The 61,538-nt window shown below is 34.7% G+C and overlaps 1 protein-coding gene across 2 annotated transcripts; it reads left to right on the top strand.

Annotated features, from left to right (window-relative positions):
- The first annotated feature begins 27,869 nt into the window (after positions 1-27,869).
- On the top strand, positions 27,870-39,584 carry LOC107867901 (beta-1,3-galactosyltransferase 7). 2 transcript variants are annotated; one of them, XM_016714380.2, is made up of 11 exons: positions 27,870-28,420; positions 28,514-28,658; positions 30,105-30,163; positions 30,274-30,482; positions 30,590-30,653; positions 37,417-37,489; positions 37,576-37,696; positions 37,788-37,875; positions 38,017-38,142; positions 38,416-38,525; positions 38,991-39,584. In XM_016714380.2, the coding sequence occupies exons 1-11, from the start codon at positions 28,329-28,331 to the stop codon at positions 39,137-39,139; spliced, it is 1,236 nt and encodes a 411-aa protein (XP_016569866.1). In that variant the 5' UTR covers positions 27,870-28,328; the 3' UTR covers positions 39,140-39,584. The 2 variants fall into 2 exon arrangements, with proteins under 2 accessions (XP_016569866.1, XP_016569867.1); XM_016714381.2 differs by having other exon boundaries at positions 27,901-28,420; positions 28,514-28,613.
- Positions 39,585-61,538: the final 21,954 nt, after the last annotated feature.

Genomic DNA, 61,538 nt, shown 5'->3' on the forward strand with positions numbered 1-61,538 from the left:
CCTCAAATGATTTAGTTAGGTATGAAGCAGCTATGTAAAAAATTATGTTGTTAGAAGCTAAGAATATAGAGAGAAGAAAGGTGTTTCAATTTTTCAGTGCTATGGATGTCATCTACCTTTATATTGGTACCACTAATAGTAGGGGCTATGGATTATTTGTTTATTTCCCCAGATAAAATTTCTCTGGATTTTATTAATGATTTTAAGAATGTAAGAAGGAAGCCTAATGAACTACATTACATGGTTAGGTATGTTTCCAAGGAAGGATTTAGTAAAGATGTTCCTACTATCCATATTAAATAACATGCTCTTCCACCTAGCTATTCTTGTATGCATATTGTCAATGATGAACTAAAAGTCCCCTTTAGTAGGACTCTTGTGGAAGATACGAAATCCTAGGTATTTATAAAAGGATCTTATATCTTTAATTTCAAGAGTGGAAGAGAGCAGTTTTACCGGATTAGTGGTGCAATTTAAAGAGAAAACCACTTTTGACTCTGAAAGTTAATTTTCTGACAAAATGGTTGCTGAAAAAGTTTAGAATGTCAATGATAATGTTGTAGATTTTTAGATTGGCTCTGGTAAAAAGAGTAAGGTTATATGGAAATAAGAGGTGGGAGATTCTTTTACCAAGGATGTTGTTTTTTATGGGGGGCTAATTTTTACATTGGTAACATTCTTGATATATCTCTCGATAGTCTCTCCATATAGAAAATAAAAAGATAGCGAGATATCGGTCTCCTAGTCTTATCCTTCTAGAGGGAAGTAAGAAGTTAATCCTCTCCCCATTGAAAAGAATAAAGATAGAACTTGTGTTAATGTACGACATAATGAATTAATAAGAGGCCATGTTACGTAAGGACTACAAGGAGGGCATGTCTTGATATGTACATGGGTAGCGATAAGAGGCCATATCAATAGTACAATGTTAGTGATATTCTATCTAGAGGTAGGAATCCTCCTAGTAGAGGTCAACATCACTTGTAGCCTATCAGGTCCACTTAGATAGCATCTCCTATTAAAGGTGACTCTTATATAGTAGGGACAGTGTCACTAGACAAAGTTATGGTCGGGTGTTATGGGGTTTTTAGTCTAGGTGTTTAGTCCATGGAAGCCATTCTAGGTCAATAGGTACATTGAATCAAAGAGTTATAGGGGCATGTTATGATTGTGGAGAGGTTGGTCTAGGGAGTATCCATGGTATAAGTTGGTCATCCAGTTGGATTCAACTTATGTTTCTCTTAAGGTTAGAGCTTCATAGTATTGTTACGACTATATAAAGACCAGTCATTGGTCCATAGAGTGTCCCAAGTGTGGGATTATTGAGTAGTCAGTGTAGCCAAATCAGTCTCATAGGCTTGTGGCATATTAAGCTAGATGTTGTTCCCTTGGTACTTTCGTTGGCCATTCAAATGCTCAGTTCGAGGTCAAATGCATTCAGATTCATACTTCTTCAGGTAGATCAAGGACTCTTGCTTCAGATTTTGTCATTATAGGTAAAATTTTGATATACTGACTTTTAGCTTCTAGTTGAATTAAGTTAGGGTTTATGTTTCCTATCCGTATTTCCAGTCTTTCTCACCTTCTTTACTAATATCCCAACTCAAACCACTAAGGCTTGGCCCTTCTACTTCTACACTTAGAGCTTTATCAACCCTCTTTTGAGATACATTACCTTACCACGTACCTTGTTATTAGGCTACCCAACAATCTGCCCCATCTACTTAACCAACCCTTACAATACTCAACTTGAGTAACTTTACTAAATTAGACCTCCCATCATACTTAAACCTCATTAACACTTCTTAATACCAGTCATGGGTTAGCTTGAATTGCTATGAACAACCTTCTTTAATCTCAATCATCTCATTTCCCCCTTTTTACCACCATAACCCCATTGTATATTTAAAGCTAATTTCATTCATTCAACCTATTATAATTCTCATCACACTCCGCTAAATTCATGCCAAAATTATTGCACCAGCTAAGTATAAAAATAGTCCACTATAATATTAAAGTCTAACCAATTTTATTTCAATTTCATTCATCCAAACATCATGCATCAAGGATTAAGACATAAAACCTCCCGTCAATACTATCAAATTAAGTGCATATTTCCAACATCTACTCTAATATGATCATAACCTATCTTATTGATAAAAATATTACTACTAAGAAGAGAGAGTTATCATACACGCACTAAGCATCATCCCATGTCGGGTGCCTACCAAGTGTGCCTCAAAATTACCCTCGTGTATCGAGAACTTCAGAATATTATATTTTTAGAGATGGGTTGTAACAACCCGAGACTGCCCCCTAGCCATTACACGGTGCTTACGGTCCCAAGAGACCACAAGCTAACCCATGAGCTGGTACCTCTTGTAAGCACTGAATAATATAATCATGAATACAGAAGAATAGCTGTAATACCATAAGGTTTTAATAATGAAATAATTACTGAGTTATGAATCTGATAAAAAAACTAAAATATGAATAGCTAACTATAGTGTCTGAAAAGCCTCTAAACTGGATACTGTGAGTTGATGGGACAGGCCCCAACTAACTCTACTAACTACTAAGATAAAGACATAAAGTAATATAATATGTCCTCGGAGGATGAGGAATCACCACTACTACTGTACTGCTGATAAATCTGAGATTCTAGGCGCGATCCAGGAATTGAGCGTCAGCACCTATAATATAAGACATCTTAGCGCAAAAGAAAAGGTATGCGATCAGTACTTAGAATGTACTGTATGCTAAAAGAGGTAGGCAGATATACATGGTCTCATAAATAGGAATGATAATAATTAACTGGACATACATGTAAAGCATGGAGTACTGAATAAAGAGCATGGAATCTGTAGATACTGAAAATATAGGAAAATCTGCAAATACTGTGGATGCATGACCAAGCATATAACATAAACTGAGTAAAATCTGTAAATACTGATATACTGAGATAACTGATATCTGTATCTTAGGTCAAACAATACTAATATTGAATAACTGAGCTGTGACTATAACTGAGACTATTTTTGAGACTATGGGAGGTATTATCTAACCGACATTCCCCAATTTAAGCTAATCGAGGTCCAACCTATAACCCCTGTTATAAGGGTGTTATTACCATACTACGGGTACTAACAATGGCTGTATGGATCCAAAAAAACTGATATAATGTCCAAAGGACTAAAGGTGTCAAGCCTTAACTGACGGGGGACCCGTACGAGAAAGTCACGCCAAATCTGACGCGTTACTACTCATATCCTACACTAGCTACATAGTTCTGGAGTATAGGGACTTCTACTAACAACTCTGCCTATCTGATGGCGAAGTCACCATCCCTACACTTACTCGATGCTAAATCCTACTCGCAACTGAAAGACACTAAGATACAAGACTGTTCAGAGTTGAATAACTGATATTTGACTATTCTGATAATGCTCATAACATAATCTGAAGACTATTCTGTAAGATACTAAGACTAGACTAATTAAACAACTATGGTTTTCTGGTATTCAATGCCTCCAGTACTCAAAATAACAATACTAAAAATACACTAAATCTTGAAGGCCAAAACTTGAAGGCTCTTATTAAATAAATCACTCTTGTAGGCATTTTATACAACACTTGTACTTCATAGTTTAGTCAATTCATGGGAATAGTATAAAACTTGAAATAAAAGCTGGAAATTGAAATCTCAATTTTTGGCCTTGGAGTGACGCGCCACTATCACGCTAAGCCACTGTAAAAGGGACAACTGGGACCTGGACAAACACCGTGACACGCCACCATCGTGGTAAGCCTGTGGATGCCATTTTAGCCATCTCCACGACGCGCCATAATCGCGGAGGCCCACTAAAAATTGACAAATGTCAAATTTACCTATGGCGTGATGTACCAGGATCACGTACCTTTACTGAATTTTTCCAAATGGGAGATTGTCCTGCTCCGCGATGCACTAGAGGTTAAAATGATGGGGTTTTGCAACTAAAATTTAAAATCTCCATAACTTCTTATCCGGTTATCGAATTTAGGCGAATTTTATATCGTTGGAAAGCTAATTGAATTTCTACCCAATGGTAGGCTCTAAATTAAAAAATAATGAGCGTTTCAAAAATTTCATATATGAATACTTATGTATTAGGACTTATATTATGCTAGGGAAATATGGGGTGTTATAATATCTCCCCCTTGGGATTATTTATCTCCGAATGAAACTGTTTAAGCTGAGGAAACTGATGAACTGAGCTTACATACTGAATATGCATGTTTGATGCATGGAATTCATGACTGAACTAATTCATGAATGCACAACTGACATTAACATGATGTGCACTGAAATTAAGCATGATAGAGAAAAATCTTAAGAAGATTTGGTACCTTATACTGAATTTGGATTCACAAAGAAAAGATGAGGGTACTTGGTCCGCATATCTGCCTCTGCTTCCCAAGTGGCTCCCTCAATGGACTGATTTTGACAAAGAACTTTGACTAGAGAAACTTCTTTGTTCCTTAGTCTACAAACTTGATGATCAATAATTTCGACTGGAACTTCCTCAAAGAAAAGACTGTTCTGAATATCTACACTTTCTAAGGGAACAACTACAATTGGATCATCAGTACACTTTTTCAACAACGAGACATGGAACACTGGGTGTACTAGAAAATAAATCTGAAGGCAACTCATGCTCGTAAGCTACCTTTTGAAAATGACTAAGAATTCTGAAGGGACCGACAAATCAGGGATTGAGTTTCCCTTTCTTGCTGAATCTCCTCACTCCCTTCATGGGAGAGATTTTCAAGAACACAAGATCATTGACCTCAAACTCGAGATCTTTTCTCCTCACATCTACATATGATTTTTGTTGGTTCTTGGTAGCCCTAAGCCTTTCTCTAATCAATTGAACCTTCTCTAATGCATCAAACACCAAGTCAGTCCCTACTACTGCAACCTTACCTACTTCAAACCAACCAATTGGAGATCTGCATCTCCTACCATAGAGAGTCTCAAAATGACTCATACAGATACTGGAATGATAGTTGTAATTGTATGCGAATTCAGTCAAAGACAAATGGTAATCCAAACTACCTCTGAAATCAACAACACATGCTCTCAGCATATCCTCAAGAGTCTGAATGGTCCATTCTGCTTGACCTACTATATGAGGGTAGAAGGCTATACTAAGGTGGACTTGGTTACCAAGACTCTTTTGGAATGCTTTCCAAAAGTGAAAGGTAAATTAGGTACCTCTGTCTGAGATTAAAGATAAGGAAACACAATATAACCTAACCAACTCTCTGAGATAGGCATAGTCCTCAGCTGTATAAGAGGTATGGACTAGTAAGAATGAGTTGATTTGATCATCCTATTTATGATAACCCAAATAGAGTCATGCTGATGACAGGTACGAGGCAAACCTTTCACAAAGTCTATGTTCACCTCCTCCCATTTCCACATGGAAATACTGAACTCCTGTATGGACCCACTAGGATTTTGGTGCTCACTATTAACTTATTGGAATGTAGAGCACTTAGCTATAAACTCTACAATATCTCTTTTTATCCCACTCCCCCAATAGATCTCCCATAAATCGCGGTACATCTTAGTGTCCCCAGGATAAATAGAGTAATTCTCACCATGTGCTTTTGCAAGAATTTGCTGCCTCCAATCATCTACACAAGGCATACACAATCTACCCTGACAACGCAAAACACCATCTCCCCCTTGGGAGAAAACCTCCACTTTCGGATCTCTGACTAATTTTTTCAACTTAAATAGACTGGGATCTCTATCCTGATTTTCCTTTACCTTGGAAACTAGAGATGACTCTGAGCTACTCTGCACCTATACACTACCTTTTGCTGAATCGAGTAAAAGAACACCTAGTCGGGTAAGCTGATGAACTTCCTGAACTAACTTCTTCTTACTATCCTCAACATGAGCTACACCACCCATAAATATTCTACTGAGAGCATCATCTACTACATTAGCCTTACCCGGATGATATCGAATACTCATGTCATTATCTTTTAGTAACTCTAACCTCCTTCTCTGACGCAAATTTAAATTTTTCTAAGAGAGCACATACTGAAGGCTTTTATGATCTGTGAATAAATCTATATGCACTCCATACAAGTAATGCCTCCAAATCTTTAAGGCGAATACTACTGCTGTTAGCTTAAGATCATGAGTTTGATAATTCTTTTCATGAGGCCTAAGCTATCTGGAGGCGTAGGCTATAACCTTACCTCTCTGCATGAGGACACACTGAAACCTACTCTGGATGTATCACAGTACATGACAAAACTATCTAAACAGTCTGGTAGAGTAAGAACTGGGGATGAGGTGAGTCGAGTCTTCAACTCCTGAAAACTGTTCTCATATAAATCTAACCACTGAAACTTAACTTTTTTCTGAGTCAATATGGACATAGGGGATGCAATAGAAGAAAACCCTTTAACAAACCGACGGTAATAGCTAGCTAAACCCAAGAAACACCTAATATTTGATGGAGAGATAGGTATAAGCAAGTTTCTCACTGCCTCAATCTTTTGAGGATCAACTCTAATTCTATTACCAGAAGAGATATGGCCAAGGAAAGCTACTAATCTTAGCCAGAATTCACACTTACTAAATTTAGCAAATAGCTAGCGAGCTCTAAGAGTCTGAAGGACTATTCTGAGGTGGTCTGCATTCTCATTTTTGCTACGGGAATAAACAGGAATGTCATAAAAAAAGACTATGATAAACATGTCCAACTACTGCTTGAACACTCAGTTCATCAAGTCCATGAAGGCTGCTGGGGCATCTGTAAGACTAAAGGACATGACTAGAAATTCTAATTGACCATATAAAGTTCGGAAATCTATTTTTGGAATGTCACAATCCATGATCCTAAGCTAATAATAGCCTAATCTGAGGTCTATCTTGAAAAAGTAACTGACACCCTAAAGTTGGTCGAATAAATCATTGATTCTAGGAAGTGGATATTTATTATTGACTGTGACCTTGTTCAGCTGACGGTAGTCAATACACATTCTAAGAGAACTGTCTTTCTTACGCACGAATAAAATAGATGTACCCCACAAGGAGACGCTGGGTCTGATGAATCCCTTAACTAAGAGATCTTTCAACTGTACTTTTATCTCTTTGAGTTTAACTAGAGTCATTCTATATGGAGGAATAGATATAGGCTGAGTGTCTTGGAGAAGGGCTATTCCAAAGTTGATTTCCCTTTCGGGAGGAACTTTGAAGAGATCTTTAGGAAAAATGTCTAAGAATTCATAAACTACTGGAAGTGACTCAAAAGTAGATGTTTCTGAGTTAGAGTCTTTGACTCGTACAAGATGGTAGACACACCCCTTGGATATCATATTTCTAGCTCTAAGGTACGAGATCAACTAACCCATAAGAGTTGTAGTACTACCTCTCCATTCAAGGACTGGTTCATTTGAGAACTGAAAATTAACTAATCAACTGAGGCATAGCATGAGAGAATCCAATCAATGCCGAGAATGACATCAAAATCCATTATCTCTAACTCCATGAGATGAACTAAGGTAAATTTCTAAAATATTATGACCGGACAATTTCTGTATACCTGTCTGGCGACAATGGAAATGCCTACTCGGGTAGATACTAAAAGGGCTCTGCTAGAGTTTTAGGACTGACTCCGAAATTGACAGCTATATATGGAGTTACAAAAAAAAGCTCTAGGGTCTAGTAAAGCATAAACATGTAAGTGAAAGACCTGCAACGTACCAATAACTACGTCAGGAGAATTTTCTTGACCTTGGCGAGAGTAAAAAGCACATAATCTGTTCCAATACTAACCACTAGTAACACTAAAATCGACACCCTACTGAGTTGGGTTATTGGATGGAACTAGCGACTGATGGGAATAGCCCTGTTAGCGCATATCCCTACCTTTTTGAGCAATTTCAGACACTCCTGAATCTGATAACTTGGCTTGCCATACCCAAATCACACATCACTACTCACTCTACACTCACCCTGATGGTGTCTTCCACACTTCTGACATAAAGGATTGGTACGAGCACTGCTAACACTGATCTGGGACTTAGAGCATGATTCCCTCTACCTATTATTATTTTTAAATTTGGGTACTGGGGCACTGGATGAAGAGGGTGCTACGGCTGAAGACCTCTGATAAACTCTAATGGAAAGAATCTATCCAAGAAAGTCGTGGCAAACTCTTTCCATTCTATAGGCCCTGCATCAACACCTCTATCAACTTTCCACTCCTTAAACCAAGTATGGGCTACATCCTGCAATTGATATACAGCCAACTTGGCACTCTTCATAGACGCCACGCCCATAGCATCCATAACCTTTTGAACCATATCTAAGAATTCCTGTAGATCTTCTTTAGACTTGGATCCCATGAAAGAAGAAGGATTCATCCAGGTGAAATCCTGAATTCTGGTTGCAGCAGTATTGTCCAATGGGTTGGTCGGAACAACAGCTAGAAATTCATTCTGTGCTGCTATGGAGTTTGATAGAGTAGTGAATGCAACCTTGAATTTTGTATAAGAGATATGCTCGTTCAGAAGATCTGCCTTGATGGGCTGAGGGGATGGCTGAGTTCCTGTTCTTCTTTCGTTCTTCTTGGGAGGCATGTTCTATAAACGGAAGGAGGAAACAGATTAGACTGAGAGTTTAACTTAAGCTCATGCTCTATCACACGACATGAATAAAATTTATCCTAAATGCCTTGTATCCTCAAGTCCATAAAGTGTGGCACGCTACACATCCATGCACAAGACTCTACTCGACAAGGCTTTTAGACTTTCTATGACACTTTAAAACCTTAGGCTCTGATACCATGTTTGTAAGAACCCGAGACTACCCCCTAGTCATTACATGATGCTTACGGTCCTGAGAGACCATAAGCTAACCCATGAGCTGGTACCTTCTATGAGCACTGAATAATATAATCATGAATGCAGAAGAATAACTGAAATGCCATAAGGTTTAATAATGAAATAACTACTGAATTATGAATCAGATAAAAATACTGAAATCTGAATAGTCTGAATAGCTAACTGTAGTGTCTGAAAAGCCTCTAAACTGGATATTGTGAGTTCATGGGACAGACCCCAACTAACTCTATTAACTACTAAGATAAAGACATAAAGTAATATAATTTGTTGTCAGATGATGAGGACTCACCACTACTACTGTAAAACTGATAAATCAGAGAATCTAGGTGGGATTTGAGAACTGAGCGTTAGCACCTATGATATGAGACATCATAGTGCAAAACAAAAAGTATGCAATTAGTACTTTAAATGTACTGGTATGCTAAATAAGGTAGGCTGATATGCATAGTCTTTTGAATAGGATTGATAATAATTAACTGGTTATACATGTAAATCATAGAGTACTAAATAAAGAGTATGAAATCTGTCGATACTGAAAATGCAAGAAAATCTATAAATACTGCGGATGCATGACCAAGCATTTAACTTGAACTAAGTAAAATCTATAAATACTGATACACTAAGATAACTGAAATCTGTATGCTTTGGTCAAATAATACTAAGACTAAATACCTGAGTTGGGACTATAACTAAGACTATTTCTGAGACTGTAGGAGGTATTGTTAAACCGATATTTACCAATTTAAGCTAATCGGTGTCTAACCTGTAACCCCAGTTGGAAGGGTGTTAATACCATGCCAAGGTTACTAATAATGGCTGTGTGGATCCACTAAACTGATATAATGTCCAAAGGACTAAGGGTGTTAAGCCTGAACTGATGGGTGACTCCTGCAAGAAAGTCAAGCCTAATCTGACGGGTGACTACTCATATCCTACGCTGGCTACGTAGTTTAGAGTATACGGACTGCTACTAATGACTCTACCTATCTGATGGCGCAGTTGCCATCCCTACACTTACTCGATGCTAAATCCTACTTCCAAGTGTAAGACACTGAGATACTAGACTATTCTGAGTTGAATAACTGACATCTGACTATTCTGATAATGCTCATAACATAATCTAAAGACTATTCTGTAAGGTACTGAGACTAGACTAAATAAAAAGCTATGGTTTTCGGGTATTCAATACCCCCAGGACTCTAAACAATAATACTAAAAATACACTAAATCTTGAAGGCCAAAACTTGAAGGCTCTTATTAAATAAATCACACTTGTAGGCATTTTATACAACACTTGTACTTCATAGTTTAGTCAATTAATGGGAATAGTATAAAACTTGAAATAAAAGCATGACTTCAACATCTATAACACTAAATCATGATCTAATTTGAAGAATGACAATATTAAAACATGGGGGATTAGGGGTTAAATTTCATGTTTAGTGCGAGTTTAGGACTTAGGAAAAAGACCCAAATACCCTTAAACGAATTTAAAAACACAAGCTGGAAACTGAAATCTTGATTTTTGGCCTTGGCAAGACGCGCCACTATCACATTAAGCCACTGGAAAAGGGACAACAGGGACCTGGACAAATGCCACAACGCGCCACCATCACGGTAAGCCTATGGATTCCATTTTGGCCATCTCCACGACGCTCCATGATCGCGGACGCCCACTGGAAATTGACAAATATCAAATTAACCTACGATGCGATGCGCCAGGATCGCAGCCTCTTATTGGATTTTTCCAAATGGGAGATTGTCCTGCTTCGCAACATGTTAGAGGTTAAAATGATGGGGTTTTGCAACTGAAACTTAAAATCTCCATAAATTCTTACTCGGTTATCGAATTTAAGCGAATTTTATATCGCTAGAAAGCTAATTGAATTTCCTACGCAATTGCAGGATCTAAACTGAAAAATAATGAGTGTTTCAAAAATTTCATATATGAATACTTATGTATTGGGAGTTATATTATGCTAGGGAAATACAGAGTGTTACATGGGTTTACTCAAGGTGTTTTTGGTGGGAAAAATAACCTAGGAGGCTAAAAATAAAAAGGAGTTGTATTGAAATTTGGTATAGCCACTGTCGAGTTACCACTATACTGGTAGGCCGCAGGCTTGCCCATTTTCTATTGAATTCTTTGCCTAATTACATTGGGCCTTAATTCACCCCCCTCCCCAAATCAAATTCAATAAGGTCTGGTTGGAGTAGTGTATTTGTCATAAAAGTTTTCTGGAATGTTTTTCAACATAACAAAATCTTGGATTATTACATTAGATACCAGTTTACCCTCCGTTCATCCACGAATGGTCATTGGTAAAAAAGAGAGTTCCTCGCACGATTCTTAAAGTTTGGTGTACCTAACGGTTATGAAACTAATGCATCCTCCGATAAATAACACTAAAATAGCAAGACAACCAACCTACGCTCCATGAACATTAAGTCCTAGGCATAACTCGTAACCATTATAACTCAAAGAATATGATTAATAGTAAAATTTATGTAATGGGTTATCTATGATACTCAAAACACCTCACCATATTACAATGCACAAATATTTGGGGTGACAACAAAAATAGCGGGGGGATGACACTGTGTATCATTATGGTGGCACTTTTATAGCTATAGTAGTATTGTTGTAATGGTGAATCTTTTATTGTAATCGCCTAGGCAGTAACTTGGTACTTGATCCTAGTTCAGGACATTTCACAAAACACTTTTGGAAATTTGACATTTTGAACTAACTCTTTCACAATGATCGCTCCAAACAGAGTTCTACTAACTAGTTGGACGTACCAAATATTTCTAAGAGTTCTGTAACTTGTGCTCTAACCACATTAACCACTAAAATCCACCAATTCACATATCATAATCCATTATTAAACACTAGTCCACATAATACTAGATTTTAATCCCAAGCCATACTACTCTGAGGTTGTCATTTCTATATTAGGAACAAGTTTAGTGAGGTGATTATGCCTATCATTACCCGAGACTACCCCTAGTTGTAACACGGTACTTGGAACCATAAGTGATCCCAAGCTTACACATGAATTGGTATATTGCTTGAGCAACTGATTTAAAGTGTATAAAAACTAAATTTACTGAGCAAAAGCATGATCATGAGAAAGTCTGAATTTATGTAATACTGATAAAGTTTACATCATGATAAAACTACAGAAAGATACTTGAATTACATGTAACATGATGCAGCCTGGACCGGGGCCTTATTGTAATGGGCATCCCAAGTCCACCTAGGACCGGGGACCACCCCCTTAACCCAACCCAACCACCTTGTACAACCTTTTGTAAGCTGAATTTTGATCACATAACATGATTGCACAATGCTCTCGTAAAGACTTTGCGATAGGGTCACAACCATGACCGACCCAACCAAGTTTGTCCTTACCAAACCAACCATCCATACCATTCCAAATCAAAGAGAATATCAAAACATAACATGAAAGTCAAACCCAAAATCTAATACGATGGAACAACCAATAATATCGTCTAAGGGTGTAAGCCCCAACATCCATCTCGATGCCAAGGCCGACACCGATATTGATCCCACCTATTCTAACCCCCAAAAGCACCACACAGCCTTTATCTAATAGAATACAAATATCCTGTTGGAACTTGCCCCTATCCATGGACAAAACCAATATTCAAAAATACAATAAAAAGTCTAAGAATGTCCAACATAAAATAATTCCTTTCAAAAGAATGGAATCTCACCACTTTAGTCTAATAAGCTCTTCCCAAATCAAGTACCATAAGGGAGCAGTCGAACATCTGGTTCCTACATAGCGTAGGTATACAACTGCCAGTAGACGGGTTAGTAGGAGAACACTATCATGAATCTTGGGATAAGGATACAGTAATGCAAGTTATCAAAACCAAGTGAAAAAATCCAATGCAAACAACCATACATACATAAATAAATGTTGGGAAAAGGGTTCGGGTTTAGCATGCCATTTAAAACCTTAACCTGGGTAATGTAGCTTAGCTGTCCTCCACTCACGGGCCATATGGGTTCAGCTCCCCTTGCTAAAAGGGTCCTAGTACATGTAGCCGCACAACTAGGAAATAACCCTAGGATGACTAGTACATCCCTCTAATATAAATGTGACACTCTCACGTGGCCATCAAAGACCCCTCATATCGGTAAATATGAATTTCCAATTTTGATCCCCCTAGGATCGCCACCTTCCACGACTTAGTTTACACTTATCACCATTAATGCCCAATTTATACCAAGTCCAAACAATCCGATTATCCATTTATTAACTAAGTCTATTTGATAAACTAGTGGTATTATCATACCACCGTACTTGCAAGCATTACCCATAGCCAAACCATTTAGATTAAGAGGACTCTTGGTACCCTTTCTGTTTACCATGTTAACCTCTTGGGAGACTACTATGTTCTCCAGAAGCATAACCAATTAGTCTTTAACCTTTGTAAACCTTTTATACTATTTTCAGTTTCATGTATAAGTTAAAAACAAGCAAGAGTTCCCTCTTCCACCTTGTGATTCCGCCATAGAACCTCAACCAAAGCCACATCCTTGGTCCGCAACCGACGAACCTGCCCATCCAATATCTCAAATGTGACCTCTTCATAAGACAAAAAATCCAAGATATCCAACTCTTCTAAAAGCACAAGAAAAGATGAATCACCGACACACTTTCTCAACATAGAAACATGAAATACCAGATATACCAAACTCAAACTACATGGCAACTCCAATTGATACGCAATATTGCCCGCTCTCCACAAAATCTCATAAGGACTAATTTATCGAGGACTGATCATTCTGTTTTTGCCAACCGCACTACTCCCTTCATAAGAGACACCTTAAGGAAAACCTTATCCCTAATTGCAACCTCTAAGTCTTTATGCCTAACATTCGCATACGACTTTTGACGACTCTAGGTAGCCTTGAGCCTATCCTGAATCACCTTCACCTTTTTCATTGCTTGACGAACCAAATCCAAACCAAAAAAATCAGCATCATCAAGCTCAAACCAACCAATAGGAGATCTACACCTCCTACCATATAACGCCTTAAAAAGAGCCATAACAATACTCTTATAATAACTATTGTTGTAAGCAAACTGTATGAAAGGTCGATGATCCACCCAATTGTCACCAAATCCATCACAAAGTCTTGAAGCATATCTTCCAACATCTAGATAGTTCTTTTTACGTGCCAATTCGACTACGGGTGGAAAGCCGCACTTAAACTCACCTTAGTCCCCAACCCTTTATGGAAAGACCACCCAAAGTAGGATGTAAACTGTGTACCACGATAGGAAATACTCAAAATAGGAACCCTATACAGTTTCACAATCTCTTGAAGATAAATGTCACATAACCCTTCACCGAAAACCTAGTCCACACAGGCAAGAAATACGCAGACTTCATAATCCTATCCACAATGATCCAAATCGAATCAAATTGGTTCTGAGATTAAGGAAGACTGGTAACAAAATCTATATTAATATCCTCCCACTTATATTTAGGAAACTTAGTCTCTTGATATAACCCACCAGGCCTCATGTGCTCAACCTTAACTTGTTGACACACCAAGCACTTAGATATAAAATAATCCACTTCCTGCTTCATGCCACTCCATGAAGAGATCTCTTTGAGATCCTGGTACATCTTATTACAACTAGGATAGACAACACGGCGCGACTCATGCACCTTAGCAAATATCCTTTGCCGCAAACCTTCTACATAAGGAACACACAACCTCCCATTATACCGTAAAGTACCATCGTCGATAATCTCAAAATCTTCCACCTTTTTCTCACCAATGCTACCCTTGATTTTCATCAAGATAGAATCCAACACTTGCTTATCCTTAATCTCTGCACCAAGAGACAATCTAACCACTTCTTGCACCATCACACCACCATACAGTCTAAGAAACGAAACCCAAGATTTGTCGAGCGATGAATGCCCTTCCCTAATTCCCACTTTACTTCTTCCACATAAGCCAAACTTCCTATGGACAACCTACTAAGAGTATCAGCAACTACGTTAGTTTTACCTGGATGGTAGTAAAGACTTTTATCATAGTTGTTGAGTAGCTTAAGCCATCTTCCCTACCTGAGATTAAGCTCTTTCTGCTAGAACACATATTGGAAACTCATGTGATTAGAAAATATATCCACATAGATGCTATATAAATAATGCCGCCATATCTTTAAAGTAAACACAAGAGCCAGCAACTCCAAATCATGAGTAGGATAGTTCTTCTTATTCATCTTTAAATACTTGGAAGCATTGGCTATCACCTTTCTATTTTGCATGAACACGCAACCAAGACCAACCCAAGATGCATCACAATAAACCACAAACCCATCATTGCCTTCCGACAAAGTTAGAACTGGAAATGAAGTCAACTTATCCTTCAACTTCTCAAAAATCGCTTCACACACATTCGACCAAGAAAACTTAACCTTCTTCTGAGTCAACCTAGTCAAAGGAGCAGGTATCAATGAGAACCCCTCACAAACCACCAATAATACCCGACTAAACCCAAGAAGCTTTAGATATCAGATGGAGTCGTAGGTCTAGGCCACTTCTTCACCATAGCCACCTTCTATGGATCCACCATGATCCCTTAACTAGAAATGACATGACCCAAGAAAGTTATAGCATTCAACAAAAACTTGTACTTAAAGAACTTAGTAAACAATCATTATTCCTTTAAGGCCTGCAACACCACAAGAAGATGATTAGCATGATGCATCTCACTCTTTAAATACACCAGAATATAATCAGTAAACACAATGATGAAGAGATCTAAATACTTCCGAAACAACCTGTTTATCAGATCCATAAATGCTGCCAAGGAATTTGTCAATCCATATGACATCACCAAAAATTCATAATGCCTATACCTAGTGTGCAAAGCTGTCTTAGGGATATCCACCTCCCTAATCTTCAACTGATGGTACCCAGACCGAAGATCTATCTTAGAGAAAAACTTTGCACCTTGCAACTGGTCAAATAAATCATCAATCTGAGGAGGTGGATATTTGTTCTTGACCTTTACCTTATTTAACTGCCTATAGTTGATGCACATACGATGAGAACCATCCTTCTTGTGCACGAACAACACTGGTAGACCCCATGAGGAAACACTAGGATAAATAAACCCTTTATCTAGAAGATCCTTAATTTGCTCCTTGAGTTTCCTTAACTCATCTAGAGCCATTCTATACGGAGGAATAGAAATTGGACGAGTGTCCAAAAGTAAATCAATACCAAACTCTTTTTCTGTATACGGAGAAACACCTAGAAGATCATCCGAAAAGACCTCTAGAAACTCATTAACCACAGGGACCGAAGACAAAGTAGGACCTTCCAAATTAGAATCTTTATACTGAACCAAGTGATAAAGAAAACATTTAGAGATTAACCTTCGGGCTTTAAGATAAGAAATAAACTCCCCATAAGCGCAAAGGAACAACCTTCCCATTCTATTTCCTGCTCACCATGGAACCTAAAGACGACCCTATGGGTTTGACAATCTAAATTTTCATAACAAGAATGCAACCAATCCATACCCAAGATTATATCAAAATCTACCATACCCAACTCAAACAGATCTTTAAAATTATGCCTACCACGCACAGATACCACATACCCTCTATAGACCCATTCAGCAATGATCAAATCTCTTACCAGGGTAGAAAAAAATAGATCTAAAATAATTTCTGGATCAAAACCAAAAGACACAGCTACATAAGAAGTCACATAGGAAAGGGTAGAACCTGGATCAAGATAAATAATACATGTCATGAGAGAAAAGCTCTAAGATACCAGTAACAACATCAAGTGATGCCTTAAATTCTTGATCGAATGCCAAAGCATACAACCTTTTCCGACCAGCACTGGAACTAGGAGTAGTAATGAAAGTAGATTCCACACTACCATATGTAGGAATAGAAAATGAAGTCACCAGATTCTTATTTGCCCCCATACCAATCTTATAGGACGAATAATCTTTGAGCCCATGGCTTACTTAGCCATATTTAAAGCGCTTATCCCTACCTTCCTCAAAGAATCCCCAATAAGGACAATCACAAAATCGACAAGAAGGACACGATGAAATAGTCTGACCTCCACTTGCCTAAGACTGGGCTCTCTGCACCTGAGAATTATCACCACCATGATGATGCCTGTTGCTCGAATGCTGGGGGTAAGGAGCAGTAGTAGTAAACAAGGAACCAGAACTCCCCTACTTCTTTTTCTACCATTTCTCACCATCTCTACCACCTTGAGATTGGTCACCACCCAGATCAAAAAACCTACCCTGGTTACTCTGCCTGTCTTCATATTCTGTTTGCCTTCTCTTTTCATCCTCAACCTGCTACATATGAACTGTCAACCTTGATATATCTATAAACCTCATGAGCAAAGCAGTCTTGCTCTCCAAAATCAGATCTCTGTTATGCCTAGAAGCGAACTTCCTCATTCTCAACCTTATATCAACCACCAAATCAGGAGCATACCTCGATAACTTATGGAACTTCAAATCATACTCCTTCACAGACATTCTCCCTTGCCTGAGGTTCACAAACTCCTCTATCTTAGCTTTTCTCAACTCTTGAGGAAAGAACCAATCCATGAAGGAATAAGAAAAGGCCTCCCACAAATCATCCTTCTACATCACCCTTATCTTTATCCTACTCCTCATACCATAGATAAGCAACCTCTTTGAGCTGATAAGCTACAAAGTTTAATCTTTCCACATGAGTAGCCCTCATTACCCAAACAATCTTCTCCATCTCATCAAGAAAGCTATGTGGGTCTTTCTGCACCTTCACTCTCATAAAAGTTAAAGAACCTACCTTCATAAACTATCCTACCCTAGCAGCCTCAGTAGATATATTGATGGTCATACCTTACTTGGCCTACGAGCAACCAATTGGGCAATAATATGTATTGATTGTTGAAACTCACATTCATCATATTGCACCGAGGGACCTGAGGAGCAGTAAGAGGAAAAGAAGGAACTCCAATACAATCAGGAACAGGACCATGAGATCGAAGATGTACTCCAGTTATGGGAGGTACTTCTTCAGAATTATCTCTAAATAGGATGAAAAAATTTCTAATATTCCAGATCTAGGAGACATGATTTGAAAGATGAACAAATAAGGATTAGAGGAGATTATATTACCGATAAGTCAATCTTAAAGAAAGAATTCCAAAGAAGTGAAATATTCCTAGATATCTTACAGCCTTTCCTTTATGAGTATGGCCTGCTACACACCCCTAAAAGAGACTCTACTCAACATGACTTTGTGGACTCCCATTTGACCATGAACCTAAGCTCTGATACCAACCTGATGCATCCCAGACTAGGGCCTTGTCGTAATGGCAATCCCAAGTCCACCTAGGACCGAGGACCACCCCCTTAACCCAACCAAACTACCTTATATAGCCTTAGGTGAGCTGAATTTCAAGCATACAACAAGATTGTGAAATGCTCTCATGAGTTAACTCTAACCAGCAACAAACTTAGGCAACTCTACCTAAGCACTCTTTACTCAAAAAGAAAAGGTTATTACTCTTATATCATAAGTAATTCGCATAAAAATCAGAACTCACTCAAGAACAATTTCTATTTAAGCACATACAAACAGCTAAGAACTTGAGCAGTGTTCAAATGGGTTTTTTGTTGCCTCTCTTCACTTTTTGTATTTGCCAAAAACTATTTGATGAAGAAGCATCTTTTTCCTTTTTATAGATGAGTAGTAATTAGGGCTGAAATATCATTGGACCAGGTGTTCTATTTAGTACAAGCAATACCTGTAAGTTTGTTACATAAGAGGACAAAATTGTGAAAAGCCAACTGTACTATACCATGAATATCCAGTGACCTGGTCCCTTGAAGTTAGCTGTTCATCATCAAAACTACATATAGAAGATTGGGAAAAGAAGATGACAATAGTTATTTGAAGTTGATTATCGATATAAGCTAACCATCGTTATCTACTTAAGATAATTACCTTTATTTAATCACTTAAGACCAATAGGATATAGTTGAAACTGGGTCCAAGGCAACGGTTAGTAATGCGACACTCTAAGAACGAGAGAACATGAGTAAAATTCACCAAAGCATGTTTAGTGTCTATTGGTGATACATAACTTGTTAGATTCTACATGCACAGTAGTTTGATAGTTCAATTGAGCACAATAAACCTACAGAGTTAGAAGCCAAGGGGAACACAAGCCTAGTGTTCATTTCCGATTGATCACAACCAAGAGAATTTGAGTTTTGTTACCATTTACTATTCACATTAAAATCCCCACATTTAATTTTTGTATTGCCCGATGATTTCAGTAATCTAGAGAGATAGTTCTACGTATTCCCTGTGGGTTCGACCCCAAATATTTTGCTTCAACCACTTTATCTTTAATTTGAGGTGTAGCTTTGCGAAATAATAGGAATATGGAGGATTCCACTCTCACCAAAACATCACATAAAATATCAATAGGTTCCTTCACAGTTCAATCAACCATCAATAACCTCATGGATGTAGGTTTTGGTGCCTCGAACCCCATCTTCTTGTATACTACCAACGATATCAGATTGATACTAGCTCCCAAATCACATAAAACTCGAAAGAATTTGAAGAAACTAATAGTATATAGAATAGTAAATATTTTAGGGCCCTCCTTCTTCTCAATCAATGATTGAGAAGCTACGGCACTGCAATGATGAATTTATCAGTTGGCTTAAAACTCAACATCCACTTTCTAGTAACCAAATCCTTCATGAACTTAGCATAACCAAGAATTTGCTCCAATGCTTCTACAAGGGGAATATTAACACACAGTTCTTTTAACATCGACAAGAACTTTTGATACTTCATTTCCTATTGTTTCTTTTTTAATATTTGAGGAAAAGAAGAGGGAGCTCGTGGAAAAGTCTTCAAAACAGGCTTGACTACCTTCCCCTTTTCTTTATACTTATCAACACCCATCGATTCTTATGATGACTCCCAACTAGTAACCAACTTTTCAAATTCTGCTTCAGGTGTCTCATCTATATCAATGACATCATTCGTAGCTTCATTAACTATAGAAATGTGAGGATCAATGGTGGCCTTACCACTCTGAGTGGTGATGTTAAAATAATGACTGTCATTCTTTGGATTTTACACATTATTACTTGGAAGAGTGCCTGGTAACATTGATTCAAGGTCATCGACATCTAACCAAATCGCTGCTCAAATTACTTGATTGCAATAGCATATGGTTTCACTTTTTGGGTCAAACCTAAAATATCTGCCTAATCTTCTTAAGGCAATTTTTTTGACTTTTCTGACCCTTTAATAACTTTAAAAACATAGCCTTCATCCTTGGATTAGTGTCACAGTTTCCCGGTGGAACATATGCACCACTTTTCTCTTTATAATCATTCTCACATCTCTAGTCACCCTATCTCTCTGCTCTGATCCCTATATCAATCCCTATAGTAGTTTCAACCTTGATTCCCTTGCCTCGAGTTCCAATTGTCTTGAGCAGAAACTTGGCCCTTGGCTCAAAAACCTGTTAATTCTATATCTAGATACTTTGCCTCTTCATCCACATTAAAATCATATGACCTAGAAGCTATACCTTATGCGCCCATGGCATTCACTTTCTCAAAATTCATCATTGCAAACTTCGTATTAGTAACCCAATCTCCATCCTCAGCTATACAACCTCTTGAGCCACTGAATCACCTAACACCCTAGGCTCATTGGAAACACCTATGGCATAAGTATCGGTACCTCTCTATGCCTCTCGAGTAAGCTACCTCAATCGATAAGAGAGATCCAATCTAAGCTATCTGATGTTGCTTCCCAATGTAGGTTTATAAATGCTCCGACAGTAATAGTATTTGTCATAGCTCTGGAACTAGTATTCGGGACATGATAGAAAATCTTCAGCAAATTTCTCCTTGAAATTCTGTGATTAGGCACCATCATCAACTTCTTCTTAAATAAAAATCATGCCTCATACATCGATTCAGAATGCAACTACCTAAAATTATAAATCGTGTCCTTTAACTTTAGCATTCTAGTCGAAAAGACGAAATACTCTAAAAACTGCTTCCCAACTCATTCTAAGTAGTAATGGATCCATGAGGTAGTTGACCTAACCATAATATCGATTCACTAGTTAGAGAGAATGGGAACAACCTGAGTCTGAGATCTTCCAGATCCACCCAGGTATGGTGTATGAAGTGCAAATCCCCAAAAAAATAATAAGGTGTATGTTTGAATCATCAATCGGCAATCTAACAAACACACCTTTCATATTCAACAACAGGATCATAGCACTAGTAATGTCGAACTTCACACCCTGTGGTAATGCAGAAGGAATGATGGCTCCTGTCTCAATAGGCTCTACATACTCTACATACCCTAATTCTTCATCTGGATCTTTATATGTTGGCAAGTACTGAAAAGCTGAGGATACTGGAGCTCTATCTCTTTTATCTCTATCGAGTTCTTCTCGATGATTAGCTATCGGTCTTTGTCTTTCTCTCTCTCTCTCTTTCTCTCTAACTCTAGAGTTGCACGTTGGGCAGCCTCGTTATCCCTCCTCACATTAGCCTCTACTAGTAACCACTTAGTGGTTTGCTTTAGTGTCTCCTGAGGAGGTAGAAGAGGCAAGTCCTATGGATCATCTTGAGGTAGCTCATGATGAGCTTCACAACCGTGTTATGATATCCTATGATTCTATTGTAGAATTATGTCTAGCTCTGGATCAAATTGGATCAAGGGATTGCCTTGACTCCTAGTACTGAGCATACACTCCAAGAAGAATAGGAAAATAATACCCCAAAAACTACAATAGCTTCAATCAATAAATATGCAACCATATTCCCCGAAAATGGTGCCAAAATTTAATGTTGCCCAAACTATACCCTCCTAGAAAAAAATAATGTGGTCGCTGTCAAAGTATAGTAACCCAACAAGGTTGGGTTTGATCCCATAAGGAATAGGTCGAATCTGTCTCTCGAACTTGCTGAAGTAGCCAAAAGTGAGAGAAAGTAAATGGGGGATTTTCTAGTAAATCGTAAAATATAACAAGTTGTGATGTTGTTGGTTGTAAATAATCTGAGATGTATGCTAGGACTGTGTTCCCCCTGGCTTCCTAACTCAGTAGGTTTCTCATGTTCAATCCAACTATCCCACCACCACACATGCAGAATCTAACAAGCTAAGCAACTAGGGTCGTACCCTAAGTGAAAATATCTAGGTTAGACACTGGACAACATACGGTTGGACCCTACCTCTTGTATCATGTACACACAACTCGTATAGAGGCTTCTCGTATCAAGAACAGAACTTGGCCAACATCACACTGACTAACATATGACTAGGGTCCCTAGATTTGTACCTACACCATACGACTAGTATGGTGAGTCGTATGATGACCAAAAAGCTCAAAACTCAAAAAAATTGCAAAGGTCAGAACCCAGGGTGTTTCATTCTCTTACCTTATTACTCCCTCCATTCCAAAATAATTGAATTATGGAGGGAATTTTTAGTGTTCCAAATAAATGAATTTTTCAAAGTCCAAGAGAATTGTTTGAACTTTTTTCCATATTTACCATTTCATTTAATGAAGTTCTTAAGCGCTTCATATTTTCTAAGGAACAGGTTAAGAATCATTGAAAGGGTAAAAGTGAAAAGTAATCTACAAATTATGTCTTTAGACATTTTTCTTAAAGAGTGTGTCATATCCTAATAATTTAATTATTTTGAAATGAAGGGAGTATGTCTTTACTTATTTTCAAAGACAGACGTTGTATTTTACTTGTATTCAGATGATTTATAAGATGTTCTACATGTTGAACAACTTCTTGGGGTTTTTAGTTATGTTCTTTAGATTTTTGTTTCATTTATGTCTCGTGCTGGTTTGACTTCATTTTAGAAGTCTCGCCTTAATTATTTTCATGTTTTCTTTATCAATTTAAGTGATCAGCTTACTTATCAAGGTTGAGCCGCAATAAGTGTAATCATGATCTAGTTTTTGGATCGTGACAGTTTGTTCCAAAACAAGTAAAGATGAAGTTTTGTGCTTGTTTTTTTTACTTTTTTTTTTGGGGGGGGGGGGGGGGGGGGGTAGGAGAAGGGGTTGAATGTGTGAGATATGTAATAATATATAAGAAAATAACTATTGTTATACAAACACTCACAATTTTAACAACGTTAATTTTTTCATATACACATAACATAGAATAAAATTAATCCATTTTACATAATTCAAAAGTATATATAACCCTTTTTCTTTTCAAAATTATTAATAGTTCCAATAGGTTATCCATGCGTGGCATGCTATCCGAAAATAAATAGTTTTGAAATGCAATACGAGTATAGACGTCAACTAAAACTAAGTCTGCCAAACGGGTCGGGTTGACCCGATCCGAACCGTCCCATTTAATGAAACCGGCCCAATTTGACCCGGCCCAGTAAGTCCAAGGGCTTTAGGGTACCAGGTCTCAAGCCGGGTTTTTTATGTTTTGGGCCTGGTTAACCCGACCCGAACCCAACCCAGTTGGAGCTCGCAGGTTAAGCGGCCCGACCCATTTTTTTTAAATGGATTTTGGGCCAAACTAGCCATTGGCGCAACGGCTATATAGCCGTTTTTGGATCCAAACGGCTAGTTTGGGCCCATTAATTAAAAAAAATACTTTTAAAATTATTTTTTAATCCCAAAAAATTTTCTATAAATACCCTACACCTTCAAATCATTTTTCACACAATTTTTAATTCTCTCAAATCTCAATTCTCAATTCTCAAATATTCTATAAATTTAATTTCCTAAAGTGCTCACTTTAATTTTTTAATTTTGCGATTACAAAGTACGAGTGAAAGTTTCTAAAGTCGCAACCTTCGGATACTTTCAAAATTTGGTATTGTCGTTTCATCTCGTACGTTTAATTTTTATTTAGTGTATTAATTGTTGAATATTTAATTTTATTATATTTGTGTATTTTGAATTTTTTTAATTTAATTTATATTATGGATAAATTAAGAAACCTCGCTACTAAAGGTGTTGAAAAATTTTGTCCCGAAAGCGATAGTGGTAGTAAAAAGCGAATTACTAGCGGTAGAGGTAGTTCAAGTAGTAGATATACCTGTGTGCCTCTGACACCGCTTAGTCAACCTTTTGAGGAAGAAGTAGGTGGACCTTTAGGTGTAGGTGCTCACGATATGGATTATGTAAAAGCTCAGGAAAATTACGGTATAGAAGAAGAAAATAAAGTAGATGCGATTAATTTAGATGAAGATGATGAAAATATTGGTGAAATACCCGTAGTAGAAAATACTAACATTAGATCTGAATCGGTTAATCTCCCTTTCCGTCCTCCTCGTGCCCTAAGAGTTCATAAAACTAGTATTGCATGACAATTTTTTTAACGTATATCAGATAGTGAGGTGCAATGCAATATTTGTCAACAAATATATAAGCATAAAAATGGAGGCAAGTAAGGGGGTACGAGTACATTAATAAGACATATAGGTGATGTTCACGAAAGAGAGTTAAATATTGCACTAGGTGGTGGGGATGTTGGTGGGCCAACGCAAACTGAAATGGACCCAGCAACCGGTCAGGTAACCAAAAAGTATAATAAATTGAGGAATCGGGAAAAAATAGGTAAAATGATAGCTGTGGGTTGTTTGCCTTTTAGTTTTCCTTCTTCTGATGCCTTTATTCATTATATTCAAGCAATTTATAATCTTATGTTTAATGGTGTTCCTAGAAGTACTTGTCGACCTGATATGTTTAGACTTCATTCACAATGTTATTTTTATTTATCAACATTGTTAAAAAATATTCAATGTAGATTGTTCCTAACTTCTGATTTGATCGTGCTGTAAATAAAAATGATTATTTAGCCGTTACTTATCACTGGATAGATAGTAATTTTGTGATGCAAAAACGTATTCTTGCTTTTTGATATGATGAAGATCGTAAACATACTGGTGATTTTATTGCTGATTCTATTGTTAAAGTTGCCAAATTTTATAGTAACGGAAATAAAATCTTATGTATTGCTTTTGATAATGCTTCTAACAACAAGACTGCTATAAAAAAATTAAAATATAAGCTATCTCCGCCGTTGCCTGAAATTTTTCATATTAAATGTGCATGTCATATATATATAATTGAATTGTAAAAGATGGTCTTGAGCTTTTTGACCTTTATATTGAAAAAATCTGTCTTGTTATTGGTTTTATTCAAGGAAATAATCGAAGAAAAAGAATTAGAGAATTTAAAGTTAAATGTCAAGAAAATGGACTTGCACCGATATTGATGCCTGATAAAATTGATAGTAGATGGAATTTTACGTATGATTTTTTAAAAACTTGCTATAAATATAGAGTTCCTATTACACTAGCTTTAAACCAACATTGCAGTTCATTTGCTGATTCTGCTGATTGCATGCTTACATGATTCTGATTGGGTTGTAATTAATGATCTTGTTAAGGTTTTAGAAAAAATTTATGTAGCTATGATTGAATTTTTCGGTGTTTATTATCCTACTGTTTGTAACATTGTGGCATATATAGCCGATATTTCTGGTTTGCTCAAAGAATATAAAAATAAATAAGGTTATAAAGAAGTTGTTGGTGCCATGTTTACTAAATTTAAAAAAAAAAAATTCCGATTCCCTCTATTTACTTGGTTGGTGCTATGCTAAATCCGTGCATGAAATATAATACTATGTGTCATTTTAGTACTACTATTTATGCTAACTTAGAAATAAATACTAACAATGATTCTGAACAAGTACAACCTGATTTGTAGACGGCTATGGGTGATGCGAATGAATACATAGAAAAATTATATAATCACTATGCTGATTTATTTGATTTAGCCGTACCTACAAATATCACTTCAACTGTCGCTCCTCATCCTCCCGAGGAGCCATCATCTTCTAAAAGACCAGCACATAGTGGTTTTCCTGATTCCTTTTATGATTTACCTTGTTGGAACAGTGTTGATGACAGAGCTTACACATCAACTTATCGGGAAGAGCTGAAATATTATCTTCGGTCGCCGCCAGAGAATCGCAGATGACTGATCAACACGTTGGATTGGTGAAGGAGTAATGAAACACAATATCCTGTACTTTCAAGATTAGCTAGAGACATCTTGAATGTTCCAATGTCAACTGTTGCATCAGAGAGCGCCTTTAGTCAGGGACGACAACAACTTGGAGATAACCGACACTCATTAGGAAGAAATGCAATGAATGTTCTAGTTTGCCTCGGAGATTGGATTAGAGCGGAAAGAAGAAACCAAGGAATGGAACCGGAGCTGAACGGCGAGCTGAAACTTGAAGAAATTATGTCTTCACGGGAGAACTCAGCAGAATCAAGTTCAATGCATGATTTTGCCCCCGTTGACTTTGACTATCCTATGCAAGTTCCCGTTAATATTAACATGAATGAGTTGGGAAAAATGATGCATAATTTGTAGATTTTTCATTCATGTAAATTATAAATGTTGAATCATTTCGCAATCAATAAAATTCAACATTTCTTCACTCCTTAGTCCTTACTTTGTAATTTTTTTCATTTAATGATTTAAATTGAATTTCTACTTTAAATTTAAAACTTACTTCTAATATATATAATTAATTTACTACCAAGTATTATTAATTTATTATATTAAGTAGCATATGTTTTGTATATTTGTGTATATATCTTCTATAGATGCGTATATTTAATGTATACATGTGTATATGTTTTATAAATTGTATATATGTTGTAGTGTGTGTGTATATATATATTGTAGTATATGTTTTATTTAAAGTAGTACATATATATTGAATGGTGCGTATATGTGTGTATATATCTTCTATAGATGTGTATATTTAATGTATACATGTGTATTTTTTTTATAAATATATATATATATATATATATATATATATATATATATATATATATATATATATATTGTAATGTATATATATTGTAGATATTTTATTTAAATTAGTACATATACATTGAATGATGCGTATTTGTGTGTATATATCTTCTATAGACATGTATATTTAATATGTTTTATAAATTAGTATATAACTATATATATATATATATATATATATTGTAATGTATATATATTATAGTATATTTTATTTAAAATAGTACATATATATTGAATGGTGCGTATATGTGTGTATATATCTTCTATAGACGTGTATATTTAACTTATACATGTATTATGTTTTATAAATTAGTATATAACTATATAACTATATATATATATATATATATATATATATATTGTAATGTATATATATTGTAGTATATTTTATTTAAAATAATACATATATATTGAATGGTGCGTATATGTGTGTATATGTCCTCTATAAACGTGTATATTTAACGTATACATGTGTATATATTTTATAAATCAGTATATAACTATATATATATATTGTAATGTATATATATTTTAGTATTTTTATTTAAACTTTAAAGTCGCAATATACATTGAATTGTGCGTATATATGTGTAATTGTGTATATATTTTTTAAATTCTAATGTAGTATATACTGTATATATAGTGTATATATATTGTTTAATGTATTTAAAATGTTTATATGTGGGTATATATAGTGTATATTGAAAAAAAGTTTTATTTTTGACCGAATTTTTAATCAGTTTTGATCGAGTTTAGGTGAGTTTGATCGAGTTGAGTTAAGTGGGCCGGGTTAAAGTTATTTTAAAAAAGTTTACTGTTGAGCCCGATCCAACCCAACTCACTTAACCCCAACCTGGACCCGATCTGGCCCACAATCCGAATAATTTTAACGGGTCAATTTCGAATTGATCCGACCGAACTCACTTAACACCTTTAACCAAAACTAGACTTTTCAGCAAATGGTATCGACGTTAACAAAGATTACCTATTGTTTTCAAGCATATCCTTTGAAGTTAACGTTAACCCCTTTGGACACAAACTACGAAAGTACAAAAAGACACATACAAAGCTAAACTTTTGACAAGACCATTGTCTTCCCTACTCTTCTTGTGTGTGCGCCTAACATTCTTTGAAAAACGAATCCCCCATTTCAATGCTTTTACTATTTCTTAACATTCTCAGAATATTGAACATAAAATTAAATTAAAGAGTGAAAAAATAAAGGAAGGGACAAGACCAAGAACTTCATAGCCTCCATCAACGCCCTTCTTTCACGTTGGCATAACTCTCCAACTTCTTCTCCATCCCTTTTCATATCTTTGTAATAATTTACATGAAAAACCTGTAACACCCATAGACAATAGTGACCCTTTACCTTATAAGTTACAACCCCTCCATCTTGTTCTTGTTCTTCTTGATTCTTGAATTAGGAAATAGAAAGAATGAAGAATAGACATAGTGTTAAAGTATCTATAAAATGGATTCCGATCTTCTCAATTGCTTTCTTCTTCATTGGGATGTTGTTCTCTAACAGGTGAAGATGATATGATTGTAGCTCTAGATTTTGGAATCTTGAATTTTGTAAAGTTCTGTTTTTTGTTTTAATGGATCTGTTTGTTTGCTGAAGATGGTGGTCTCCAACTGAATCTGGAAGTCAGCTGATAGCTCAGCATAGAAGGGACCAAGAACTTCAAGTTGTTTCTGAGGATTGTAATTCCAAAAAGAAGGTTTCTGTCGATTCAAAATCTAACCTCTTTTCTAGTCCTAATCAGGTCTTGATTTCTATATATTCAAGTTGATTATGGATTTAACTACTGTTGTGTTTAAATCTATCTTGCTTTGTAAATTCTTGAGTTCCTATTTTGAAGTTAGTTTCATTGTTATGCTTGTTGGGACCGCGGGCAACCTCACCCAAACTCCGCACTAGTATGATATTATCCTCTTTGGGCCAAACCCTCATGGATTTGTTTTTGAGCACCTCCCAAAAGGCTCATGCTAATGGAGTTGGATGATACTTTTTAAATATAGGACATGTTTCCTCTATTTTTTCGATTTGGGATTGTTTGCTTCCCAACAATCCTCCCCTCAAACCAAGACCACATCACTTGTGACCTCCGATCCCCTTCAGTACTGCCGTTAACACCCAACGGGACACGCTGCCTAACCATCAGTCGTGAGGAAGACTTTCAACACAAGGCATCAACCGTAGATCTCAACTACTAGGTCACACTTCACATGATCTGTCAAACATCTTGTACTGCCGTTAACACCCAACAGGACACGCCGCCTGACCACTACTCGTTAGGAAGACTTTCGACACAAGGTACCACCTCCAGAACTCCAGTCTTGTCGTTTTTCACCGGGAACTTCACATCAACCGCAGTCCACTACTCCGACACACCCGAACCTGCGCTCTGATACCACTTGTTGGGACCGCGTGCAACCTCATCCAAACTCCGCACTAGTATGATATTGTCCGCTTTGGGCCAAGCCCTCACGGATTTGTTTTTGGGCACCTCCCAAAAGGCCTCATGCTAGTGGAGTTGGATGATACTTTTTAAATATAGGACATGTTTCCTCTATTTTTCCGATGTGGGATTGTTTGCTTCCCAACAATGCTTTCTATTGAGCTCAATCCATGGTGTTCTGGTTTTCTGCTTTATGGATATCCAATCTAATCGTGGATTTTAGCTTCTGTTAAGTTCAATCTGTCTGTTTCTGCGAAGTTTTAAGTTTTTTTTTTTTTTGGGGGGGATTTTGAAGCTGATTCTGGAGTTCACCATTTGTTGTCTGTTTATGCAAAATTTTAAGTTCTTGATTTTGAAGCTTCTCTTGAGTTTAGCATCTGTTGAGTTCAATCAGTCTATTGTTGTGTTTTCCCTGAATTTTTGGTTTCTGGGTATTGAAGCAAATTGCTGATACAAGTTTCAGTTCGTCTGTTTCCTGACCTTTTTCTTGACTTCTGGGTGTCGAAGCTACTTGTTAATATTAGCTTATGCGCTTATTAGCTAAGTTCAATCTGTCTATTACATGGTATTAATGACTTGTCTTTATGGTTATTGGAGTTGGTTGTTGGAGATTTAGCTCTGTTTGGTTCAATTTTTCTGTTTGTTATTTTTCATGAGTTTTTACTTTCTGGGGTGCTAAGATTATTTTGGCTTGTAGCTTGTGTTCTCCCCTGACTATTCCTGAACTTGTACAATTTGTTGGTATACTAGAAACAAGGACATGAGAAGGATGTAATGCATGAGGTGTACAAAACCCATGAAGCAATTCAGTGAGTTCCCTAAGCATCACATTTTTGTTGTTTTCTAAATTTAAGATGTGTTGGAGAATTTTCTATTTTTGGTACTAATGGTTGTGAGCTGTTTTGGGAGGTCTGCTTAGATCGTTGGACAAGTCAATTGCTATGCTTCAGATGGAGTTGGCAGCTACTAGGAGCACACGGGAAATGAAGGTGCCTGATGAGTCTTCGAATTTTTCTAATTCCCAAAATGGCCCTCCAAGAAAGAAAGTTTTTGTGGTAATTGGAATTAATACTGCTTTTAGCAGTAGGAAAAGGCGAGATTCGGTTAGAGAAACTTGGATGCCTCAAGGTAAACCTCCAAGTGCAGTTGAGTCCATGTTTTCCTATGGTCTCTACTGAATTTTTTTTCTAGTTTTGAAAGAAACTTGCCTGATGGTTTGATTATATATATAATAGGGGACAAGCTTCTCCGATTGGAGAAAGAGAAGGGAATTGTAGTCCGCTTCATGATTGGTCACAGGTATGATACTTCGTTTCCTCTAGGACAAATGGGTTCCAAATGCTACATTTTGGTATTAATCTTGAGCTACTATGTCAGTAGTGTTAAATGATGAATTTGGGTTACGATATGGGGAATCAGAGAAAGAAGTTCACCCACTTCCATTTCAAGTCACTATTAAAGATAAAGAAATTCTGCTTGTAGACAGATCACAGAATTAGATTATTACAGCTCTACAGAATTTTGGAGTGCGTCATACTTCTGACATGTTTTCAAGGTCAAATGCCCCCCATTTCGAGTTTTGAGCAAAAGAAAGAATCCAAAAGTGGAACCTTTGACTTTATTTGGAGCAGGAGAATTTTCTTCTGAAGGGCCAATATGTGCACTATTTTTTTTTTTTCTTTGAGAATTTAAACTGGTCAATACGTGCACTATCTGTTTCCTGCTGGATTGAAATTGTCAGATATCCACAGATCTTTAGGAGTCCTACTTCCTGAAAATGGCAAAAAAGAGTGGAGAAACTTACATAGATAAAAAGTAGATAATTAGTTAAAAGACAAGGGAATTGTATTCTCAACTCCAGCTCTCTACTACACTTTTAGCTTGTAGGAAAGAGACACCAAAACAATGCTCCTAACATGTACTCCCAACAACAACAAGAAGCCCAGTGTATTCCCACACAGTGGGGTCTGGGGAGGGTAAAAGGTACGCAGTCCATACCGCTACCCCCGAAGAAGTAGAGAGGCTGTTTCCAATAGACCCCCGGCTCAAGATAAAAAAAAAAAGTTGTAATGAAATGTGAAGTAGGATGGGTGGCTTAACAGAAGTAAAGAATCAGAAATAGTAAAATAGAACTCAGAGCAATACAGGATAGGGGAACTAAGAGCCATAAGCTATAGGAAATAAGAAAAACGAAATCTGGAATAGGGTACCCGCCTAGTAGTAACCTACACTCTCAAACCAAAGCTACCCACCACACCCAATCTCTCCTGACTAGCGGCTCCTACCTATCGACACAGTCCTAAGATTACTACCCCGGCTAAACAGGGACTCTCCTAATTACTTGCTACAACCCATGTACTCACCCTAGCCTTTTATCCTTATCCGCGACCTCCACACCTTCCTATCTAGGGTCATGTTCTCGGTAAGCTGAAGCTGCTCCATGTCATGTCTAATAACTCCCCTCCAATATTTCTTCGGCTCCCTCTACTCCTCCTGAAGCCATCCAAGGCTATCCTCTCACACCTGCGAACTGGGGCATCTGCGCCCCTCCTCATCACATGCCCAAATCATCTTAGCCTTCTTTCCCGTATCTTGTCCTCCACCGAAGCCACTCCCACTTTCTCCCGAACAATCTCATTCCTAACTCTATCCCCTCTTGTAAGCCCACACATTCAGCGTAACATTCTCATTTCTGCCACCTTCAATTTTTGAATATGGGAGTTCTTGACAGGCAACACTCCGCTCCATACAATATGGCTGGACGAACTGCCACTCTATAGAATTTTCCTTTAAGCTTAAGGGGCACCTTCCTATCACACAACACTCCAGAGGCAAGCCTCCACTTCATCCAACCAGCTCCAATACGATTAGAGACATCCTCGTCAATCTTACCATTCCCCTGAATCATAGACCCAAGAAAACTATCCTTCTTATATACAACTTGGGAATCCAATCTCACCACCTCTTCGTCTTCCTGCCTTAAGTCACTAAACTTGCACTCCAAATACTCTGTCTTGGACCTACTCAACCTGAACCCCTTAGATTCTAGGGTTTGCCTCCATACCTCTAATTTTTCATTCACACCCCCCGTGTCTCATCAATCAGCACTACATTATCTGCAAATAATATACACCAAGGCACTTCACCTTGAATACTCTACGTCAATACGTCCATCACCAGCGCAAATAGGAACGGACTAAGAGTCGAACCCTGATGCAACCCTGTCTCGATCGAAAAGTGCACTGAGTCTCCTCCCGCCATTCACACCCGAGTCTTCCCTCCATCGTACATATCCTTAATAGCTCCGGTGTACGCCACCGGAACCCTTTTCACCTCCAAGCATCTCCAAAGAACCTCCCTAGGGACTTTGTCATAAGTATTCTCCAGGTCGGTGAACACTATGTGCAAATCCCTTTCTTTCCCTATACTGCTACACTAATGTCCTCACCAGGTGGATTGCCTCTGTCTTCGAGCGACCAGGCATAAAAACAAACTGATTCTTCGAAATGGACACGATCCTCCTCAATCTCCGTTCAACCACCCTTTCCCAAATCTTCATAGTATGAATCAACAACTTAATACCGCTATAGTTGTTGCAACTCTGAATGTCCCCCTTGTTTTTATATAACGAAATCATCATACTCCATCTCCAGGCCTCAGGCAATGTCGGAGTCTTAAAAATATCGTTAAACAAATCAGTCAACCACCTTAAGCCTGCCCCACCCACAAACTTCCAAAAATCCACTGGAATCTTGTCGGACCCCGTCGCCCTACCCCTCATCCTACGAATAGCCTCGCTGACCTCCTCTACCTTAAAACGTCTACAGTAACTGCAATCACGGCTCTCCTCCGAATGCTCCAGCTCCCCTAACTCAATGCCTCTTTCCCTTTACTCATTCAAAAGTCTATGAAAATACTCCTGCCATCTCTTCTTAATATGAACATCCTTCACCAAAACTCTACCATCCTCCCCTTTAATGCACTTCACTTGGTCGAGGTCATGACCCTTCCTCTCCCTAACCTTAGCAAGCCTATACAACCTCTTTTCCCCGCCTTTCTCCTCTAACCCCGCATATAAGCTCTCAAAAGCTGCTGTCTTAGCAGCCGTAACTGCTAACTTAGCCTCCTTCTTTGCCACTTTGCAAACTCCCTATTCACCCACTTCTCCTCTTTATCTTTACTCTCACTCAACTTAACATACACCCTCTTCTTAATCTCCACTTTCTTCTTAACTTCTTCATTCCACCACCAGTCCCCCTTATGCCTTCCTGCCCGCCCCCTCGAAACACCCAACACTTCTCTAGCAGTCTCCGTGATGCAGCTGGCAGCCTTATCCCATCTAACATCCAATTAGCTGGAAGAAGGCTAAGGGGGAGTTTGGTTCGAGACAAGTTTATACAGGGATTATAATGCAGGGATTAGTAGTACAAAGATTATTTCTTGTTGGGTGTTACCTTTAAAACTAAGAAGTAATGACCTTCATTGGTTTCTAGAAAAAGATACAGGTAGTTTCGTCATTTAGTACTTTATGTCTTTATCCATGTCTAAGTTATACATGGATAAGTTATTCCATGTTGCTGGTGGTATAAAATAATTGGTGTACTAAGTTGTACATGATTCAAATTACAACCAAACATTGGATAGGTTATATCATGATTATTTTACTTATACATCACACCAAACGACCCCTAAGAGTTTGCTAGAAGAAGACTAAGAAGTTCCCTGTCTTATAATGCAGCAGAAGCAATCATTACACCTCTTGTTGTATGCTTTTGGAACTGCTATGTATAGTTTCTTTCTTCTACAATGAGGGAATATGGAATAATTTATCTCATGTGTAGTCCAGTGTAAGCTCCAAGAGGTGTAAAACGATCTCGTAATCAATGAAAGCACTTCTATCAAAGGCAAAAGGTGGAAAAAACCTCTGAAATTTATTGGGGCTTTAAGCAAAAAAATGCTAATGAAATGTGTATTTTAAGTTTAATGGAGAAAGGTGCAATTGAAAGGAAAGATAAAAATATACATTACTACAAGAATGTAAATCTGAACCTTTTATTCAAAAGGTAATGTAGAAAAAAACTGAAAAATCAACAATTAGGTGAAATATATTTTTTAGTGATGCCCTTTTCAAGACAGGGCTCGTGAGTGATGAGGCGCATGCCCTAATTGCCCTGCTGCCCACATTGGGCATCAAGACAGGGCTCATGGGTGATGAGGCGCATGCCTTAATTGCCCTGCTACCTACATTGAATTGTCTCTTAAGGGAGTCAAAAACCACACCTGTTTTGCACCTAACTTTACAGCTTCATTGACATCATTAAATGTAAAGTAACATTTTCCATAACAAAAATGAAAAGTCAACCTATTCCTGAATTGTGGTGAGCTGTCGCTATCTATTCTTTGATAATTAGGTAATGCGTTAAAACCTTGTAATGTTCATCTTTGCAAAACGTCTTGTACAATTTTTTTAATGTTTCTAGATGGATTTGCACTCGTATTTCTCAATAAGAAATAGATTGGTCATTGGTCTGCACACGATGGTGGACCAGCTCAATCTACTCACTTTGGGACCCTGCCAAATTCTCTCCAAAAGAATTTATATGCTCATTTTTGTCCAGCTTCTATGAAAGTGTTAAGAATTCGTGCCCTACTGATTATCTTATTTTCGCCTAACTGTTGCTTATCGATGGAATGGGTTGTCTGACGTGTTCCATTGACGTGTTCCAAGGAAGCGGTAAAACAGAAAGTAAAGAACACAATGATTTTTACGTGGAAAACACCCGGCTCGAAAAGGTGTAAAAAGCCACGACCTGCACCTCTACAGGATTTAACCCCAACTTCACTAAATAACTCTTGAGCCTCAACAACGACTGATTACAAAACTCTTCTAACCAACAAATAGGAATTATAAACTCTAATTCTTATAACTCAATAACTAGGAATTATAAACTCTAATTCTTAACTACACACACACCTCCCAAGGTATGCTTTCCCAAAGTCTCTGAGTTTTCACCAACTTAAAGACTAGCTCCTAATTCAGTTTATAACACACTGAAACTAATATTACATCAATAGTTCAAACACAATGAACAACTCTAAAAATCAACGCTAAAACTCTTAGCTGGATTCTATACTTAGGACCAGGTTCTTCAATGTGTTTCTTCAGTGATTGAGTAGCATTTCGTGAAGTCAATCTGTCGATTGTGCTTTTCTGCTTTGTAAGTGCGTGAATTATTCTAACTGATGCATATTCTATTTAAGCACAGCTCTTCAAAGAGTCATTCTTTATTTCAAACTCCTCCTTTAATTAAAACTCTCATTGCATAGAGTTCTACTTCAAGTGAGACTCTTTCTTTAATTCCAACTCTTGTTTCCTTAGTGTTGTAGTAAAACTCCAACTCTTTTATATCAGCACATGTTTATTTATCAGAATCTTTCTCCTCCCACACATAGGACTCTTCAAGATATACTCAGAAGTGAAACTCCTTCATCACGTATGACTCCTTTTTCAACTCAAATTGCTTTCCCTTATCATTAAGTGTTTGAATCAAATTCAACTTGTTATATTCCTCACATGATCAGTAGCTTGAGTATATCAGAATTAGGCTTGCTTATTCGTTCTTGTCTTTAAGCAATCTTTTCTGCATCTATCAGTGAAACACTGTAAATTTGCTTTCCTATACGTGGACCAACTGAAGTAACATGTTTTATTCATATGTTAGTTTGTCAATCATCAAAACTACATAGTACCCAACAGAAAGCACTCTTTACCTATCATCTGAAGATTGTATCTCAAGCTGTTTTCAACTCAAAGGAGACCATCTGGTTTGTGGCCGAATCAACCGAATGCACAATAGTTGAATCTCAAGCAGCTTTCAATACTAAGGTAGCTATCTTGTTTGAGGCACTAATCTACCAATTTGAACACAAGTTGAACCTACTTCCTCCTCCTCCATCGCGTACAAGTTTTCAAACCCAGGGTGCAGGAAACCTGTAAAGGCTTTGTCAACTTGCTGTGGAGAAAAGACATAAAGAACCTGGGAGAAAGTGGCATAGCAAGTTAAATACACTATTGATAGGGGAATAGGTATTAAAGTTTTAAAATTCATATAAAAATTCTTGAAATTGACTCTAGTGACGAACTCAAATTGTTTGTTTCCTGCGTATGACATTTATGAGGTTGAAAAGGGTTTAAGAAATTAGAAATTCATTTCCTTGTAAAAAAAATAAAATAAAGAAACTAGAAACTGATTTAGATGCATAATAAGAAATTTTTGTTTGAGAACAATTCAAACCAAGAGGGTCATGCTTCGCAAGAGGGAATATCGTATGCTGCCACATGTTGGGAGGTGAAAGTGTCTTTTGGAATGCAAGGCATTTTGAGAAATAAGTGCTTTTAGCTTGAAAGGGTACTTCTTCAAGTTGTCTTGGCAAATGTTTAAGAGTACTTTTAGTGTAGAGATACTTGAACAGAAAAACACTTTCTGCGAAGCTCAATTCTGGATCTACTGAAACTAAATGTGGGCCTTGAACTTAGAACTATCTCAATAGTTCAATAGTTAAAAGAACCGAGATTAATTTTGTAAAGTAGACAGTAAGAGTGTTTCATAAGATTAATTACCGAGCCCTTAATGATGTGTCTATAAAATTTTCAGAAGTACTAAACAATACAGTAAAACACTTTATCAAAAACTACCACACCACTGAAAAGGGTTGAAGTTTTGTTAGGTTTGTTGCAGACACATTTTAACTAATGAAGGCTCTGTTTAAGTTCAGATGGGATGATATGAACTGTTCATTTTAATGTTGACTAAAGTTCTTGCAATTAGATATTACCAGTTTACTGCTAACAAAATACTAGGTAGTTTTAGGATTGAACAGGATCTAGATGTTTCATTTTGCAATTATTTGCTCTCTTTTCCAGCAGTTTCTTTCCTTTTCTCTGTATTATTATTGGTAATATACTACCAAAATGTATGAGTCATCACTTGTTAATGTCACTGAGCAAGGATGAAAATGGACTTAATGTTACTGAACTCAAACGTCTGTGTTGGTTATCCAGTGCAACATCTAACAGCATACTGGATCGCGCAATTGATTCTGAAGAAGCTCAGCATAAAGACTTCCTCAGGCTGGTAGGATACTTTAAGAACAGTTTTGCTTTTTGTATTCAGTTTGGAAATCTTACAGATTTTGGGTTCGAATCTGCATGATGTTGTAGGAGCATGTTGAAGGATATCACGAGCTCTCTGCCAAAACTAAGATTTTCTTTTCTACTGCTGTTGCAAAATGGGATGCCGACTTCTACGTCAAGGTGGATGATGACGTCCACATCAATTTGGGTATGTATTGGATATGTTTTCTATACATTTTTATAGCTCGACGACTAATATTTTTGGTTCAGCTTGTATTTAATGACTAATGATTTTTCAGGCATGCTAGCTGCAACTCTTGCTCGTCATCGGTCGAAGCCCAGAATTTACATTGGGTGTATGAAATCTGGACCTGTTCTTGCTCAAAAGTAATTGTGAAGCCATACTAGCTTATGACAACTGATGCTTTCAGCTTGCATTTTGGTTTCTGTAGTAACATTTTCTTTTTAAATGGTAATAGATCAACTGTATTATATTTGCATGAATTGAACTTTAATATTGTTTTGTAGGACTGTAAAGTACCACGAGCCAGAATACTGGAAATTTGGAGAAGAAGGAAACAAGTACTTCCGACATGCAACTGGTCAGATCTATGCTATCTCCAAGGACTTGGCCACATACATATCAATCAATCAGTAAGTTAATAGTAGATAAAGCTTGAATTTGTTGCTGTATACCCAAGTCATTGAAGTTCTTCTGAATGGTCAAAAGACTTGTATTTTCTTGAACTATCTGTGTATATTAGCATGTATACTGTCGATTATCAATGGTAAAACTTGTTGATCCTTATCAGTATCATATAGCTGACACCCAAAGATGCTCGGGATTGAAGCATCGTTGTTGCTTTATCGCTATCATTTATTGTTAAACTCTCTAGTAATTATAAAGGATTTAAACTTTTAATTCAGGCCTATTTTGCACAAGTATGCCAATGAGGATGTGTCGTTAGGGGCTTGGTTTATCGGTCTTGAAGTTGAGCACATTGATGAACGCACTATGTGCTGTGGAACTCCACCAGGTATTTTCTCTTTTGTAATGTATCAATTGGCTGCATCCAGAATTTCTTTTTGGTGGAATTTTGACAATCAAGTATTTTTGTACATACAGAGTTTTGTTTATTGCATTCAGATTTTTTAGTAGGTTAGTAGAAACCGGTCAGTTCTCAGTAAGATTTTCCTAATTGAGAGACATACCTGATAATGATCTTTTATATTAGCATCGGTTCCATCACTCCTTGCCTAAATTCTTCAAGTCATGTAGGAATAATATTTGTAATAAAATGTACTTCTAAGTTTGTTCCAGTTGAGGGTGTCAGGGTGCAACGTAAAATCGGAAAAAAGGCAATTTAAACTGTTTAATTCGAGGCATAAGCATTATATTGAAGTTTTTTTTTTCTCAATTTATATTTTTGATAGGAGTTGCTATCACCCTATGGTACCCAATTCTATCTATTCAATTCATTACTATTGTACCCACCTTGCAGATTGTGACTGGAAAGCTGAGGCAGGTAATGTATGTGTTGCCTCGTTTGACTGGAGCTGCAGTGGAATTTGTAAATCAGTAGAGAAGTTAAAATATGTCCATGAGAAGTGCGGTGAGGGGGAAGAGGCTCTTTGGAATGCTCTCTTCTGATTTTTCGCTTGAGAAAAAAGAGAGGGTTAAAGATTCTTGCTGAGACATAGCTGTTGGACGATCTCCATCTGGCTGGCTGTTTTTGATTGCCAAAATTTTGCAATCAGAACTTTTAGTCCAGCAGCAGTTTGTATAATATGAAAAGAGTATGTTTGTTGTAGATTATGTCTGTCTAGATACTGATATAGATAAATGGACCTTGGGGAACAGACTACCATTTTGCTAATTCTTTTCACAGCATATCAGGACGACCTTTAGATGTGTGCTCACATTCTTTGCGGTGCAATTTTGGTGGTGGTGAGGTTCCAACTATTATTTCTTTATTTGGTGCTTATTTCTAGTTTGCGAGAACAAGGCCTCCACATTTTGGCAATGTATTGTTTAAATTATTGGTATATTTTTAGTTGCAACGAAGTTTTCAGGAAAGGAAAGAGATTTATTCGCACATTAGTTCTCTCTGTGTCAATTCATCCCCATCTTCAAACCCCTTGATTTTCCTTTTATGATTTGAAATTCCCACATAATCAATCAAAGCTTGTTAATTGATCAGTAATTCTGATTTCTATGGTTTCTAATCAAATTGTATCTCTGCTTCTTTGCAAAATGGATCGATATCAGCTAGCAAACATATTATTATATAAGGATATAGTTGGGAATAATTACTACTTATTGTCTTTAATTTCCAAATAACTATTTTAACTTTTTTTGTTTGGTTAAAACAACTCTTATATTGGACGGAGGGAGTAATTTATAGTGGTTGAATCCTGGTCATTGAAGCAACGTCCGTAAAGCCATGCATGCTATAAATTATTAAAGGTCAATGAGTAGTTGAGAATAATACTGATGGAAGGAAGAAATAAATAAACCTCATCTGTTTGTCAAAATTGCCTAGGCCAAAAGTTGTGTGAAAAGCTGACATCAAGGTTTTGTTTTGTTGTCTTTGCAGCTGGTTGTTCCTAGCATGGTGATTTGTCTGCGCACACATCCCAATGTACACCCCAATACAAGAGGACAACATATAGACCAAATCCACAAAATGTAGACAAGAAGTTGTGGATCAACATATGTAGCCTGTAGGAACTAGATTTATCCGTTCTCTGTCTTCAACTCAGAATGTGTCTAAGAGTGAGTTGTAAAATAAGTAGTGTTTGGACGTGCAATATAAACTATGATTGTAAATCATTGTTTGAATATGTGATTTGAGATGATGATTTTTAATCACAAATTCTTTAAAAAGCATGATTTGAGATTCTAAACTTTTTCTAATATAAAAGTTTGCCCATAAGTTTATAATTTGTAAAAGTGCCCTCTCCTTTTAAATTTTTCAAAAATTAAAACTTATGTTTAATGTGAGGAGATTGTTTGTATTGTTTGAAAAGATTATATTAAGGAAAGGAAAAAAAGCATAAATACCCTCCTGAACTTGTCACCATAACTTACTTTAACACTTTAACTTTATAAGCAATTATTTATCCCTCTAAACAATTTTCGCGTGAATTAAATACCACCCTAAAGATATAATTCACTATCACAATGGAGAGTGTATTACATGAGCATATACATCAGCGTCATGTCAATGCCATGTCGGATCCACGCAAGCCACGCAAAAAAATAATTTTTAAAAATAATTCCACATATATATTATAATTATAACTACATATAAGGGAGAATCTCTCTTTTTCATAGTCCTCACAATTTTTTGGTGTAATTAGATAGTCACACATGTTTATTTTTAACCACACATGTTACATTTGTCCTCATTTATTATTTTATGCTATTTTTATTTAGATCTTTGTGATTGAACTATATATAGTATTTTTTTTTATATAAATCTCTTCTTGTTCCTCATTAGATTACTTGTTCTTTTTTACTTATTTCTTATATTAAAAATTAATTATTTTTATTACGTATTTATTTTAATAAATAACGAGAGATTTATAATTTTTTTACATTATTATTATTATTATTATTATTATTATTATTATTATTATCAAGTAATTACATAAAGTATTAATGGACAAATTTAAATTTTTAAGACATAATTAATAAGGATAATTTTATATGTGTTACTCTTAATATATTAAATTATTAAGTTTTTTTTCAAGTCAAAGAAACAAGTAAAAAGGAATTGAGAGAATACCCTTTTCTCTCTTTTTTCATTTTGCTTGACCCTTGTACTAAAATAAAATTTTCTTTTTACTTATTATTTTAGCAAATAAAGAAAGCTTTATTATTTTCTTTCAATATTACTCTTATCATTAAGTAACTATACAACATAATGGTTGTCAATATACACTTTCAAATCATAACTGTCGAGATAAATGAACAAACTTCTATTAAATAACCTCTTATTAATAGGAGTACCAAATCAAAAAATGTAAAATAAATGAAACGGATAGAATGCATATTTACTTTTTTACATTATGATAAATTTTGTGCAACTTTGAAGTTACAGTCTCATTTTCAATCAGAGAATTTATTATTTTCTAATGATACTTATTCTCTTTTTAGGTGTGTGTTTGGTACAAACATGTTTTTTAATGAAAAATATTATTTCAAAAATATTTTTTTAAAAAAAAAATTAGTGTGTTTCTTACTTATTCTTTTTATATTTGATATGTTAGTAAAATATTATTTAAAAATTATTTATATATAATTTAGAAAAGTACTATGAGAGGTGGAGTATGGGGTGGCAGGGATGAGAGCTATCGGTGGGGTGAAGACAAGGTATATTAAAGAGCGAATTGAAAGGCTCAATAAATTTGAAATATAGAATATTATTTTTCTACTTCAACGAAGTCATTTTTATAAGTCTAAAAAGACTTATTTTTCTAGAGAAGATATTTTTTCTCAAAGATCTATAAAATATAAAAAAAAAATTAAAACATTCTGAACACACCATTTATTTATTTTAAATTGAATTCTATGTCTATTCTATGTCTATGTCTATTCATATAATGAAAAAAATTTAATAATCATAATGACTTACCACACAAGACATAATCAACATATCATTAAATTAAATTAATTTTGCAATAGAAAAATGTGACTTAAGTTATTTTGTTTCTAAAATTAAATTTGGAAAACATTACAGAAACTAGTATACTTAAGACGTTAATTATAATAAATAGCAACACTTTCTCAAAATTACCAGTTATAGCAAAATTAACAATATTTTAACCATTATGGGTGTGTTTGGTATGATGAAAAATATTTTCTGAAACACATTTTTTAATTTTCCTTTGTTTGGTTATATTAAAGTATTGAGAAAACATTTTCCAAGGTGCCTCATTTTTCTTCATTTGAGGAAAAATGACTTCCTTGATGAGGCAAGGGAAGTCATTTTCCTTATTAAAATTTTAAGGCGCGCTTAAACTCCACCCCCACCCCTCTTCTCCATCTCCACCTCAAATAAAATTGAGCTCGCATTACAACAAATTTTACTGAGGTCTTTAATTTTAGGGTTTTCTCCTGTCTCTCTCTATTCTTCTCACTGCAAGAGTTTCGAAGGTATGTTCCATAACTAATTTCTTCGACGATGCTTGATAAAAAATTTCTTTAATTTTTTCTCTTTTGCTTGATTGGGTTTCTGATTTGAGTTCAATTTTGTTCAAAAATTAAACTTTTTGTTTAACTTTCAATGAAAATTGGTAAGTTATTGTGAGTTAATTGAGCAATTAGCAGTGGATTCAAGCTATATGAGTATCTTAGGACTTTGATTCAGATTTATTTCATGCTTAATGATATGTTTATATAGGATATTTTACTGATTATTTTGGGATCACTGATTTCTGCCTATAGAAATATCCTATACCTCAAATTCTGTTATTCGTGATTTTGTATGATTGAGATTCTGTTCAATTGTTGATTTTGTGCTTAAGGATGAATTTGAATGAAAAATACAAAGGGTCACAACTATAAATTTAGTAAATACACAGTTACCAATTAGTCTTGGTAATTAAGAGGTCTTTTTGAAATACAGAAAACAACACTTTGAAAATGGATTACAAGACTAGCCATTCTTCTTCACCCATAAAATGAGAGTACCCTGCCTTGGTTTTTTTCATAACAAATCCAAACTCAGTGCTTTATTAGTAATAAAAAAGATAAAGGCATCCAAAGGCAAGCAAAGGATTAATGGCAGTGTTGTGCTCAAGAAAAAGACTCCTTTGGACCTTGGTTCATGTGATGTTGCACATGAAGCTTATGAAATTCTTGGGCACAAAGTGATCCTCCAGTTATTCATCTTTGAAACAATCAAGCGTTGCTTCAGCCATATGAGAGACTTGTGGTGGAGATAATGTTGTTGCAATTTCACTTATTAAGTGAGAAAATGGCTTGTGTGCTACTAGATCAATTCCCATGCCAGATAGTTTCTTTTTGAGCTTTGTGTTCCAATGGTTTTTGACATCATTATCTGTTCTGCCTGGTAGTTGAGCAGCAATTATAGACCATTTATGGAAAAATTTGCACACAAAATCATATTAAGTGACCAATCAAAGTAAGTTTCGACAAATATGTAGAACTCCATTATGTTCTATGTTGCTCGTACTCTTAAAAAATGTTGACCGAGTGTCATAATCTTAAAAAATAGTGTGTGTTATGAAAAGATCTTGAATTTAGAAGTTTTAGCTGGTGTAGAACCCCTTTGAATAAACTTAGCCCCGCCATCGATTACACCTAAATATATCATTGATATAAAAGGAGATTCTTGGTGCAACGATAATAGTTGTCGCCATGAGACCAAGAGGGCCACAAGGTTATTAATTTTTTAAAATTATTTGATCCCCAAATTTAGAATCTTCTTCTTCAACACAATCGATATTCCACAATCAAGGGCATAATATAAAAAATACCTCTCGCAGAAATGCAATGTAAATTTTTAAAGTTTTACCTATTGCGAAGGACTGAGTGAAGTATGGCAATGGTCTGTTCTTCTGCCTCTGAAAATTGCTCATGTTTGAGATCAGGCCCAAGCTAAGCCATATATACATAATAAATATGTGTGTGAAATTTCACTATACTAAGGATTAATAAGAGAACATGATGGAGTAATTGTGAGAATAGTGGAAAAGTAACTGTAAGCTTCCTATATGTCCTATTGAGCTTCCTATATGCAGTGTGTTTGTGTTTGTTTTCTGTTTGGGTTTCTGGCAATATATTTTAAGCATTTTTAATGATTCTGTTGTTGCCCAGTTTAGTACTTGGGAGTTTTGTCCCCATTGTTGAAGTAACCATCAGTAACAATGTTGCCACCAACAATTACTTCTCCTCGAGGCATCGGCCTATCAACAACTTTTTACTTTTGGTTGAGAATTATTTTATATGCATCACTGTATCCATATTTTTTTAGTTGTTGTGATTTTTGTTGAATTACCAGCAGTAACAATGTTGCCACCAACAATTACTTCTCCTTGAGGCATCGGCCTATCAACAACTTTTTTTTTTTGATTGAGAATTATTTTATATGCATCACTGTGTGCACATATTTTTAGTTGTTATGCTTGCTACTGTGTGTTTATGTTGCATTATTCAATTAGAACTAAATGAATTTGATATCAAAATTTTTTTAATCTTTGTATTGTAGGAACATCCCAATCATGATAAGTTCATCAACAAAAAAATTAACATGTTTGATGAAATATCTCTTGTGTATGGGAATGATCGAGCTAGGGAAGATTGCGTTAAATCATTTGAAGATATAGATTTTGATTGTTGTTTCGAGAAAGATAATGATAATGACTTTGAAGGACCATCCACGAAAAAGGACGTGCAAGTGACCGAAACTTCTCAAGTCAAGGCAACTTGCAAAAGAAAGCGCTCTTTTGAGGTTCAAGATGTCGTAGGTGATATATCTATAAAATTTGAAGATGTGGCAATGGCAATTGGTAAGATGATTGATATCCGCTTAGATGTGACAAAGTTGTACGAAGAAGTTATGGCAATGGAAGGTTATAAGGAAGAGTTCCTCGGTTATGCTTTTGATTATTTGGTGCAAAGCGACACTTTAGCAAAGGCATTCATGACAAAAAATTAAAATCTCCGTAAGGGGTGGTTGGAACGATTCAAGCAACAACAATAGTTAAACATATGGGTTGGAATTAGCTTCATAGGATTTGGAAGGAATTATTATTCGCACACTTTTATTTTTGATAATGTTTTGTGTATTTGCTATCAAAGTTCTCTTTTTCGTGGATTTGAGGGAATATTGATTAGGAAACTTGAATTATATAATTAATAGTTGCTTAAATTTTAGTGACTTATAATATTTTGATACTCGATATTAATATCTACTTTTGTACTCTTTGCATCTGCTTGACGTCGGTAATGGAACAATTGTGGACAACATAATATGTTGGATGTGGACCAATATGAGTACTACACTGTCATTGGAGGAAATATACCACTTGGATTAGTTAAAATATTTTCTACTCACCAACCAAACACCATAAAATATTTTTTGGAAAATATTTTCCACTCACCAACCAAACATAAGAAAATAAGTAGAAACCCAACTTATTTTCAAAGAAAACCTTTTCCAAGTAAACATTTTCCATGAAAAATATTTTTCATCATACCGAACATTGAAAATTTCACGGGTTTCACTCACTTTTTTATCTTTTCCTATTTTCACTCCACTTTTTTCAATTTTCTCCCATATTTCACTTCACTTTTTCTAATTCCCTCCCATATTTCACTCCACTTTTTTCAGTTTCTTTCCCTTTTTTTAAAATTGTCATTCATCAAATAAGGTAAGTTGATATTTACAGTATTTGCATGTTATCTTTTCATATAATTTATATTTTTTTTATTTTTTTACATTTTTTACATTTTTTTCTTCATCCGTCTTCTTCTTTTTTTTTTTTTAGGGGGGAGGGTTGTGATTTTATTTATGTTTAAAAATTGTGGAGGTCTGCTATAATGGAGGGATACATTATTTGATGGAGGTCTGCTGTAACTTTTTCTACGTTATTTGATGGGCTTTTGTGATTTTTTTTTATTGAAAGATTGTGGGATTTTATGTTAATTTGATTTCTACTCCTATTTAGTTGAACAGAGAAGTTGGCATAGAAGAGGTGAGATCGAAGCATTGTGACGAGCCAAAAAATATTGAAAAAATCATGAAACAGAAAACATTGAGAAAACCTTCATCTCCAAAATCCCAAAAAGTGCAAAAATATGTGAAAAAGAGAAAGTCAAACAAAAAGCTAGAATATGTATTTTTCCAGTTGTGCATATGTATTTATGAGTAATGCATATGTATTTTCTTAGTTATGCACATATATTTCTCAATAATACATATGTATTTTATTAGATTGTATATGTATTTATGACTAATGCATATGTATTTTTTCAGATATGCGTATATATTTTTGAATAATACATATGTATTGTCTAGTTATTTATACGTTTTCATGGGGCTGCATGCTATATTTATTGATTTGAAAGTATATTTTTAGTTCTGCTTAGCTTTTTATAAATGCATATGTATTTATGAATAATACATTTGTACTTTTTTCAGTGTGCATATGTATTTATGATTAATGCATATGTATTTTTTCAGTTATGCATATCTATTTATGAAAAAAGCATATGAATTTATGATTAATGCATATGTATTTATGGATGATGCATATTTTTTGTCATAATAATATTTTTGATGTCTACATCATGAAGAAGAAATGTATGGTTCAAGCGCAATTAGATAAATGTATTATGTCACTTTTTGTTATAAAGATTTTGTGTCCTATATGTTTATACATACATATGAGTCAGATATGTATTTCTGTAAATACATATACAGATATATATGTATGTTTTGTACTGTAAATACAAACACAGATCTGTATGTCTGTGTATTTTGTATACTTTTTGAATGTGTATATCTGATATAGATATGTGTCTTTTAAAAATAAAAACAACAGATAGAATAGTAAAAAAATAAAAAAAGAAAAAGAAAGAAATAGAAAAGAAAAATCCAAAGGAAAAGAAGTGAAAACTAAAAAAATAAAAAAAAAAACAGAAATAAAAGCTAGAAATATAAGTGTAAAAATAAAATCAAAAAGAAAAGAAATAAAAATAGAAAAAAAAAAGAAGAAAAAGAAAATAGGAAAAGAAAAAGAAAAATATGAGAAAGGAAAAAAATAAAAAAACGAAAAAGAAAAAAAGCAAAAAAGGATAAAAAAGAAGAGAAATAGAAAAGTCAAAATAAAGTGAAAATAAAAAAGGAAAAAGAAATCAAAATAAAAAAATAAAACGATAAAAAAAGAAATGAAAATAGGAAAAGAAAAAGAAAAATATGAGAAAGGAATAAAAAAGAAAACGAAAAAAATGAAAAAGGATAAAAAAATAAGAGAAATAGAAGAGTCATATTAGGAAAAAGAATCTTTATAATTAAATGTAGCATGAATTAAGGACGGTTACTTTCGTTATTTAACTCTAACTGATGAATTTAAAATAGGAACTACTATTTAATTTGTGTATGTATTTATATAACAATATTTTAATTAAATACAAAATACAATTTGCCATTTTTTGTAATTATGAAACTGTTGCTATAAAAGTTATAATTAAGGCTACAGAGTTGCTACTTCTGAAATTTTCCCATTAAATTTTATATTCTTTATCATGAGCTTGAGCCCGGATTTAGCACGGGCCTTATGCAACTAGTATATATATATATATATATATATCAGGAAATTACATGGTATAACCCCAATAGTAGGTGGCTTTGAATTTTTGATCCCAATAGAAAAGTCTTTAAAGACTAGTCTTCCTTCCCTTTTAAGTATAGTACAAGTACAATTTTTTTCCCTCTACACCTCAAATATTTTTAAACTTTACATACTCATTTGTCTCTCAAATTCTATTTTTATTTGTATTATCTTTACTTTTTTATTTTTCCTTTAATTTTATTTTCATGTTTTAATTTATTTGTATCAATCTTTATTTTTTTCTTTTTTCTCTAACATTATCTATCTCCTCATTTCTTTTGTTTTCTTTTTTTAATTTATTTGTCTCAACCTTTATTTTTCTTTTATTTTTGATTTTTTTAATTTTTCTTTTTCCCCTCATTTTTCTCAAACTTTATTTTTAGTTTTTCCCTCTCATTTTTGTTTTTCTCAACTTTTTTAATTCTTTGCTTTTTTCTTAATCTTTATTTTTTTCTTGTATTTTTTTTCTCAATCTCTTTTTTTTTATTTCTCTAATTTGTTTAATCTCTTTTTTCCTTTTTCTCAACTTCTATTATATTTTGCTAATAAATAAAAATTAGATAATCCGCAAAGGAATCTTCTTTTTTTGATATCAAAGCAAATTTAAGGGCATGCAATGTTGTTAGAAAGTTATTTAGGATAAGTTTTGCCTCTAAGGCAAAAATTATAGAACAACTCATAAATCAAGGCACAATGTAGTAGTGTTAAGTCTTGCTTGGGGAGCATAACTTGTTGTTTGAAAATCCTTGAGTTAAGTCTTGCTTCTAAGGCAAGAGTTATAGAACATCTCATAAATCAAAAAACAATGTGGTAGTGTCAACACTTATCCATTGGACATAACTTGTTCTTTTGGGAGGTTCTTGGACTAAGTTTTGTCTTAAAGGCAAGACTAGTAGAGCATCACATAAATCAAGACACAATATGATAGTGTCAACTCTTGTTCATGGGGTGTAACTTGTCGGCTAAGTCTTACCTCTAAGGCAAGAGTTATAGAATATCTCATAAATTAAGAAACAATGTGGTAGTGTCAACTCTTGCCATGAGGAGCAACTTGTTGTTTGAAATTTCTTGAACTAATTCGAGCCTCTAAGGTAAGAGTTATAGAGCATCTCACAAATCAAGACATAATGTGGTAGTGTCAACTCTTACCCATGGACCATAACTTATTGTTTAAAAGTCCTTGATTTATAAAACATCTCATAAATTAAGACACAATGTGGTAGTGTCAAATCTTGTCTGTGGAGCGTAATTTGTTGTTTAAAAGTCTTTGGGCTAAGTCTTGGCTCTAAAGCAAGAGTTATAGAATATCTCATAAATTAAAACATAATATGATAGTGTCAACTCTTACCCATAGGGCGTAACTTGTTATTTGAAAGTCCTTGGGTTAAGTCTTGCCTCGAAGGCAAGAGTTATAGAATATCTCATAAATCAAAACAAAATGTAATAATGTCTACTCTTACCCATGGAGCACAACTTGTTACTTGAAAATCTTTGGTCTAAGTCTTGCCTCTAAGGGAAGAGTTATAAAATATCTCATAAATCAATACACAATGTGGTGGTGTCAACTCTTGCCCATGGGGCACAACTTGTTGTTTAATGGTCCTTAGATCGAGTCTTACTTCTAAGACAAGAGTTATAGAGCATTTCATAAGTAAAAAAACACAATGTGTTAGTGTTGACTCTTGTCCAATTTATTAACTTGTTTGAAATTTTTTGGGATAAGTCGTGCCACTAAGGCGAGAGTTGTAAAACATCTCATGAATAAAGACATAAAGTGGTAGTGTCAGCTCTTGCCCGTGGAACATAATTTGTTGTTTGAAAGTCCTTGGGCTAAGTCTTTCCTCTAAGGCAAGAGTTGTAGAACATCTCATAAATGAAGACATAACGTGGTAGTGTCAACTCTTGCCTATGGGGCATAGTTTTTAGTTTGAAACTCTTTGAGCTAAGTCTTGCCTCTAAGGAAAGATTTGTAGAACATCTCATAAATAAAGACATAACATGGTAGTGTTAACACTTGCCTGTGAGACATAATTTGTAGTTTGAAAGTCCTTGAGCTAAGTCTTGCCTCTAAGGCAATAGTTGTAGAATATCTCATAAATAAAAATATAACATGGTAAAGTCAACTCTTGTCCGTGAAGCATAATTTGTTTTTTGAAAGTCCTTGATCTTAGTCTTGCCTCTAAGGTAAAAGTTATAAAACATCTCATAAATCAAAACACAATATGGTAGTGTCAACTTTTGCCCATGAAACATAACTTGTTGTTTGAAAGTCATAAGTTTTGCCTCTACAATGTGGTAGTGTCAACTCTTGCACATGAAACGTAGGTTGTTGTTTGAAAGTCATAAGTCTTATATTTATAATGTGATAGTGTCAGCTCTTGCTCAAGAGATGTAACTTGATTGGAAGAAACTGAAGAAAATAATAAAAATAATAACAATTATGGAAAAAGAAAAGAATGAAAAAATATTAAAAAAATAGAAATAAAAAAAATGTAGAAGTTGAGAGAGAACGGAAAAAAATTAAAGGTTGATAAAAATAAAAAAAATAAAAATAAAAATAAAGGCCGAGAAGAACTTAAAAAAAAAGAAAAAAAATAAAAATAAAAAATAAAAATCAAAGAAGAATGAAAAAAAATTATAAAATTAGAAATTGAGAGAAGTAAAGGAAAAAAAAAGTAAGAGTTGAGAAAAACTAAAAAGAACAAAAAAAAAAAGAGGAAAGAAAAATAAAAAATCAAAGTAAAATAAAAAGGAAAGAAAAGAAATTGAGAGGAAAAAGCAAAAAAGTAAGGGTTGAGCAAAATCAAAAATAAAAAATAAAAATCAAAGTAAAATTAAAAAGAGAAAAAAAAAAGTTGAAAGATGAATAAGTATTGAGTTGCTATCCATTACGAGGATCATTTATGTAATTTACTCCATTGGTCAGGGATAATTTTGTCTAAAAATATATCACTTAATAGTTGAAGGCTATTTTTATGAAGCTTTTTTATTTGGGGTCAAAACTTGAAAGCTACCTTATTTGTGGCTATTCCTATAGTTTTCCATATATATATATATATATATATATATGTATGTATGTATGTATGTATGTATGTATGTATGTATGTATGTATGTATGTATGTATTAACTTTCTTTCTTCTTCAACCCCCTTCTCACCTCATTTTCTCTCTTCTTTAGCCCTTTACACCCATCCTTCTGTCATCTTCAAGCCCCCCAACCCCAGCCCATCAAAACCCAAATCCTTTCTTTTTGACAATCTGCAAGCACCCTCTTTCATTCTTTCTTCTTCAACCCTTTTCTATTTTTCTTGTTACTTCTAGACTCAAATCTTTGAGATTTGATTTTTGAAAAATTATAATTGTAATGCCAAAGAATTCTACTTTGAGGATAAAAGGAATTAGAGATAGACAATATATTGAAATTTTTTGTCAGATTCAACTGTCATATTTTGAAGAAATTTTTGTCTGATTCTATTTTCTTTTTGCGATTTTCTTCTTCGATTCATTCTCAATACGAATTCTTTAGTATTTTTCATATGAGCATTTTTAATTTGTTCGTCAAAACAAGAATCCAATAAATTTAAAATTAATTCAGTTATTGAGGAAAATTGATTTTGGTGGAATAAATTAAATTTTCTAAAGAATTTTGTGAGAAGCTGAACTTATTATAGAAATCCACATCAAAAAATATTTTTGATGTATATTTTGTTGGAGATAGTTGATGATAGTGGTGAAGAAAAATGGAGAAACAGAAGAAAGGGGTGGTGGGGTGTGCAAAAGAAGGTGTAAGAGAAAGTTGGGTGGCTGAAAATTAAAATGTGGGACCCCACTTATTTTCTTGTATTTTTTTGTCCATTACGCGCTGAGATTTATAAGCCACGTCAGTAATTCGGATGGTATAAAATTCACTTGAAAGTTGTTTAGGGGGTTAATAATTGTCCATAAAGTTGAAGTGCGTAAGTGAGTCTTGGAGACAAGTTTAGGGGTGTTTTGATGTATTTTCTCTTCGTTCATGTTTACCTATTCATATTTGACATGTCACATACTTTAAGGAACTAAAAATAAAAGGGTAATTTTATTATATTATTCTTATTAAATATAAGTCATTCAAATATTGAAAAATGAACGGTGCTTAATAATAACAACAACAACATATTCAATATATTCCCACCAAATGGGATCTGGGTGGGGTAAGAGTGCGCAGTTCATACCACTACCTCAGATGTGAGATAGGAGACTATTTTCGATAGACCTCCGGCTTAAGATGAATGATGCTTGATAACAATGATAAAATAGACATAAAATGACAAATTATCTCTTGGATTTCCGAACTAAACGAGTAAAGTTGGATAAGTATTTTAATATATTCGACACATGAAGATGAAAGGAGTAATTAGTTACTGCTATTATTGATCCAACAGATCTTTAGAAAATTATGTATATTTGAAAGCTTGTAATCACAAACATTTATTTATAAAATGAAGATGAAAACATGTGATCTGTTAATGCAACGCCTTAGATATTCTGATATCTTATCTATTATAATGACTCTTTGGGTTATTTTCTTTATTTCCTTGCATTTTCAGCGTTTAGAACCTTCCCATAACGTCTACAAGTCATTTATGATTTTTTGTAACTGTCGGTTCAATTATAGGACAGTTCTTTTAGATTTTAGGCTTATTTTTCTATTTTGGAGCTTTTGCTGTTAAGAAAATCTCTGACCAAAACTCCTAGTAAACAATCTCGAATGAGAATTCCGACAATGCCATTAGCTCTGAAACATTTATTTTAGGCTTGGGAGACCCTTGGTGCAGGTCTCGAGGTTTCCAAACTCATTTTGAGCTATTGGGTAGATTTAATGAAAAATAAAACTATAGTGTGGGACCCACATTTAATCAGAACGATCTTGGATAAAAGTTTTGATGATTCTATTGAGTCCGAAATATCAAATTTGGTATGATAGCATAGTTCGTATGCGTGCATGGAGTTTCAAATGAATTTCGAAACCCTGAGCCGCTTTAGCATCCTTGGCTACTCGAGAGAGGTTTGCTTTAGTGGTGAAGGTCCTCTTAAGCGAACGTTCCTGTAGTGGTCAAGGTCTTCTTTAAAGGACAGAGTGCCAATTTAGTGATCTTTGTGTTTTCTCACCCTCTACTTAATCGGTCAATGGTTGCTTTAGCAGTAGCTGCTTAAGTGACCAATTGATCACTTTAGTGGTGACTGTTGGAGATAAATCCCCTTCTTCACTGGATTTTTCCGTCACTTTGTTAACATTTTCCTCTATTTTTAAGAGTTTGAGACGTAGGAAGGTGTGGAAAATCATCCGTCGAAGTTACGATAAGTTAGTTCAACACTCCTTGGTCATTTTCTATTATTTTTTCCGTCAAATTTCATTTTTTCTTGTAAATTCCTAGAATTTAGTCTAGAATTCCTCAACTTTAGGGTTGATTTGGGCGCTGATTTGTACTCCAGTTGTTCTCAACTTTTGAGCATACATTTTTTGTCCTTCGAGGGACCTCGTGACGGATTCAATTTTGAGATTTCATTAGCAGGCCCCATGGGTTCATTATTGACCTGATTTTGAATTCGAAGTTTTATATAATAATATGAGTATTGTTTTACTCCTATTAACGTGTAGATGATTATTTTGATAGTATGGTGTCATTTTTGAGATCGTGGATCAAAGTGATTTGTGTATGGTTCAAGAATGCAGCAGCTTCGAAGTAGACTTTGATCTATTTTTCTTTATGAGATTGTGTATTGTATAGATTGCATGCTAGATAGGGATTATAGGATGCGTTGATGACTAGTATACCATGACTTAACCTATTTAGAAAATTTGGGATAGAAATGTAACCTAAACCTTAGCTTATTACAATACTTAATATAACCTTATAATCATATTATCCTTGTTTATGGACTTGTTTAAGCATAGATTGACATTACAGATCCTTTAATATAAGACTTACAACTTGATTTACAGATTTGGATGATATTTCTCTGATTAGATCCTTTTAGTGATTTTATACCCCTGATTACCTTAGTTTGTTGAGTTATGAGGCTTTATTATATTAATTATATATTATTGAGCCCGAGGTCATGATTAAAATACCTGTTGGACTCCAGATGAGTATTCTACCCTTATAAAGGATATAACCCTAGTTTATAGATGCTTAGGCGCATATAGTAGTATTGTTGGATACTGGTGGTGGCATGCATATGTTTAAGTGCATTCACGCTCACTTAGTGGTACGATTCCAACCAAACCCTTGAATTTTACTATTGTTTTCTAAAAAGGAATTTATTCTCACTTTCATTTTAAAAATGAGTTTCTTCTATAACGGTAATCGTACCAACTTTTTAATAAATTATGAGTCTTAAACTAAATGTGATATTTTAAAAACTAAACCAATATTGATTTTGTCTCATTACTATTCTACTATTTTACCACTACTATTTACTTTGGTCTAGAGAGATCTAACCTTTTTCTACGCTATTATACAAATTTAGTCTGAGATATCTTTTGGGTAATGAATTTACAGCTTTACACTCTTTTAGTCACGATTCAAGTCCGTGCACTTATTATATTTATATAGCTCTTAGATACTGGATGGAGTATATTGATTATGATGGTTATTGAAAGTATTGATTTGGGATCAGGCAGTATATACGGATACTCCAAGTCTCCTATGAACCTCTTCGTCCATGAGTCACAATGTTGGAGAAGGATGGTCGCCATAGATCCTTCCTTTGTGAGCTACTAAGTTGGAGGAGGTGTATACACTTGGTACATTATGACATATGAATTGGACATAGTATTACCGATTTATGTTGCATTCATTCATTTATATGTATTGCCTATCACCAGTTTAATTATTTAGTGCTTATATCCATCGGCCTTATGGCGTATTGTATAGATATAAGCTCTTCTTGTTGTTTATTATGTGCTTGCTTGCACCTTTCGTTCTTTTTGGGGCCCGGTTAGGTTATTGTTTGTCCAGACTAGTCGGTTAATGTATTATTGATATTTATGGTTAGTTCGTGGCAAGATAATAATGGACCAATTTCTGAGGTTATCGATCCGTTTATGAACCTTTACTCCTTTTTGGGTAAAATTTAGCACTTCTAGGTTACTTTATAATTACTTACTTTGGCTAGAAGCCTTGACTATGCTAGTATTAGCTCCCTTACTTGGCTATGAACCCGAGGTTAGGTTGGCTCCCTCGAGTTATTATCTTAATTCTAGTTATATATATGTATGTATGTGTGTGTATATATATATACATGGTTAATTTACGGTTAGAGGTTTTTCGTGTCGCCAAGTGCGTTTCAAGGGCCTAGCAACATGCCGAGGCCAACATCGGTGCATGACGGCATATCACAATTAGAGGTTTCTTAGAGCCGTCTAGTGCAATCCTGGTAACAAGTCCAATGACTCATGTCCAACGTCTAACAACATCGACAGATGCCCGCACAGTGACCACGACCAAACATCAGAAAGGGCAAAGCAGAGGCATGGTCATCGGCAAGGGCATAGGCCGACATTGGCAGGGGAAGGGGCATGCGTGCCCATCGCACATATAGGGCATATATATATATATATGGTATCACCGTATTTCCCCCATTTTCCTTTTCTATTCGTATTTTCTATATATCCTTTGGCCTTGTATTACTATTATATATCCTTCTTTCACTCTTTATCGTACCTTAGATCCTGAATATTGTTAAAATAGGATAGTTTATATTGCTCCCTTAGCATTATTACGTTTAGTCAGCCAATGCCTACTGAATACCACGTGTTTAGTAATCACACTACACTTCTACAGTCTATATATCATTGTATGAGTTCTCATCGTTAATGTATGAATAGTGCGGAGCAACTATGGATCAAAATTTTGGGGTGAACTCCTAATATTTGGAGTATTTCTGCTCTCCCTCGTATTGATTAGACTTATCTCTATTTTGTAAATAGGTGATGATTTGTACATGTATATTCATTATGTATTTCTCTTTGTACTCTGATTTTATTAGAAGCTCTTGACTGACTTCATCAGGTCTTATGGTTGTATTCTATAATAGTCTTTTATTTAAATTCTTTTTCGCTATTTTCTCCATTTCTCTTAATAGTCTGTCACTAGCTATTCCATATTACGGGCTGGCTTATCTATTGGTGGGTTATAGTAGGTGTCATCATGACATGAGAAATCAGATCATGACATTTATGAACCATGATTTACTCAATTGGTGAGATTGCATAAGATTCTGAAATTTTTGATAGTTTCCATTACTTGTGATTTTTCATGTTTATGAAAAAAAATACAACTTAAGAAATTTAAATTATATGTCCAAATAAAACTTTAACTCAAATCAATCTGATTTAAAATCATGTTCAAACAAATCTTAGTAAATAATATTTTTTAAATTTATTTTTCATAAGGGACTTGAAAAAAAATCAAAACAACGCTTAGTTCGAGACAGAGGAAGTAAAACTTGATAGCAACTCAATTGTGTTGTCCAACTTTCAAATCTCCCATTTTGGCCTTTGAGATTAGTTAGAACCTCCTTCAAATCAAATTGAATATACAGATCAACTAAAAACTACATTCAGAATCTGTTGGAATCATAAAATGTCCGATCCGAGGTTGTCTTGACCGAATGTTGGTCGTGGTCAACTTTAAGTTCCTTAAACATCAAAAATCCAACCAATGACCTGAATCACTCTTGAATGTCTTGAAATGAGAACCGACTACCTAACTAAGTTAAATCTAATCATATGGACCTAAGAAAACTATCAAAATTCGATTTCGGACTCGTTTACTTGAAATATTAACTCTGCTCAAAATTTTCAACTTTCAAAACTGAAAAACTCATCCAATATACGTTTGATTACCTTAGAAATTGTGGCATTCATCCTCTTAGGTCACAAATGACATACAAAAGCCACGAAAAGAGATAAAATGCATGCAAAAAAATAAAATGACCATAATAATTGTTATATATATATATATATATATATATATATTAAAAGAATGATACATTTAAAAGTGCTAAGACCCTTAGAAAAATGATTCGAACTTTTTACCCTTCATTAAAATCCCCACTTTAGATAAAATCGTCTTTGTAATATTTTTTTCTTTATATAAAACTTAAAATACATTGAAATTTTATTACCTAAGCTTTTTTTTCTTTGAACTATATACCTTAAATTGAAAAGGGATAAATATACCCTCGAACTATGATAAATCGTACATATATACCCTTCGTTATACTTTGGGTACACATATTCCTCTACTGTTAATGAAATGGTACGTATATACCTCTCACACTAACGGTAGGGGCATGTGTATACCTTAAGTATGACAGAGGATATATACGTACCATTTATCATAATTTAGGGGTATGTTTGTCCCATTTCTGTTTTAAATTTTTTTATCCCAAATAATTAATCTAAAACTACTACTCGATCCGATTTCAATCAAAATCTAAGAGACGCCTATGTAACAGACTGATTTTTCTCATCCCTATAACGATATACACACATAATACAATAACACTTACTACCATCAATTTTTAAAAAAATAAACCATTAACCCATAACACCCCAAAATAACACCAAATAAATTGAACCTAACATGTTTTAATTTTCAGCAAAATTTCATCGAAAAATCACTATCCACCATCTGTCAACACCACATAGTCACTATCTACGTCGAATCAGAACCTCCCCACCAGTGAACCATCATCGTATCCCTAGCTCCAGCCACATTCGGCCAAATCTCGACTCCCTCTAACCAGTAAACACCAACTAGTAGCAACGACCAATCACTTCAACTCGATTGAGGTTCAAGTTTAAGAGAAAAACAAAGGGAGTATCGAACTTGGAATAAAAATAAAGGCTGGATCGAGTTGGTTTGAAATCGGGTTCGATGGATTTATTGGGTCGGGCAGTGGATTTGGATTAATTATTTGGGATAAAAAAATTAAAATAAAAAAGGAACAAATATACCCCGAACTATGATAAATAGTACGTATATACCCTCCGTCATATTTTGTGGCACACATATGCCCTTATTGCTAGTGTGAGGGACATATACGTACCAATTTATTAACGGTAGGAGCATATGTGTACTCAAAGTATGACGGAGGATATATACACACGATTTATTATAATTTGGGGATATATTTATCCCTTTTCCGTACCTTAAATATAAATTTTTGAAATCAAGTAACATTTTACGTTAAGTAAATCTTTTAAAAAAGTATTAATTGAAACTTTGGGACGTTAGTACCAGTAACATAAAATAATACTATAATTGTATTCTTCATAGACAACTTAGTTTTTCAAACAAAAAAGGTGATTTTAACTTTTCTGAATATTAATTTTACCTATACTTAATGTTTTCTCAATTTGGATTCTTTTAAATCTTTATCTATCTATTATGTCTTTATCTATCTATCTACCTACCTATTATAAAGCACGAATAATTTTCTCTAAATATTAAATGACCCAAATAGTCCTCAAATATTAAACGACTACCTTAATTATTTCACTAATTTGGATAAGACATATAAAAACAAGGACAAATTGGAATAATGCATGTTAGGATCAAACTTGTTATATACTAGGAATTTAATTAGCGGAGTCACGATAGTAAGTTCTAATAGGATTAGGAACTTAACTAATGTTTGATGTCACTAGGCTCTAATCCTTTCAGGAGTCGTTTGGTGTAAGGTACTAAATCAAATAGTTCCGGGATAAAATTTTTGATGCTATGTTTGGTTGTCAAATTCGGAATAACTTATTCCGAGATTAACAAATAGTACCGAGATAAGTTATCTCATCCAAGGGGTGCTATAAATAATCTCACCATAATTTACCTTGGGATAAAGTCATAAAATGACAAAACTACCTTCCAAACCCTTTAGTTATCACTTTATACACACACACACACATATATACACACACACACACACACACACACACACACACATATATATATATATATATATATATATTACTTTACTACTGTATATAAGCGAGAACATGAGATTTTGATAATCCTCACATCAAATTTTGTTGTCAATTTTATCCCTAATTTAAATTTTAATTACTCTACAAAATTTTATCTATTTTGATAAATTTGAACAATTATACGGGCTTATTAAATGCTACAAAAGTGACGAGTCATGAAAAAATGATAGTGACACCATAAAAACTATTTATACAATCAAATTCAAAATTGATCTAAGGATTTATTGCTTTTCTATTTTGTAGTTATTAATCTTACTTCAAATTTCTATTTTTCCTAACAAATTTATCATGAACAAGTAATTAAAGTATCTTGACATTTCCTTTCAAACTTAGTACATGCTTAATTATTAAAAAAATATTAGTTTTTATATATTGTTAAACATGTTTGAAAAATTAATTTTTTAAAAAAATATAATTCAACTTTTAAAATATTAATAATACTAAATAATGTAAAATGAGAGTAGCTCTTTAATTTTCACATTTTTTGATGAAGATTTTTTTTGTTAAAAAAAATGGGATTATCAACATTTTATTGAATTTAGGACAAAATAAGTAATTTAACATAAAATATTAAGCTAAATAAGGTGAAGAGTATTTTTGTAAATAAATTATCTATTCTTAGAAAGAATGCAATGCATATCATTTTTAGTACCACAGACCAACCAATCACTACAAAATAATATCAGGATAACTAATCTCAAGACAACTAATCCAAATATAACTAATCCCAGCATAACCTGTTATCCAACCAAACAACCCCTAAGTTCTTGATCTCTTCTTCTTTTTAAACAAATCGTATAAACAAATTCTAATCACCTTAAGTTTAGTCAGACTTTATTTAATTTTGACAAGATACAAATTGGAGTTTTGGATAGAGGTAAAGAATCATAGTTAAAATTAATTCTACTAAGACCGATTATTTTAAGTTTATAAATATAGACTATCGAATTTACCAAAAAGGAAAATTTAGTGGTTCGTGAGAATTTGTTGTGTCACCTTATATTTTGCACACATAAAATATGATTTGCTCAATGGTTCTAACAATATATAATTAGCTTTAATTTAAATATTACGTGATCATTCACAAGTACAATGTATAAATTTTTTTTTTACATAAATGCTATGATAATGACAAGGAATATCTGTGCAACACATGTATGTAGAAACTAGAGAAAATTAAAGGAAAGATGTCTTTTAAGTCTTGAATAAAGGATTTGTGACATTGACCAACTTAAAGGGTCAAACATCATTAAGAAACTTGATTAAGTTAATTGTGGACTAGATTAATATTCTTAAAACTTTCTAATTTTATAAAAATACAAATCAACCCAACCAACACCCCTCTTCAATCCAAATCAACAGTCTCTTTCTTCTCCTTCTCGACAGCTTCTCTCAACTCTTTTCCGACTAATTGTTCTGCAAAATTTCTCTCTTCAATCTTCGACGACTTCAACCTCCCGCGACAAATAGTCGGGCAAGTTTCTTTTCAACTTTCAACCGTCAATCGACGTGAAGACTTCTCCGGCGACAATAACTTCAAGTCCTTCAGCGTCCCATTTCTTCTTTCACAGGTAAAAAGTTATGTCTTTTTAGTTATGAAGAAACAGAGGAACTTGAGCCAACTTCTCTTCTAGTATTAGTTAACAATTTTGATATTTTTTTCTTAAATTTAAAATATGGACCGAATAAAACCCTAATTTACGGCATTTCTTCTTCTTGTTATCGAACTGTTGATTTAATTTGTTGGTGATTTTTTATCATCGTTGATGTTATTAGCGCGTGTGTGTGTTGTGTTAGTGTTGCTGGGTTGATTTATTATTTTTTTTTTAATAAAAATGGTATTGCAACAGATGAATCATCTAATGCAATAGATGATACATTTGATTCAACAGATGCAAATCTGATGCAACAATAAAAATCTGATGCAACAGATGAACAATCTAACAGATCATTCATTTGTTGTGACAGACGACTCTTCTGTTTGGAAAAAATCTAATAGATAACTCATTTTGTAATAAATTACTCATTTTGCAACAGATGAGTGATCTATTTCAACAGATGAGTAATCTATTTTATTGTTTCCAACGGGTTACTCATCTGCTGCAATAGGTTGTATATAGACTACAATAGATAACCTACTTGGTGCAATAAATGAGTGATCTATTTTAATTATTTTTAACAGATTACTCATCTGCTGCAACAGGTTATTTATAGGCTGCAACAGATAACCTATCTGATGCAATAGATATATGACCTATTTTTATTATTTTCAATGGATTACTCATCCGCTGCAATAGGTTGGTTATATGATGCAATAGATATCCTACCTGGTGCAACAGATGAGTGATCTATTTTTATTATTTCCAATGAATTACTCATTCATTGCAACAAGTTGGTTATATGTTGCAACAGATAACATACCTGATGTAACAGATGAGCGATCTATTTTTATTATTTCTAACGGATTACTATCCGTTGCAATAGGTTGGTTATATGCTGCAATAGATATCCTACTTGGTGCAACAGATGAGTGATCTATTTTTATTTTTCCTAATAGATTGCTCATCCGCTGCAACAGGTTAGTTATATGTTTCAACAGATAACCTTCCTGGTACAACAGATCAGTGATCTATTTTTATTATTTTAAACGGAT

The sequence above is a fragment of the Capsicum annuum genome, chromosome 4 (assembly GCF_002878395.1).
Source record: "Capsicum annuum cultivar UCD-10X-F1 chromosome 4, UCD10Xv1.1, whole genome shotgun sequence".
NCBI classification, from domain to species: domain Eukaryota; kingdom Viridiplantae; phylum Streptophyta; class Magnoliopsida; order Solanales; family Solanaceae; genus Capsicum; species Capsicum annuum.

Coding starts and splice junctions, on each gene's coding strand:
- LOC107867901 (XM_016714380.2), top strand. CDS start 28,329: ATGAAGAATAGACATAGTGTTAAAGTATCTATAAAATGGATTCCGATC. Junction 30,483..30,589: donor AGAAACTTGGATGCCTCAAG/GTAAACCTCCAA, acceptor TATATATAATAG/GGGACAAGCTTCTCCGATTG. Junction 37,876..38,016: donor GGACCTGTTCTTGCTCAAAA/GTAATTGTGAAG, acceptor ATTGTTTTGTAG/GACTGTAAAGTACCACGAGC.